Source organism: Dendrobates tinctorius, unplaced genomic scaffold, assembly GCF_039654945.1.
Source record: "Dendrobates tinctorius isolate UK_male_01 unplaced genomic scaffold, ASM3965494v1 ptg000201l, whole genome shotgun sequence".
Lineage (NCBI taxonomy): Eukaryota > Metazoa > Chordata > Amphibia > Anura > Dendrobatidae > Dendrobates > Dendrobates tinctorius.
The window spans coordinates 12,665,333-12,737,421 of record NW_027361868.1 but is presented as its reverse complement, the minus strand read 5'-3'; positions in this window follow the sequence as shown (position 1 = coordinate 12,737,421).

Sequence of the window (72,089 nt, the reverse complement as noted above, 5' to 3'; positions counted from 1 at the left end):
CTTTTGGAACAACATTCCCACTCACCGAGTAGGCTAAACCGATGGCCTCCCTAATCCATCTAGCTATTGTACATTTTAAGACCTTAAGCCTCTTCCTAGGTCCCTGAAAACAAACAACTAAAGACATATCCTTTCTACGAGCCTTTGTGACTCATAAATACTCAAACAGACATCTCTTTAAATCCAATATATAAAGTTTTTCTTCCTTAGAAGTTTTAGGATTGGTACAAAAAGAAGGAAGGACCACCTCCTGAGACCTATGGAAACAGGAAGCTACCTTAGACAGATAGGCCGGATCTGATTTTAGAATGACTCTATCTTCCAGGATCTGTGTGAAACAAGTGCATGCCGACAGGGCCTGAATGTCACTAACCCTGCAAGCTGAAGTTAAAGCCACAAATAAAGCTGTTTTAAAATGAAAGGATCTTAAGTGACATTTCTTATGAATGAGTCACCGTAGGAGGCAAAAACAGAAATACTAGCTAAGTCCAGAAAACCAGAGAAGTTGGCAGCTATCGGATTGCAGACCTCTGAACCTATCAACAACAACTAGCAGTAGCCGTGGGGGGTTCCTACGGTGCCCTAGACCCCTCTATCACAGCCAGAGAACTAAATAGCCTAAAGACAGAAAGGGAAATCTAAACTGCCCCAGAGCAGACCCCAAAGCAATAGGCAGCCCCCAACATATAATGACGGTGAAGCAAGATGAAAAAACACTCACACAGATAGAAAGATAGGCTGAGCAAATGATGGGGCCCAAGCTAACTAAATAGGAAAGGATAGAAAAGCTGCTGTCTGCAATCCGCCAAAATCCTATCAAAACAAGAGCCAACAGACTGATAGGGAAAAAAGCCCTGAAGACGCTAGGCTTCAAAAAGACTATATCAGTACTCAGGTATTTTCTGAAGACAGAGCAAAAAGGAATTCAGCTCACCCCAGCAGGGAATGGCAGAAATCCAGAAAAACAAGGCAAAACAAAACCAAAACACAAATGCAAAAAGCAGAGCAGAAAACTTAGCTTTTGAGGAGCAGGAAACAGACTGGTCTCCTAGAATCCCTCAGAGAGATCACCAGCAAGGCAGAAGGGTGTCGGCTGCCTTATATCCAGTCAGCAATTCCAGTCACCCAGTCATCATCATCCTGCACAGGTGCTTGGTAATCAGCCTCACGACCTTCCTTCACCAGAAGAGGGAGTTCATCAGACCTCAATGGTGAAGGGGAAAATGAACTCACAAGTCCAGACCTGAATCCCATAGAACACCTGTGGAGAGATCTAAAAATGACAGTTTGGAGAAGGCACCCTTCAAATATCAGGAACCTGGAGCAGTTTACCAAAGAAGAATGGTCTAAAATTCCAGCAGAGCATTGTAAGAAACTCATTGATGGTTACCGGAAGCAGTTGGTCGCAGATATTTTAGCTAATGGTTGTGCAACCAAGTATTAGGCTGAGGGTGCCAATACTTTTGTCTGGCCCATTTTTGGAGTTTTGTGTGAAATTATCAATGTTTAGCTTTTTGCTTCATTCTCTTTTGTGTTTTTTCATTTAAGACAAATTAAATGAAGATAATAATACCAAAGAATTTGTGTTTGCAATCATTTTCAGGAAGAAACTGAGTATTATCTGACAGAATTCCAGGGGTTTCAATACTTTTGGCCACAACTGTAGACCTTGTTCTAAACCACTTTGTAGGATCTCTAGGATGGTAGTAATTGGTGTCCCTTCCTGCACGTTTGCTCCTGAGGTGGTAAGAATCTTTCTCCAGGTCTTACCACAAGTTTTAGTGGTGACAGCCTTCCTACTCTGAAATAGGGTAGAAATTAAATTAGGAGAACATACTTTGCCCCTCAATAGCAACCTCTCAAATTCCCAGCTGTCAAATGCAGATTGGCAATCTGGGGATGGTGCACCGGCCCCTGAAAGAGAAGGTCCGGAATCTCTGGAAGCACCCAAGGGTTGATGACCGACATTGTCCTTAATTGGAAAACCATGTCCTTCTTGGCCAGAAGGGGGAAATTAGTATAACCATTGCTCTGTCCTCTCTGATCTTACTCAGGACTGCTGCAAGCAAAATCACTGGGGGAAATGTATAGGCCAGATTGTGATCCCAAGGAATCAAGAAGGAGTTCAAAACCCGAGGTCAGCTACAGCAAAGTCTTCAACTGTGTTGATCACCAGAAACTTTGGAATACCATGAAGAATATATGTGTACCGAACCATCTTATCAGCCTCATTAGGAACCTTTACATCATAATAATAATAATAATAAAAAATTTTATTTCTATAGAGCCGACATATTCCGCAGCACTTTAAATTTCAGAGGGGATTTGTACAGACAATCGACATTACAGAATATCAATAATCACATAGATTATAACAAATGCCAAGAGGAATGAGGGCCCATCAACCAAGAGCCAGCAGTCTGAATGTAACAGAGTAACACAGCATGGTTCAAAGTAGAGCAAGGTCTCAGACAAGACTGCATCATGTCACCATTTCTCTTGAATTTATATACAGAAGCTATTTTCAGAAATGCTGAACTTGCCGAAAAAGAAACAGCACTCAAAATTGCCGGACAAATTATCAACAATCAGACGATACAAAAAGGAATTAAGGACTTTTTATGGAGTATCAAAATGGAAAGATCGAACATGGGACTGCTACTCAACACACAGAAGACAAAGATATTGACTACTACAAGGTATGACAAATTTGAGAAGGACAGTGATGAACTTGAAGTTGTTAAGTACTTCAACCTACTTGGTTGATGATAACTCAAGATGCAGTGACGACATCAGAAGTCAATAGGAGAAAAGCTATAGGCAAATCAACAATTAAGTCACTGGATAAACTCTTAAAAGTGAGGAACATTTCATTGGTGATGAAGACATGGTTCGTACATAGTCTGGTCTTTTCTGTGATAACATATGGATGCAAAAACTAGACGATAAAGAAGCAAGACAGGAGAAGAATCAATGCATTCAAAATGTGGTGCTGGAGAAGGATGTTATCAATATCATGGATGGAAAGAAGAACAAACAAATCAATCTTGGAGGAAATCAAGCCAGACATGTCACTGTAAGCAAGGATCACCAAGCTACCACTTGCTTACTTTGGACACATCATACGAAGAGAGAAAGCACTGGAGAAGGACAACATGGTCAGATGAATAGAAGGAACAAGGTGAAGAGGAAGACCAGCAAACCGATGGACTGGTACTATCAAGATAACAGCGGAGAAGACCCTGGTGGACCTATCTAGGCTTTCACAAGATCGATCTTTCTACAGATAGTTTATCCATCAAGTCAACATGGCTTGAAATTGAGCCGAAGGTAGTTAAACAAAACAAAAAATATAAGGAACTTGCACATTATAGAGAACCAGTTCTTGTTAATTATGCAGAAAGTCAAACCTTATTACAAACCATAAAAACGGTAAGATGATAAGAGCTGAAAAATGTAAGTGAAATAAAATAACATTAAATAATGCTTGAAAAAACATTAAAAATGAAAATGTGAAGTAATTTAATTATTCAGAGAGTAAACAGATTCTATATAATAAAGTAAAATCCTAATTACTGAGACTGAAGCAGACGTCTTTCTGTAGCATTCATCTAGTTCTTAGCTATTATTTCTGGCTGCCATACAGCCAGTCCACTTGATTCCAGATTGATTAAACAGATTTCATTTCATTACTGTCCCTATACATTCATGCTTCTGATTTATTTGGCTTGGCATTAAGCAGAGTACAATTATCTATGTTCTTTGTTTTACAACTCTGCAAATGGTATGACGATGGTGTTGCATGCGTCCTACATGGAACACTTAATGCAGCACTCTATTCTATTGTATATGCTTCTTTAAATTCTGGGCCTAAAATATACAGTTTAAGGTCATATCAAAAGATTTGTGCAATTAATTTGTAATTTAGATTGATATCATGACCTATTGCAGAGGTGTACATACTTTCTGTGTAGCTGATTCACCTGCATAGGGGTCTAACAGGAAGTAGAACCCAGCCAGGAAGCTGATCTGATCCAATACTTACACAGTTTATCTATATACTCTTTAATATGCTATCCTATGGCAATCACAATACATGTCCGATGTTGTTTCTGAACACAGGATGCTTTTATGTTCTTCTATCTCCCTTTTAGGCTATTTCTTAAAGACTGTGCTCAGTAATTGCCTTCATATACTTTATAGATTCTCCTTCCCTTGTTTTAATTGCTCCTTGATTTAATTATCAAATTTTCATTTTTATTTTTATTGTATAGTTGTGTTCCTCATAAGATGTTTTTTGTTTATATACGGTACATTTGATTGATTCTTTTTATGAAGTAACACACAATATATTATTTAAAATTGGGTAACTTTCTAATGAAACATTTCAGTTAAACTTTTACTTGTCTCCTGTACTCCAGATCAATCAAAAGAAAAAAAAGGGTTTGGCACCATGTTAGCCAATTTTTCCCACTGAAAGCAATCTTCTTCCAGCTCAATCACACGCAGTATGCCCCAGAAGAAGCCAAAAGAAGGTGAAACCCAAGGTCCGACAGTATGGTTTTTATGAGAAGTGTCATATGGTTTTATGGAAAACCTTGTTTAAATCTTTGTTAGCTTTGAGAGTTATGGAAGTTATTTGTGTGGAGTGACATAGATCTAACATTGAGAAAATGGAAAACGGTCTTAGGAGCACAGGAAAGAGACTCAGACGACAGATGGGGTTAAACCACAACACGTTTTGACGGAGGATCCGTCTTCATCGGATCCTCCGTTGAAACGCGTTGTGGTTTAACCCCATCTCCCATTTGAGTCTCTTTCCTGCACTCCTGAGACCGTTTTAAATGTTCTCATTGCTCCCATCCTCCATCGGAGGTTCTCGGCTGGAGCTGCGGTGGAGACCCAACATCCTGTCCACCCCTGAGTTGCTTCCTAAGCGCTCCTTTATGACCGCTTATCACTGACTCTTATAGATCTAACATTGATCTCACAGGTAAAAGTTTACCGGGCAGTATGTTTTTTTTAAGTGACCTACTTCATGGAATGTGCAGTCAGCTACAGTTTACTTGCAATAAAAAAGGTATACCACCACATAACATCCCGACGAAAGGCAAAAGGACACATTTTAGTGAATGGTGGCCTATGTGAACATCGCTATTTGTGCTGGAAGATTTCCCAATACATATGCTGTGTTCACATCAAAAATGAACAGAACCTTACATTCTTATATATGTTAGTGGATTTTCTATTTACAGCCTGCATAGTAACATTTGCAACTTGACCCATATTGCTTTGACAATAAAAAAATGCACACCATTAGAATGTATGTAGGGATTAAAATGCTTGGAAATTAGAACATACTGTAATATGCAAGTTTTCATTTATTGACCCCACTATAAAAGAAAAATAACCTTGAAAAGAAAATATTTTTGTAAGAAAAGTCAACAAATAATCCCCTATATGCCGACAGCTTCTTCAGGTGGATTCTGCCCTGAAATCGCCTGAAAAAGCGCTGCAAAGGCACTACGTAAAACAAGCATAATGCACAGCAATGTCAATAGGACATTGCTGTGCACATGTGCCATCTTGTCACTTTTTTTAACTGCTTCAGGATTGGGAAATGCACATTCTTTGGACTGCTTCTGCTGGAAAGTCACCCACTTTCTGTACTTAACAGTATGGAGTAAGAGGCGCCAACACAAGAACTACGGTGAAACCACTTTAGGAAAACATCCACCAGCATTTTCCTGAAACAGTTTTGCCTGGGGAAACTTGGCATGTAAAAGACACTATGTGCACATAGCCGCAAACTACATTTTACATCTACACTGGGATTTAGGAGGCCGCGCACCAAAAAAGGCTAAATTTCAGTATAGGGAATATAAGGAAGGTAATACAACACTTGAGACAATACTGGACTCTGCTTGTTTCCTCATTGATATGCAGAGGACAAGTTTGTTCTGTTTCCTCTTATGATCTGCACGGCTGAGTGTGTGTTAGAAAAACTAGCCATCGTATTGAGGATCAAAACATAAAATAAGACAATGGACTTACAGTGCCAGACGTGGCTGACGCCAGAGAACATGTTCAATGACTTAACCTATTGAGCCGCTGGAACCTACGAAATAAGTCCACTGCAAAGCCTGTACAGCTGCAATGTTTTAACAGGTGTGAAATAGCAGATTCACAGGGACCAAATCATGATTAGCACTAAGGTTTGACTTAAGAAAAAGGAATCGTCTGTTTAAAGTCTCGGAGACTGGCTTAACATGTGAAAAGGGTTATGCCTTAAGCCTCTGAAAAGTATATACTGCAACATGTACTAAATATTTCAATTTCCATCTTGTAAAGCATTAGTATGTAAATCGCAGCATAACTTTGTAATAGAGGTCGACATTATTCTGCTAATCTAATGTAATCCTGCATATTGGAAACATTTTACAGTCAAATAAAGCAAATTAAAATAAATTCATAATACTGTCGTACATGTAATTTAATTACATGTATAAATAGGTCCCTGCCACCATATTTAATATATAAGAGCCATGAAATAATTAGTTCAATAATTTTGTGCACCCACAAATATACTTGCCTTTCCAGCCGCAGCTTGGCATTGAGTGGCGCTTAGTTTACTGCTAACCAGCAGGTTCTATTTGATCTGCTTGCTCCTGATGTAAATAATTTAATGTATAAACATAAGAGATGAGCGGATTTGGAGAGATTCAAATTTGCCAAATCATGCATATTTTACCGGGAAATTACATTTGGACTCAGTCACAGCAGGAATTCCTAGACTAAATTGTGCAACTAGGCAAAAGACCTCTTGACGCATGCGCGTTACAAGATGGTCATGACTTTGTGACATCAAAACATGCGCCCGACCTATTGACGATTACTAGAGACTTCTGGCCATAACTAGGGATGCATGTAGAAAGGTCTAGCAGGGAGATACAGTGTACAGAGGCAATAAGAAGGCGCTTTAAGAACTATTAGGTCTATGACATCATGTGCTAAAAAACAAACTAGCTGAATCCTTCTAAGAAACAGGAAGTCTATTTTCCCTGCATGAGTCATCACTACAAAAGTCTCTGGCAGGGAGGAGGAAACAACTGGGTCAGGAGTTGACGAGTGGAATGACTCATGCAGGGAAAAAGAGACTTCCTGTTTCTACATAGAGCAGAGAGGGACAGGACAGACACTTACACCCTGTCTGGGCCAGTAAACACCTACCGAGACACGTTGGGCTCTTACAAGACCGTGACCCGGGCTACCATCAGCCACTTTGGGCTCGCTTGACTGAGATTGTGAGGAGAGTTATGCAGGAGTCACGTCGGGCTTACACGGTACCGTGGCCCGTAACCTTGTAGGCATCTACAGTAAATGGACTAGGGGCAGTGGAAGGTACCAGAGACCGATCACTGTTACCAGAAGACAGGGTATTGTCATTTACCGGACCCCACTAGAGAGGACACCGTGCCAGCCGTTGCCGGCACCATTGAGTTCGCAGCAGGAGCTGCAGTTTAAGGACTTCCTGACAACTGTGCTATTGTACCGCCGTTATTTTGAATTGTTCTTCTTCACCTTAAGAATATCTTTTGATTTAATGTACTGTTTGTCTCCCCTGTATAACCCTTTGTCTCCCTACATCCTTTTCCATTCATACTGTTTAACCCTTTACCTCCCTGCGTGGAGTATTCCCCTGTGAATAAACCTGTTACCTGCGTCCAGTCACTGCATCCCGCGTTCCTGCTTGATACCTTACAGGTGATCAATGAGTGGAAGAGGCTGCCACGAGAGGTGGTGAGTGCTCCTTCAATGGAAGTCTTCAAACAGAGGCTGGACAGACGTCTGTCTGAGATGGTTTTGTGAATAATGTGCAGCATTGAGCAGGGGGTTGGACAACTCTAACATTCTATGATTCTATGATTATAACATTTTTGCACAACTGTACTGTGCACAAAAAAATTTCAAAGCTTTTACACCAATTTTGTGATGTAAAGGCTTTGATAAATCAACCCCATAGTGTTAAATGTAGTGCCATCACACTGTAAGTTTGCAAATCAAAAAAATGTACGAAACATACAATGTTGGACTTACTGTTGTAAAATTACCTTGCCTTGCTTTTCATAGTTTATAAGCCACAGGAAAAAGTGAAAAACACTTGACTGTAAACTGCTCTAATATGTCACCAAAATCAAAGCAAATAACTGCAGGTTCTCACCACGAATCTGATTCTGCCCCTTTTTGCTGTGTCAATGTGCGGTTTTTAATACTCTGTTGTTCCCAATTGGTATCAATAGGGTAAAAGAAAAAGTATAAATACAATAAGTTTATCCTTCGACATGATGATGTAAGGAATAGGATATTCCGGTTTCCTAGTAATCTGTGTGAAGACCTGCAGATTATTGTAATGTTTCCTATTTATGAGAATATAAACATCTATTACCCTTGCTTTTCACTATTTGGTGGGTAACCACTTTCCATATGACTCCATTATTTCTCCAGATTTCTAGATCAGTTTAATGTGGTTCCCTAATATTTAATCACAAGATATTGACACCACGTCTTACTTCTGCTGTGTAGAAATTCTCATTTCCTTATAGGAGACATAAAATGGAGAGCAATTAAATTTTATTCCCAGACTTGTCTGTTCTGTGCAGGTTAGCAGTTTATGAGGCCTATAAACTCGTGGAATCAAGTAACCCTGTGATGACACAGACTTCTGATCACTACCCTGATGCCTCCGCTAGAACATCAATTGTTCTCAGAACTAGCTTCTTCCCCTTATTCTTTTTTAGTGAAGTCCAATAATTCAAACCATACAGTATGTCTTCATGTGCAAGATATTATATGCTATAAATTATAGGAATTCTTTGTAAATAAATACAAACTGTCAGGATCCTGACAGCGCCGGCGTACAGCCCTCGCTGAGCAGGGACTCACCAGTGCTGTAGGGGTCCCGGGGACAGTAACAGCTGGAAAGTGCAGACGCACAGGACCTGATCGCTGAAGTATTAGCAAGCAGGCACGGGACCTACGGTCATGTGACCACAAGGGGGCGGGGCTTAGCATCTGCTAGCTAAGATGGATGAACACTCAGAATCTGGCAAACCAGAGATCATACACAATACGGGCGAACGAGGTACAGGAGGGACAAGCAGATGGGAGGTTAGACGAAGCCAAAGGTCATACACAAGAGGGCGGTGCGGTACAAAAGGGACGAGCAGAGAGCAGTTGAGTCACAAGCAGAGGGTCATACACGAGAGGTAGCGCAGTACAAGAGGGTCAGGCAGAACTCGTAACAGGGACAGAACCAGATCACAACCAAACAAGCAACAAGTTATCAGGCAGAAGGCACACGTATACAAGAGGTCACTTAACTCAGCCGAGGGCAGGAGTATAACTGACACTGGACCCAGGTCCAGTGAGCATTAAATAGCCGCCCTCTGCCAGAGAGAGGCAGAAACAATTAACCCCCTGTCTGACCAGGACGGGCCAAAGCGAAACCCCGTCCTGGATCATGACACAAACATAGTGAAACAAGTAACTATATTCATCCTTCTCCTTCTTTCCTTTCTTTCTTCCTTGCTTTCCCATCATCTCTCCCTCCTTTCGCTTCTCCAACCTTCATTTCTTTTTACCTTACTTACTTTTCCCTTTATTACTATTTCCTTCCTAAATTCCTTTCTCCTTCCATTTTCCTCCTTCATTCCATTCTTCCCTGCCTTGCTTCACTCCTTCCTGCCTGCCTTTTCTGTAACCTCTCCTCTATTCTAGCCATCCTCATCCTCTTGCTGCCTCCTTCGCCCTCATTCCTTTTTTACCTTTGTGCCTCCTTTTTCCCTCCTTCCCTTTTTCCTTCCTGGTTTCTTTCTTCCTTCCCTCGCTCCTTTTTCTTTTCTTCCTTTAATCCCTACTTATTCCCCATCCCCTTTTTCTTTCTATATTTCTTTTCTTTAAACCCCTCCATTTTTTCCATTCTCACGCATTTCCATCCTTAATTCTGACTTTTTTCCTTTCTTTCCTTTTTCCGTCCATCTCTGATTCTTTTTTTACTTCCTTTCCTCATTCCTTACTTGATTCCTTGCAAACTATTTTCCTTTCCCCTTCATTTCATTTCATCCCATGCATTGTACATATCTTCATACTTTTCATCACCCTTTACTCCATCTCTTCCTTCTATTCTTTATTTTTCTTTCTTTTTTCTGTTTCTTTCTATCTTTCTTTCTCTTTCTTGCCTTCTTTCTTTCCTTCCTTCTTTCCATTTTCTATTTCCATTCTTCCTTCATTACTTCCTTTCCTACTTCTTTCCCTTTCCTTCTTTCTTTCCTTTATTCCTTTCTTCTTTCCATCCTTCCAACCTTCTTCTCTTTCAGGTATTTCTTGCTTTCCTCTTTCTTTCGCTTAGTTTCCTTCTTTCTCTTATTCCTTCCTTCTTTCCCTCCTTCATGCCTTTTTCACTCCTTCCTACGTTTCTTACTTTCCTTCTTCTTTCCTTCTCTCTTTTTTCCTTCCCTTCTTCTCTTTCTTTCACCTTCCCAATATATACATATCCTAGTAATTTTGAAGATAAAGACACATTTCTTTTTACTCGGAATTGTAATTCTAAGGAACTCTTTGACGGGAACAGTTGAGTTGAATCCACTAATTAGATATCGTATCTACAAATACTCAAGTCTACAATAAAAATCTCCATTAAATTTGTTATAATCACAAAAAATCCTAAATGTCATCATGCACAAGTCCTCATCACAACTCATGTACCCGACATTTACATATAATTCCACTGTACACTTTCTAAAGGCTCTTCTAATATTTCATACCGAAAAATAAAAGTGAAATGTTATCTCCTTTGCCATTAAGCAATTTATCACCATTTAAGGAGCAAGTTCATGAAAAGTTGTCAATTAAAACCACTCACTGTCTTGACCTTTCCTTTCCAGTTTAGGAGAAAGCTTTGAAAGAAAGTGAAAGAAAACAATGGAGCATATCCTGGACTGTCAAAGCAAAATAAATACAGGCTCTGCTTTCCCTTCCCTCTCTTCCTGAGAACATTATTGAAGTGCTGATCTTTGGCCTCTTGACTAGGACAAAAAGTCATGTCGACTGACATTCCCAATATTCACATCGCCCAAAGCTCTGCTCCCTGGATATCTGGAAGTGAGAAAAGAGCTTGCTGAGGTGACCCACAATACCGTGAAGAAAATATGGCAGCCATTGCCGGGCTCACCTGGGCAAGGACATTAAAAGCTCATTCCTGTTGTTTTTTTCCTGGGTCAGGACAGGTAATAGTCACGTTTCTCTTTAATTTGTTTGAGAGTTTTCTCATTTGCCTCAACTTTATTTTCAACAATTATTAATTTCCTAAACACATCTATTCTGCAAAAATCATAATTTAAAAATATACATATACATGTTATATAGTACGCCAATGTCAGACAAGCTCCCTTTGATGTGGGCTGAGCTCACATCTTTTTTGGCACATGTCAGCTGTTTTGAACAGCTGACATGTGCCTCTGACAGCTGTGGGTGGAATCGCGAACCACGAGTGGCAGTTAACGCATTAAATTCCCCTGTCAAACTCTATTAGGGGCATTTAACACATCTTTACGGCAAGCGCGCTGGAAATCCCGACCATTGGCACCCGTGTCACATGACCGCGGGTCACCGATGCATTTAACACGCATTGCTCCTTGCTCCCATCAGCGCACCTATGACCTGATCGCAGAGAGCCAATGGGTTGTCATGACAGCCAAGGGTCTGCAGAAGACCCCCGTGCCTGTCATTATGATGATCCTGTGGCTGGCCTTCATAGAAGAGCGTGATTTTCTCTATATATAGCATGGCTGACCGCAACTTCAAGTCCTCTAAAGGGAATATTAATCTCTTCACAACATATGAAGTATATATGTCATATGTCGTGTCTCCCCTTATAATGTGGGTTGCGGTGTTGAGCCCACATCTTTTCCGGCATATGACATCTGATTTTATCTGCTGACGTGCCCCTAAGTGCCGCAGGTGAAATCACGATCCCCCTGCAGCTGTTAACATGTTAAATGTCGCTGTCAATATCTGACAGCGGCATTTAACATGATCGCGCCGGAAACACATTATTAGCTCCACACATCGGTGTCCCTGTTACTTGACACTGGGGCACCGTGTGGGTTGGAATGACAACCAGTGATTGTCATTACTGATCTGCTATGAGCACCACCCTGTGGCACATGATCAATTCTGCTACACATAGTTATATCTCACAGAATGATCAGGAGATGGAAGCTGAAAACAGAGCGATTCCTTGTTAAACCTGATATTGGTACACGTCCCTAAAGGGTCAGTATTCCCCAACAGGTGGGTGTCGAAAACGACTTGGAATTAGGCCATGCTGGTAGATGTAGTTTCACAATAGTAGGAGAGCCATATGCAGGGTTGCCAACATTATTTTTTATTTTTTCTGGACATCTTCTCAAAAAATGAGAGACAGACAACATTTTTTTAAGGACATATTGGAAAACCATAATAAATCACTAAGATTCTAAGTGATACATGCCAAAAGCTTATAATTTTGATACAAAGACATCAGCTGCATTCACTGTGACATGTAAAATCATGTACAGATATAATAATCTTCATAATACAGTTCTCCAGATTTAAAAAAAATCGTGCACATATTAATTTTATTACAGACAAAAAGTGCCCTGTTTAATTGACTGTACACTTGGCAACGTTGGCCATTGGGTTGCAGAGCAATGCTGTTTTTGCTAATGTACGGACATGTCCCATGTACTTTATTTTCGACCCTTAACCCCCTTACTATTTAGGTACATTTAAGGTCGTCAAACCCACCTTTAATGCGGGCTCCAGCACTGAGCCTGCTTCTTTCCCGGCACATGACAGCTGATTTGATCACTAGTTAACACTGACAGCGCCATTTAACTCAAACGCATCGGAAGTGGGCCATAAGATCCACCCCTTGGGGTGCCTATCGGTTGGCATGACAGCCGGGGTTCTGTAGAAGACTCCCTGGTTGTCATTGCAGATATCCCGCGGCCACCGTTCATAGGAGATGATGATGCTGAAGCCCTGCTATGTATAGCACAAGCGATCAGATAATCACAACTTTAAGTCTCCTAAGGGCTATTGAGGCAAATAAAAAGTTAAAAAAATGTTTAAAAAATATATATATAGATATAAAGATCAAATCACTCCCCTTTTTGCCCCATTCAAAGTAAAAAAATTAAAAAATACACGTATTTGGTATAGCTGCGCTAAAACAATTGAAAAAGCATGCATATGTTTGGTATCGCTTTGCTCAGAAGTGCCAGATCTATCAAAATATAAAGTAAATTATCCTAATCGGTAAACAACATAACGAAAAAAAAAATCACTGCAACATTGCAATAAAATGCAACAACAGATAAATTTTGTTTCTACTCCAAAATGGCATCAATAAAAACATCAGCTTACAAAAAATAAATCCTCCCCCAGCCCCAGATCCCGAAGAATGGAGACACTACGGGTCTCGGAAAATGGCGCCATTTTATTTTTGACTTAGAAAGTTTGAATTTTTTTTCACAACTTAAATAAAACAGAACTTATACATGTTTGGCATCTGCAAACTCGTAATGACCTGGAGAATCATAAAGGCAGGTCAGTTTTAGCATTTAATGAACATGGTATGAAAAAAACAATTGTGGATATGCACTTTTTTTTGCAAATTCAGCGCACTTGGATTTTTTTTCCCGTTTTCCAGTACACCATATGGTAAGATCAGTGGACTCGTGCAAAAGTACAACTCGTCCCGCAAAAAATAAGCCCTCACGTGGCCATATTGATGGAAAAATTAAAAAAAAGTAATGGCTCTGGGAAGAAGGTGAGCAAAAAAACAAAAAATGCAATAATGAAAAATCGCAAGGTTGTGAAGGGGTTAATTCCAAAAAAAGGGGCTCAGAAGAACCATCCAGCATTCAAAATGTGAAATAAAATAAAGCAGAATCTTTCTAAACCCTGGGTGGTAGTAATTATAAAAAACTCAATTCTAAACATTCAGAACTACAGAATAACAAAGCAGTCATCTAATGGCAAAGGGGGATTGGAAGAAGCGACGAGCAGTCCAAGATATACAAGCAGGTGTTATGAAGTTGAAAAAAAAAATTACATAAAAACATCTGCAGAAAATTTAAGCAAATAAATAGTTGGAATAGACACAGGTACTAACCTGCAGCTGAATAAGCAGCCGCGACAAGAGCTGGATTGGAAATTAATAGAACGTGGCCTTGTAAATAACAAGACCACAGGAGAGAAGGAAACAAGAATTACTAAAAACACTCTTATCTAATACTGACCAGCAAAAAAACACCGTAAATGTATAAATTATATATCAAATTGTGCATATGGCATCAGTAGGCCAGGTATAATGCCAGAAAAAAAATAGTATTTACCTCTATATAAATCATAACATTTGTCCAAATATCACATTAATAATAATAAAGGCAGGGGTGTAACTATAGTGGGGGCAGGGGGTGTAGTCACACCCACATGCAGCCTACGGGAGTCAAAAGGGTGCCTTCGGTCCAAATGAGTAAGACCAATACTATGAAAGATCCATCATTATTAATGGACCTGCTGAAGATTCTGCATTGGGGCCCATAAGCTTCAAGTAACGCCACTGAATATAGGAACTAAAAGGTAAAATATCACCTTACCATACAATATACTATACTGCCCCTAGTGGCTTTTTGTGGGACTTAGTAGTCACTGGTCTCTCTTGTCCCAAGCTGCATGGTTATTTTCTGGCAATGGATGTAAGCATACTGTAGGTTTATTGTAATTTGTGCAGATCAAGCAACTTTACAGATGTGCAGGATTAGATGTTTTATCCCAAAATTGCAAGTTGTCACGTCCGCGGCGGTAGCCACCGCCGCCCCAGCAGCAGCGGGGCCTGCCGCCGCCTATATTCACCGGCGCTCACCTCCCCGCTCTGTGCCTGCCTCCTCCTTTTCCTCTGTCCGGCGCGTGCCTGCTTCCTGCGGGCGCCTTAGGCCACAGGCGCGCGCTTTCCAGGTCTCTTAACCCTGGAGCGCCCGCCCAGAAGCCTAGGCGCCCAATCAGCCGGCAGCACCAGGTATATCAGGCGTCTCCAACATGGTGGAGACGCCTGATTATCGTGTGCCTTTCCTACTGTATCCTGGCCCAGTGTTTAGGGGTTTCCCCTTCTCACTCTCTGTCTCTGTCCTGTACTCCGTGTCTCCGTCCTGTACTCCAGTGCCCAGTCCTGTACTCCATGTCTCCGTCCTGTACTCCAGTGCCCAGTCCTGTACTCTGTGTCTCCATCCTGTACTCCAATGCCCAGTCCTGTACTCTGTGTCTCCGTCCTGCACTCCAGTGCCCAGTCCTGTACTCTGTGTCTCCATCCTGCACTCCAGTGCCCAGTCCTGTACTCCGTGTCTCCGTCCTGTACTCCAGTGCCAAGTCCTGTACTCCTTGTCTCCGTTCTGTACTCCAGTGCCCAGTCCTATACTCCGTGTTTCCGTCCTGCTCCCACTCTGTACTTCCTACCCCCTCTTCATTCCATGCTCAGTCCTGCACCCCTCACTCAGTCCTTTGAGCCGCCCCTCTTGGGTCTAGCAGTCGCGGCATCTGTCTTCCGAGGGCCTGCCCCTAACAGCCCCTGTATAGGGGTCGGCACCACCTGGCGCGCTCACCCCTGGGAGCTCCAGTGCCGCGATCCAGAGGGTCCACTCTCGGACGTAACCTACCCGTGGTCAGTATACGTCACACAAGTTATCCCATATGTATAGAATAGGGTACCTGGGTACGATTTGTTTATTGCTGAGGTTCAACCGCCGGATGATCCCAAGAACGGGGCTCTGCTCCATTCAATGCCAATGGGACTGTGGGAAATAGCAGAGCGCTGTGCCTGGCTTTCTCCAACAAGACAATTACTGGAGCAGAGACTGAGCATGTGCACCTCTGGTCCATTCAAGACTGTACTCTGCAGAGCCTTGTTCTTATGTTTCTGGAGCCCATTCTCAGGATTGTCGGAGGTGCCAGCAATCGGTCTGCAGCTCTTATACAGACTTATGTGTCTCCACCTCTCAATATCCTTGCGTTTAGTCCGACCAACCTGCCCCCAACATTTCTACTGCCCGTAAGTCCGGTCTTCCAGGTATGCATCTATTGTCTGAAGCTTCACCCCCACAGACGTCCAGTTCTGCTGCCCCCTGCATACATTTTGCACATAATATTGAGAAGATGTAGAGTTTCTGCTCCATTTTAGCTGCAGTTGGACCAGAAAGCAAAAGCATTATCTGACAGATAATTTTAGAAAGCAGAGAGCTCTTTATATAACCAGTGCAGCGTGCATGCAAGAGGTGCCAGAGCAAAATGTAATAGTGACTGTAACAGTCACTGCTAACTATACAATGAGCCCGGCTGTAATCACTCCCCTGCACATTGACTAGATGTCTGCTCTGCACACATGGAACTGGCTTTCAATCAAAGTGTCAGGGAGTGGTTACAGATTACAATGATTACAGCCCTCTCCAGCATCTGAAAACTGAAAGTGAGCAGCTACAAGGAAGATATAATGTCATATTCTCCCTGTAGCTGCCGTTCCAATAAGCTGACTACTGTACACAGGATATAAACACTATTTACCTGCAGATTAACTCTATGCTTGCATATAAAATTCTTTTCTGGATGTGACAGGTTCCATTTATGGAGGATATCTCACTCTGTTGAATGGGAGCACACTGCTTCCCAGCCTCCTGGATTTTTGCTTGTCGCGGACCAAAGCTCTCCCAATTGCCAAAGACACTGCAGTGGTGCCTGGTGACCTAAGCAAGGAGCAGTGAAGAACAAAAATAAAAATCACTCTGCTCTTGAGAAAGTGAGAATGGAGATGAATTTTAATAACAAGTAAACTGCAACATTGCTTGATTTAACAAGCACTTTGCAATTTTATCCATTTAAGATGATGAGGAATCCCCTTTAAAGGGAATCTGTCATCAGAAATTTGCGGGCTATGTAAATGCCCTGTGTCCGGTCCGATGGACGGTGTTTCTTCTTCTTTTCTCCACCCCATCCATGGCCGCCGTCCGCGGTATTTTCCAAAATTAGAGTAGTTCTCCTCCATATTTTGCACGTGCGCAAAGCAATCTTGCCTCGTGCACGCGCAGTATGCTTTGCCCAACTGCGGGCAAAGCCAAAAATCATTACTGCGCATGCGCCGGTGCACTATGTCCCGGAACACAGCAAAATACTTCCGGGACATAGTGTACCGCTGCATGTGCATTAGTGATTTTCAGCTTTGCCCGCAGTTGGGCAAAGCATACTGCACATGCGCGAGGCAAGATTGCTTTGCGCACGCACGAAATATGGAGGAGAACTACTCTAATTCCGGAAAATATCGTGGAAGGCGGCCATGGATGGGGTGGAGAAAAGAAGAAACACCGCCCATCGGACCGGACACAGGGCATTTACATAGCTCCGCAAATTTCCGGTGACAGATTCCCTTAAAGTAAAATGTTTTTTTACTTTTGTAAATTGGTGACGACGAGTCTTGGCCCTTGTGCTATTCACTGGTATTTGGTCATTACGGGAAGAAAAATGCATACATTTATTAGTTATTTGACCTGGATGTTTTAAAAGATATAGCCAAATACATCGTGCTGCAATAACAGAGCTTCAAAGGCATTTACAGCAGTCTACACAATAAGGCAATTGTAGAAAAAAATGTGGAAGAAGAAAAAATTTGTAAAAAATGTTAAAAGAATGGAAAAATGTATAAACCAGATGTTATCTGGGGTAGGATTAATCCATCTTTAATCAGCATGAGTCCTCTTTCAAGACAGATACAAGTAGGAGATGAATGATACGGATCATAATACCATGGTCATCATTTCCTTTAACGAATCAATGACTGCTCCTATAATTGCATTTTGACTTTTTTACCATAATGTCCACAAAGCAAAAATTCAAAAAAACAGGACAATGAAATTAACAAGAGCAAACTGTAATATGTGATTTTTTCTTATCTAGTGAAAGTGTTATTTTGCATGTCATTGGGGTCTTTGTTGATGCATTCACATTTATAAAAATTTACATTGCATGCATTTTCAAATGCTCCCTAAGAATGTATATAGTTTATGGTTTCATAGAACTTTCTAGGATTCTGGTTTTGCGATCACACTTGCAATTTTGCTATAGTGTTTGATGCAGAGTTTTAGGCAAAGCAAAGGGGTGCAACAATAGAAAGAGAAGTCACACCTGGTTCCTAGAGTGTGGAGAGGTGCAAAAGAACTTTTCCAAAAATAATTGGGGCATGTTACAGATTTTGCATAGGAACCAAGAGCTTCAAATTACACCTCTGACTTTTACTTCCTTTAGGATTCACTACTTGCTTTGGCTAAAAAGTATAATCAAAAACTTAATGTGTGAATAACATTTTTCCAAGTTGTGTAGGGGAAATCATTCACCGGTAGAAGTCTAAAAGCCCCTCCCCCATATATTAGAGAACTGTTTACCAATTTCAGTGGGACCATCCGACCATCTAATGTGTTTAGGTGCCTAACAACTACCCCAACCAACAGATAATGTAAGAGGTGTGACAGATCGTCAGTTAAACATTTACTGGAAAGTAAGCTGCCGCAAAATGTTTCTGGAATCAGCTTATTCAACTCTTCCCATTGAAGTCAGAAGAGAAAGGTGTTTTTCTGTCTACAACTACTTAAGGAGTATGTGCACCATAAAGGGGTATTCTCAAGTTATTAAATTGCATTAATTAGTTACTGAGTGTAAGGAGGTGACAGAGCCCGTCAGGTGTCTTCCCCCTGTGGACACTCTACACATGTATCATGTGCGGCACTTTGTCGTTTACTACAATTTTGTTTCTGGTGTCCTTCGATGGCTCTTTGGTCTTCACCATAGTGGAGTTTGGAGTCAGACTGTTCAAGGTTGTGGATAAGTGTCTTTTATACTGATAACAAGTTCAAACAGGTGCCATTACTACAGGTAATGAGGGGAGGACAGAGGAGCCTCTTAAAGAAGAAGTTACAGGTCTGTGAGAGCCAGAAATCTTGCATGTTTTTAGGTGACCAAATACTTATTTTCCACCATAATTTGCATAATAAATGTTGCCAAATCAGACAAGATGATTTTCTGGATTTGTTTTCTCATTTTGACTCTCATAGTTGTGGTCTACCTATGATGTCAATTACAGGCCTCTCTCGTCTTTTTAAGTGAGAGAACTTGCACAATTGGTGGCTGACTAAATACTTTTTTTTCCCCACTGTATTGTGGATCACAAAGGTCTCGGACAAGACAAGCTCATTTGGAGATGATTTTGGAGCCGTTCAATAGGAATTGTTTCTTATGAGATGATTCACAAATAACAATGTTATTTACGTACGATAGCAACATTATTAATATTATTGTTTACTATTATAGCGCCATTTATTCCATGGCGCTTTACATGTGAGGCAGGGTATACATAATAAAAACAAGTACAGTAATCTTAAACAATACAAGTCAATACGAGTACATGAGGAGAGACGACCCTGCCGCGAGGGCTCACAATCTACATGCAATCATTTATAAATAAATGGAGGGTGGATCTCAAAATCACCTCTTGTGGTGGACCCAAGGAATCTCTGATAAAACTCTTTTTTTCGAGTCTGTTGGGCTTTCAGTGTATTTTTATAATCCCATTTTATATATGTATACCGACTACATGTATACTGTATTAATGTTCAATTTGCTTTTTTATTTTCTTAACCTAACCAAAACCATTAAGAGTCTCTGGTATATGGGTCAATCTGAGGTCACCGGTTGTACTTATGTAAAACATAGAAAATCCAGACAAATTGTGGGCTTAGAATAAACTTAATGGCCCCATCCTCATTAATTTTCTACTGAATGTTTATTTAATGATAGGGGATTTTGTCCAGATCTGGTTATATAATGGATGAATGTCTGGAGAACACACTATTTTAGACTACTTTAAAGTTCACTGCAGTTTATAAAGAAATGAACATTGTATATATTGTATGAATATATGAACCCTGATGGTCAGTTTTTACTTCGAATCATTTTCTTGTGGACTGATGTGTAAATTTTAGATGTAGAAATCCATCACATCTTTTAGGAATCTGTTAAGAAACTACTGTAAATCTGTTTATACTTGATAAAAGCTTGGAAATGAATTCCATAAACATGACATGTCAGCCACATCTGTGGAGATCAGTAACCTTTGACCTCCTCCAGGGTCACACTGGCCCACCAGAGTACCAGAAGGCTCTGACACAATAATTGGCTTTACTACTCTGTACTTGGCTTTTTCTAACTGCCAGTATAGAGAATGACTTTTGCAGGGGTCATGTCTAAAGGTACTGTCACACATAGCGATGTACCAGCAATCCCGACCAGCGATATGACGCGGTCAGGATCGCTAGTACATCGCTAAGTGGTCGCTAGTGAGCTGCCACACAGGCAGATCTCACCAGCGACATAGCAGGGGTCGGGGGTCATTACTTACCTGACAGACAAGGCGATCCTGATGTCCTCCCGCCCGCGTCCACGCGTCACTCGTCGTCACAGCAGGAAGCACAGCAGGAAGCTGACGACGAGAAACAGTCCAGGCCGTTCTCGCGCGGTCAGCGATAACCAGCGGGGGAGCGATCGGAGGTAAGTATCAGACATAGCGATATCGCTAGCAATATCGTTTTAATGTCACAAAACCCAGTGATGTTATAGCGATATTGCTAGCGATATTGCTTAGTGTGACAGGCCCTTAAGTAACATCCTCAGGAATGCCAAGACCCAAGGTTTTGCATGCCTGTGCCTGCAGGCATGTTTTCTTCATGGTCTAGAGCAGTGTTCCCCAACTCCAGTCCTCAAGAGCCACCAAGAGATCATGTTTTCGGGATTTCCTTAGTATTGCCCAGGTGATGGAATTACATCACTTGTGTAATACTAAGGAAATTCTGAAAACGTGACCAGCTGGTGGCTCTTGAGGACTGGAGTTGGGGGACACTGGTCTATCACATCCTGGCTTCATCCTTTTCCTAGGTAGTCATATTTTCAGGATTTCCTTAGTATATCACAGGTGATGGAATACTTACCATGGCATCAGAAATTACCACAGGTTCTCTCATCTGTGCAATACTAAGAAAGTCTTGAAAACATGTTGGTGGTGGAGTAATCTCTTTATTATCCAGATGTAACAAAGATAATACAACTGGCATTTCTTATAGCTTAGGATCTTAGCATCATGTCACTTGCAAAGTGAAAGTGAAACTGTGATCCAGTTACACGTACACACTGAGTGAGCAGGAACTTCCTTCTTTTTTTTGTTTGTTTGCTTTCTTAATAGTGTTTTACTGCCAATATAACACAGTTGCTGAAGACAAACTCACGCACTATTAAACAGTAGTAGAAATGGGCGAACCCAAACAGTAAAGTGAAGTCACCAGGAAGTCCGTGTTACTGTTTGGGTTTGTTAGTAATAGATCGGTGTCTTATAGGCACCTCTCCATTACTAATCAACAAAAGAGAAACAACTGACCGGCACCGTCAGAAAGCTCACACCTCCGGACCACTTCACTGTGCAGGAGCCGGCAAATGACCCAAAACCCGCCGGTGCTCATTCATAAGAAAAAACATGTCCATGATGCAAACCACAAGAATTGAATAGCACTCACTGGGTAAAATATACAAGGCTTTATTAGGGAATCATCAGTGGGAGAACAGGAGCTAAGAAACAGGAGCAGCGACGATTGTTTCGCGCAAGATGCTGTGGAAGCGCATGTTGCACTGAACGATTGTCATTGCTCCTGTTTCTTAGCTCCCATTCTCCTGTTGAAGATTCCCTAATAAAGCCTTGTACATTATTAATATTTATTATTATTATAGCGCCATTTATTCCATGGCGCTTTTACATGTGAGGAGGGGTATACATAACACATACAAGTACAGTAATCTTAAACAATGCAAGTCACAACTGGTACAGGATGAGAGAGGACCCTGCCCGCGAGGGCTCACAATCTACAAGGGATGGGTGAGGATACAGTAGGCGAGGGTAGAGCTGGTTATGCAGCAGTTTGGTTGATCGGTGGTTACTGCAGGTTGTAGGCTTGCCGGAAGAGGTGGGTCTTCAGGATGTTTTTGAAGGTTTCCATGGTAGTTGAGATATGATATGCTGTGGTAGAGAGTTCCAGAGTAGGGGGGATGCGCGAGAGAAGTCTTGTATTTGATTGTGGGAAGAGGAGATAAGAGGGGAGTACAGAAGGAGATCTTGTGAGGGGATCGGTGGTTTTGTGCAGGTAAGTACCGGGAGACGAGGTCACAGATGTATGGAGGACTCAGGTTGTGGATGGCTTTGTATGTCATGGTTAGGGTTTTGAACTGGAGTCTTTGGGCAGTGGGAAGCCAGTGCAGGGATTGATAGAGGGGAGAGGCTGGGGAATCGCGGGGGGGACAGGTGGATTAGTCGGGCAGCAGAGTTTAGAAAAGATTGGTGGGGTGCGAGAGTGTTAGAGGGGAGGCCACAGAGCAGGAGGTTGCATTAGTCAAGGCAGGAGATGATGAGGGCATGGACTAGGGTTTTTGCAGATTCTTGGCTGAGGAATGTACGGATCCATGAAATATTTTTGAGTTGAAGTCGGCAGGAAATGGAAACGGCTTGGATATGCGGTTTGAAAGAGAGATCAGTGTCAAGGATAACCCCGAGGCAGCGAGCTTGTGGAACTGGAGAGAGTGGGCAGCTGTTTACTTTAATGTATAGGTCCATTGAGATGAGGGAAAGATGATTGACGTGAGGTCACGTGAGATGAGGGAAAGATGATTAATTCTGTTTTGTCCATATTAAGAAATCTAGCGGAGTAGAAGGATGAAATAGAAGACAGACATTGAGTGATTCTGTTTAGTAGGGAGGTGATATCTGGTCCAGAGATGTAGATCTGGGTGTCATCAGCATAGAGGTGATACTGAAAGCCATGAGATTCTATGAGCGGTCCGAGGCCGAAGGTGTAAATGGAGAAGAGCAGGGGCCCTAGGACTGAACTTTGCGGGACTCCGACAGATAGGGGGCGCGGTGAGGAGGTGTGCGAGTGGGAGACGCTGAATGTCCAGTCTGTTGGGTATGACACAATCCAAGATACGGCCAAGTCTGTGATACCAAGAGATGAGAGGGTCTGTAGTAATAGGGAATGGTTCACTGTGTCAAAGGTAGAGGACAGGTCCAGGAGGAGGAGGACACAGTAGTATCGCTTGGCCTTGGTGGCTAGTAGGTCATTGGTGACCTTACTTAGGGGAGTTTCAGTGGAGTGGTGTGGTCGGAAGCCAGATTGTAATCGGTCAAAGAGGGAGCAAGAAGAGAGGTGGGAGGACAGTTCAAGATGGACGTGTTGTTCCAGTAGTTTTGAGGCATAGGGGAGAAGTGATATAGGGCGATAGCTAGATATAGAGGATGGGTCAAGAGAGGGCTTTTTGAGGATAGGTGTGATTGAGGCATGTTTACATCTTGAGGGGAAAACACCAGTTGTTAGTGATAGGTTGAAGAGGTGGGTTAGGGTTGGGATGAAGACTGTGGTGAGATTTGGGATGAAGTGGGATGGGACTGGGTCAAGTGCACAGGTAGTGAGATGTGATCTTGAGAGTAGAGTGGAAAGTCGATCTTCTGTAATGGTGGAGAAGTTGGTTTTGGAGGAGGAGGGCAGGGCAGTTAGGAGGAAGGGCACTGGGGGTTGTTGACCAAAACTGTCTCTGATGTTATCAATCTTCTCCATTACTCTCCATTACTAAGCCGTGGGCTTGATGTCACCTCACAATACAAAGGTGACATCAACTCCACAAATATTAACCCCATTTGCCACAGCTACAGGACAAGTGGGAAGAGCCGGACAAAGGGCCAGAATTGTCGTATCTAATGGATGCGCCTTTTCTGGGTGGCTTCGAGCTGCAATTTTTAGGCTGGGGGCCAATATCAATGGCTCCTTACCAGCCTGAGAATACCAGCCCCCAGCTGTCTGCTTTAGCAAGGCCGGTTGTCAAAAATGGGGGGGAAATCCATGTCATTTTTAAAATTATTTATTTAAATAATTAAAAAATACGGCATCGTGACCTTTTTATTCTTTATAACCAACCATGCTGAAGCTGACAGCTAAGGATTGCAGCCCCCAGCTGTGAGTTTTGCCTGGCTGGTTATCAAAAATACTGGGGAACCCATGCAGGTTTTTTATTATTTATTTACAGCGCAGGAAAGGCTGATGACTTCTCCCATCCACCACTCCTGCTCTCAATGTTATTAGTGGCAGCAGGTGTCAGATAGTGGGAGCTGTAGCCCCATCAGTGGACACCAGTGACCGGGGACGCCCCCGGAAGAAGCTGGATACAAAACGTGCATTGGGGTGAGGAGGGACGCTGAGCTTGATGTGTGGCTGCATTCTCATCTTTATATCTGCTGTCCAGGTAAAATATATTATTTATTCTTGATTGAATATATACCATTATTACAATTGCCTAGTTAGGCAGCTTTATGCTTTGTGCAATTTTATGTATTCTTAGTAAGTCACTGGACTTTAATTGAATTGGTCATAGGCATGCATTATTAGTTTAAATATTCATTCTACAACAAACATCTGTGGGTATTAAGTCCAGAAGCTGTTCTTATTTTGTAGTACTATTCTTAGGAAATGATTTTCTTGACCTTTTCTGTTCAAGACAGTATATTTCATTGTCTGATTACACATATCAACTGTAATACCATCAGCAAGTTGTTTGTGAATTAACTTTCTTATTGCTTCTGGGTTTCTATGTGTAAGACGCCTGTGACATACATGGATACAACTCCTCTGCTGTTCATGTTTGGCCATTTATGCACTTTCCTTGCATTTCAGCTGGTACAACTCATCTTTGATTTTTTTCCTTCTGTTAGTGTGCGACCAAGTCATCTCTGATTTTTTCTTATGCTAATGTGTGACCTTTTTTTGAAATGATACATCTGTCATCTTTAAATATAACTTCATTTCCTAGTCTTGTGAGCTTCTTCACAGATAAGAGGGACATTCATTAAAGATTTCCCATGACCTACTTCCTGTGGACTAAAGGCCCTTTTACATTTAGCGATGGACCAGCGATCCGACCAGCGATACGACCCGGTCAGGATCGCTGGTGCATCGCTAAATGATCGCTAGTGAGCTTCCACACAGGAAGATCTCACAGCGATGCAGCAGAGACGCAGCGGACGATACTTACCTTTCACACACAGCGATCCTGACGTCCTCCCGCCCGCATCCACGCGTCGCTTGTCTCACACAGCAGGAAGCCCAGCAGGAAGCAGACGACTAGAAATGGAGCCGCCCGATCTCGCGCGATCAGCGATAACCAGCGGGGGAGCCGGTCGGAGGTAAGTATCACACATAGCGATATCGCTAGCAATATCGCTATAACGTCACAAAATCAGTGACGTTTTAGCGATATTGCTAGCGATATTGCTATGTGTAAAACCCCCTTAAGAGCAATGAAACTTGGCACAGTTATTAGTCCTTATCTACAAAGGTGCCACCTAGGGACACACACTTCTCCCACCTCTTTAAGAAACTGTAAACACATCACTTGTAGAAGTCAACAGGTTGCTCCAAAAGCCACGTTGTGACTTTGGAAATCAGAGTGTCATCATCTGGAAAATGCTTGCCCCTTAAAAATAACTTCATTGTTGGAAATAGGTGGAAGTCCGATGGTGTGAGGTCAGGTGAATACGGGGGATGGGTGAATTGTCTTGCAGAAGGCGGACACCTTTGGTGAACATGCCACATCTCTAAAGGTACTGTCACACTTAGAGATGCACCAGATCCCGACAACGATATGACTCGGTCAGGATCGCTGGTACATCGCTAAGTGGTCCCTAGTGAGCTGCCAAACAGGCAGATCTCACCAGCGACATAGCAGCGGTCGGCGGTCGTTACTTACCTGTCAGACGAGGCGATGAAGACGTCTTCCCTCCCGCGTCCACGCGTCGCTCATCGCCACAGCAGGAAGCCCAGCAGGAAGCAGACGACGAGAAATGGCCCAGGCCGTTCTCGCGCGATCAGCGATAACCAGCGGGGGAGCCTGTTGGAGGTAAGTATCACACATAGCGATATCGCTAGCAATATCGCTGCTACATCACAAAACCAGTGACGTTATAGCGATATTGCTAGCGATATCGCTTAGGCTAGTTTCACACTAGCGTTTATGAGCGCAGCGACGGCCTGCGCACGGCCGCCGCTAAGCCCCGCCCCTGCCGCGCCCCCGCCGGTAGCTCCGCCCACCGGTGCATGACGCTGCATGCGCCCTGCGTCCCCTATCTTTATCACAGGGGGCGCAGGCCGTGCGCAGTATGCGTTTGGCGGCGCATGCGTCCTTTTGACGGTGCGCCGACCTGTGCCAAACGCAACCTGCTGCAGTTTGGTTGCGTCGGCGCACCGTCAAAAAGGCGCATGCGCCGCCAAACGCATACTGCGCACGGCCTGCGCCCCCTGTGATAAAGATAGGGGATGCAGGGCGGAGCTACCGGCGGGGCGCAGCAGGGGGCGGGGCTTAGCGGCGGCCGTGCGCAGGCCATCGCTGCGCTCATAAACGCTAGTGTGAAACTAGCCTTAGTGTGACGGGCCCTTTAGTTTTAATGGCCTCCGGCAATTTCTGCAGCAGTGAAGCATAGTATTCCCCAGTGATCATGGTACCCTTTGTTAGGAAATCCATCAATACTACTCCATGCTGGTCCCAAAAAACTGGGAGCATGACCTTGCCTACCAAGGTTTGGGCACGTGCCTTTTTTGGATGCGGTGAGTCATGATGCTTCCATTGCATCGACTGGACTTTAGTTTCAGGATCATAGTGATGGACCCAACTTTCATCCTGTGTGATCAGTCTGTTGAAAAAATCCTCCTGGTTTCCATGGCACATCATGAATAGACCCTGAGAGCATGTGACTCGTTCCTAGAAAGGTGTGAGCAGTCGGGGAACCCAGAGAGCGGATACCTTACGCATGGTACTGGATGATTTTTTCCACAGACCCCACACTAATGTAGACATTTTGGGCTAAGTGGTGAATGGTTACACTGCAATTTTCCAAAATGGCGACCTCCACTTGCTGGATGCAGCAGGTTTTTGAGCTGCACACCGGCGGTTAATGTCTGGAGCTCTGTGCAGGTTTTGACCTGCACACATGGGGTTACTGATTGTGGCCTCTTTCTGGTTCTGGGAGAGCTTCTTAAACCCCTGGGAAGCTTCAATCCCTGCCAGTTATACTTTTGCCTTTGGCCGAGTGTGCTGACCCCCGTGTGCCTGTTTGTTGCTATAGCTTGTTTATATGGTTCTGACCCGGCTCTGTTTCCCATTGTGAGTTTGCCTGTTGATTTTGTACTGCGTTATTATCTGTGTATGACTCATTGCCTGCGACCTGACTACTCTCTGCTCGCCCCTTTAGTACTTTGCAGCTATTTCTGTGTGTGACTCATTGGCTACGTCCTGACTATTCTCCCTGTCTATGCCCCTTGGTAACTTTGTCTCGCAGTTACTCTGCTAGGAATTCTCTTGCAGCTCCTAGCTCTGTGGAGTTTAGGCCACACCTCTAGCAGTCACGTGCTTCAGGTCCTGCGGCTCTGAAGTATGCATCTACTCGGTTGTTGCCCGCTCCACAGGTATCTTTGAGCACTGTTTCGCTTTACTCAGGACACGCGCACTGGCTCAGTGAGCAAGTTCAGTGTAGTGTTCCTGACAGATGGTGTGAAGTCCATCCACATTTGTATTGACAACGCCAGTTCTTGAGTACATCATATGATGGGGAATCATCACCATAAACCTCTATCATCTCATCGAATGTCTCCTTTGGCTAGCGGCCTTTCAAGTAAAGAAACATGATGACTGCTCTGTATTCCACTGGGTCCATTATCAAACCCCACACCACTTCTGCACCTACAAAATCAAGATCATTATCAGTTCTGAGTTGCAAATTGGCACATAACCTACAGAGACTTATATCATTTCACATGTGAAGTTTCAGCGTCCGCTGATAAATAGAAGTGGGTCAGGAGAAATCTTTAATGAATACCCCTCGTAACTGATTGCTTTCAAGACTATGGACATAAGGTACGTCCTTTACTGGGATCTTTCTACTTTGTGTTGGGGAGACTTGACAATTAATAGAACTATCTCCTATTCCCTCTGAATTCATAAACTGACCATTAGCCAAGATCACTTTCTCTGACTTACTTTGGTCAAGGCTTCTCTCATTCTCTCATGGGTAGTTGTCCCAGAGTCTATACATCATGCATGCTTTGATGTACTTGCATTTATTATTATTATTATGCATTTATATAGCGCCATTTATTCCATGGCGCTTTACATGTGAAAAGGGGAAATATAGACAAGTATAGTAAACATGTGTAAGACAAGGGACACACAAGTACATAAGGAGAGGGGACCCGGCCCACGAGGGCTCACAGTCTACAGGGATGGGTGAGGATACAGTAGGAGAGGGTAGAGCAGGTCATGCTGTGGTTCAGTAGACCGAGGATCATTGCAGGCTGAAGGCTTGTCGGAACAGGTGGGTCTTCAGGTTCTTCTTGAAGGTTTCCGTTGATGGTGACAGTCTGATGTGTTGTGGCAGGGAGTTCCAGAGTATGGGGGAAGCACGGGAGAAGTCTTGTGTGCGGTTGTGGGAAGAATAGATAGGGGGGAGTAGAGAAGGAGATCTTGAGATGATCGAAGGTTGCGTGCGGGTAGGTACCTAGAGACCATGTCACAGATGTATGGAGGAGACAGGTTGTGGATGGCATTGAATGTCATGGTTAGGGTTTTGAATTGGAGCCTCTGGGTGATAGGAAGCCAGTGAAGGGACTGGCATAGGGGGGAGGCTGGGGAATAGTGGGGAGACAGGTGGATTAGTCGGGCAGCAGAGTGTAGGATGGACTGGAGCGGAGCCAGAGTGCTAGAGGGGAGGCAAGAGAGTAGGAGGTTGCAGTAGTCGAGGCGGGAGATGATAAGAGCATGCACTAGTGTTTTTGTGGTTTCATGGTTGAGGAATGAGCGGATCCGGGAAATATTTTTGAGTTTGAGGCGGCAGGAGGAGGCAAGGGCTTGGATATGTGGTTTGAAAGAGAGCGCAGAGTCGAGGATCACCCCAAGGCACCGAGCGTACGGGACTGGGGAAAGAGAGCAGCCGTTGACATTGATGGATAGGTCTGGTGGAGGGGTAGAGTGAGATGGGAGAAAGATGATGAATTCTGTTTTGTCCATGCTCAGTTTGAGAAAGCGAGCAGAGAAGAAGGCTGAGATAGCAGACAGACATTGTGGGATTTCAGTCAGTAAGGAGGCGAGGTCGGATCCAGATAGGTAGGTCTGCGTGTCATCGGCATAGAGGTGATACTGCAAACCGTGGGATTCTATGAGCTGTCCCAAGCCGAAGGTATAGATGGAGAATAGTAGGGGTCCTAGGACAGAACATTGGGGAACAACGACAGACAGGGGGCGAGGTGAGGTGGTGGTGTGTGAGAGGGAGACACTAAATGTTCGGTCTGTTAGGTATGATGAGATCCAGGATAGGGCCAGGTCTGTGATGCCAAGAGATGAGACAGTCTGTAGCAGGAGGGAATGGTCTACGGTGTCGAAGGCAGAGGACAGGTCCAGGAGAAGGAGAACAGAGTAGTGTCGCTTGCTCTTGGCGGTTAGTAAGTCGTTAGTGACTTTAGTTAGGGCAGTTTCAGTTGAGTGATGCGGTCGGAAGCCAGATTGTAACCGGTCAAAGAGGGAACAGGAGGAGAGGTGGGAGGACAGTTCAAGATATACATGCTGTTCCAGTAGTTTTGAGGTGTAAGGGAGAAGAGATATTGGGCGATAGTTAGACACAGAGGATTGGTCAAGGGAGGGCTTTTTGAGGATGGGTGTGATTGAGGCATGTTTGAAGGATGAGGGAAAGACACCATTTGTAAGTGAAAGGTTGAAAAGGTGTGTTAGAGATGGGATGAGGACTGTGGCCAAGTTAGGGATGAGGTGAGATGGGAGTGGGTCGAGGGCACAAGTGGTGAGGTGTGGTCTTGACAGAAGGGTGGAGAGCTGATCTTCTGTCATGGTGGAGAAGCTGGCTTTTGCAGAACAGGGCTGAGCGGCTAAGAGGGGCATTGAGGGCTGCGGGCCAAAGTTTTGTCTGATCGTGTCGATCTTCTGCTTAAAGAAGGAGGCAAAGTCTTCAGCAGAAATGAGAGGAAGGGGAGGAGGTGCTGTGGGACGGAGTAGAGAATTGAAAGTGTTGAAGAGCTGTTTAGGGTTGTGAGACAGGGAGGATATGAGAGGTGCGAAGTAACTTTGTTTTGCGTCAGAGAGCATGGACTTAAAGCTGGCAAGGGACTGCTTGTATGCGTTGAAGTGCTCAGTAGAATGGGTTCTCTTCCATCTCCGCTCAGCGGCCCTGGAAACCTGTCTCAGTTCTTTGGTCAGGCTGGTGAGTCAGGGCTGCCTATTGATTGCTCGAGTTTTGCTCTGCATGAGGGGGGCAGCCGAATCAAGCGTTGCTGTTATTGTGGTGTTATAAAAGGTGGCAGCAGCATCTGTGTCATGAAGGGAAGCTATGTCTGTTAGAGGGAGAAGGGATTCAGAGAATGATTGTAAATTGAGGTGTTTGAGATTCCTGCGAGGGTGAGCGAATTTATGGAGCGGGGGTTGCGCAGTAGGAGAGGAGAGGGAGGAGAATGTCAGTAGGTTGTGGTTAGACAGGGGGAGGGGTGAGTTATTGAGATTAGTGAGGGAACAGAGTCAGGTGAAGATAAGGTCCAGCGTGTGACCATCTTTGTGAGTGGTCGCAGAGGACCATTGAGTGAGGCCGAGGGAAGCCGTGAGTGATAGAAGTTTAGAGGCAACCGGGGTGGAAGTGTCAATGGGGATGTTGAAGTCACCCATGATGATGGTGGGGATGTCAGCAGAAAGGAAATGGAGTAGCCAGGTGGTGAAGTGGTCGAGAAAGGTGGAGATGGCTAGTTCTGGGGGGCGGTAGATGACAGCCAGTTGGAGGTTGGAGGGGGAATAGATGCGGACAAAGTGCACCTCGAACTTGCATTAACAGTAAACGCTGCTTCAGTACTTGAAGTATCATATTCTTCAGTAATGGTGCTTTTAACCCTTTGATGATTATTTTGCCTTTTTAGCTGATTTATTCGAGTTCTCCCATAATCTGAAGTAAGCCTATAGGTGCCATGATTTCTTACAGACAAAAAACTCAGGTGTTTCCTTCAAATGACTTTAATTTTTTGTAGATCTTGGGTTTCTAAAGTGGATTCTGCTTTGGATACCCCACTGCTGCTTACACTTTCTGTCTTTCACTTATACTCATCTACAAGCTTTCCTCCAATATACTCCAATTTAATCTCATAATTTGAGTGTACATCTAGTTACAAGTGTGCCATCGCTTTCTGGTAGAGCGCTTAGCAGTAGTGTGGCAACATGGATATCCTTTAGAACTTCTCCAAGTATTTCTTATGTAATCTTGCATATTTTGTCCCTTATTTAGATTACACTCTTGCAGCTTTCTCATCAAATAGAGCTTATTGCTGAGATTTATCCTTTATGCACTTTCTGCAGCTGTTCTCACATTTCTTTTGCAGTGTCACATTTAGCTACATGCACAATCTGATCATCATATAAATTGAGGGAGAGAGTGCTTTGTGCTTTTTGATCCTTCTCTACCCAGTCTTCCGGGTGCACCAGTTCCTAGCTTTCCTAGCTTTCTTTATCTTTGATCACTTTTGGTGATCAATGGCAATGGAAACTAAATAATCTCTATTAGATGACCAAGAGCTCTCTCAGGAGATTTTACAAACCTTGTACAAATACTTTGTTTTAAACACCACCATTGACTCCTCTCCGAATACTATTTGGGAGGCTCACAAATATGTGATTTGGGGTGTTTTCATAATGTATGGGGCTAGGTTGAAGACGGAGAGAGAGATGGAGATTGTATCTTCCCTATCCCAACTAAAATACTTTGAAACCCACCATAAGCAGCTCACCTCAGAAATCTTAGAAAAATCAGTACGTAAAGTATACGAAAAACAACGTGTCTTCCTTAAAGGGAATCTGTCACCCTTTCTTTGCCCTATTGGCTGCCGGCAAAGACATGGGGGCTTATCTACAGCATTCTGTAATGCTGTAGATAAACCCCTGATGTAACCTGAAAGAGAACAAAAACACGTTATATTATACTCACCGAGGTGGGCGATCCGGTCCGATGGGTGTTGCGGTCCGGTCTGGCGCCTCCCTACTTCATGCGATGACGTCCTCTTCTCCCGACCTGTAATGGCTCCCTTTGCCCTGTTGAGGGCAGAGCAGAATTGTGCAGTGCGCAGGCGCCAGACCTCTCCCGACGCCTGTGCACTGCAGGACTCTGCTCTGCCCTCAACAGGGCAGAGCAGTGCGCTCGCACCGGAGCCATTACAGGACGGAAGAAGAGGACGTCATCGCATGAAGAAGGGAGGTGCCGAACCGGACCGCAACACCCATCGGACCAGACCACCCACCTCGGTGAGTATAATAAAACGTGTTTTTCTTCTCTTTCAGGTTACATTGGAGGCTTATCTACAGCATTACAGAATGTTGTAGATAAGCCCCCAATGTCTATGCCGGCAGCTGAAAGGCCAAAAAAGGGTGACAGATTCCCTTTAACAAAACCAAAAAGGTTTTCTTGCCAGATGTAGGTGACATTTTTATGAGTTTGGCAACAAATACAGTAAATCGTTAGTGAGGGCCTTACGACATTGTCATGATCCATGGGGGATCAGGACAGATAAAAGCACAGGTAACCTTTTTTTTCCTTAAGCTGTGCTTAAGTGTGGTTTTTGCCCCCGGTGGCCATTTGGATTATTGCACTGTGGTGTCGTTTGTTCTAGTTTGCCCCCGGTGGTGGTGGGCGTCATTGCACTCTGTTTCTTTAGTTAAGTGCACATGTTTATAATGCAGGTGTGATTGCTGCTCTGCTATAAAAGAGTCTCAGGTGTTACAATCAGCGTTGATGATAGTATTCATTTCAACCATCCTTGGTGGAGGAAGGAGCTGGAGAACATTCCTTGCAGCACTGTCTTAGCCCTGGTGTGGAAGGAGTCATAGGGGATTTCCTTGTAGCTCTGACAGAGCTTGGTGGCAACGTTTCAGGAGGAGAGCTGCATTCTGGTGGTGGACTCTGTTGACAGGAGCAAGTGCAACAGAATAAAGCTAAGTGGTATTTCCCTGTTTGTGTTTTTCCTTCATGTGTATTAGTACAGCGGTGGGGCCAGTGCCTGCGCCACCCAGCTCCCTAGCAAGGGATAGGTGTAGGGTGTGCTAGGGCGACAGGTATCCTGAGCGGCACCCGGTGTGGAACCGGCATAGGGAACGTTAGGATCGTTAGGGACTCTGACTCAGGGGAGTGCAGAAGGTCTCCACGTCCCCTTTCCCTATCGCAGGGCCCACCGTTGTAACTGTTTTCCCTTCCCCTTGTCTTTTTGTTTTAGTTACCGGCCTGTGGGCCATGTCACACAGGACTGTATCACGTGCCGCGTCTTGTTGTTTACAGTTACCGGCCTGCGGGTCGCGTCACACAGGACGGGTCCACGTGACATTATCACCAACCCATAACTTTTTTTCTCTGCTGAGCCATGGACCCACTTCAGACCTTTGCCCAAATGCTGCAGACCCTTACTGATGAGATTGGGGGCTGCGCGGTGAGTTGGTGCAGCAACTGCAGCAGTTGGTGGGCTTTGGGGGCTTGGTTCAGAGACAGGCTCAGCCAGAACCCAAGATATCCCTCCCTGACAGATTTTCTGGAGGGAGAGATCAATTCTTGGTATTCCAACAAGCCTGTAAATTGTATTTCAGGCTGCGCCCTCATTCATCAGGGAGTGAAGAGCAATGGGTGGGAATCATTATGTCCCTTCTTAAAGGGGATCCCCAATCCTGGGCCTTCTCCCTACCGGACGATTCTCCATCATTAGAGTCCGTGGATGAGTTTTTTGCGGCTTTGGCGCTTGTGTATGGGGATCCTGATGGTGTCGCCCTGGCGGAATCTCGGATACGTAGGTGTAAACAGGGAGCCCGGGTTGCTGAGGAGTACTGCTCAGAGTTAAGGAGATGGGCCACTAACACTCAGTGGAATGACCCTGCACTTAGGAGTCAATTTGTGCAGGGTTTGTCTCCAAAGTTGCAGGATACTCTGGTGCAGTACGCCGCCCCCAGGTCGCTGGAAGCCGCCATGTCTCTTGCCATCTGGGTGGATAGACGCCTTAGGGAAGGACATATACAAAAAGTGCCCCTGATGTCCTCGCTAGGGAGGAGGATCCACCAGTGCGGACGGGAGGTCTCCATGTTCCCTTTCCCTATCGCAGGACCCACCATTGTAACTGTTTTCCCTTGTCTTGTTGTTTTAGTTAACGGCCTGCAGGCCGTGTCACACAGGACTGTATCACGTGCCGCGTCTTGTTGTTTACAGTTACCGGCCTGCGGGTCGCGTCACACAGGATGGGTCCACGTGACAGACATCAAAGATCCAAAACATATGTGGTGGAGATTGTTACTACCCACCCAACCTCTCACTTATGGTTATCGACAGAAATTGCTTCAGCCTTTCAGAAATATTATGCTTCTCTTTACAAAACCAAGGGTAAAAACCTCTTTGTATATATTTGAAGTTTTATGTCTGAATTAAGAATTAAATCAAGACTGCAAGGCTCTCCAAACTTAAACCTGACGATATTAGTACACTTAAAGAACCGATTTCGGCACAGGAGATCATTCATGTGATTTCCACTTCCAAAACTGGCAACGCACCAGTCCCAGACGACTTTTCCTTACTTTACTATAAAAAGCTCAAAGAGCATTTAGCTCCCTACTTAATGTCTTCATTTAACTCGATGTACAAAATCTCTCCTACCTCTTCCAACTCCCTTAGGGCTCATGTCTCAGTAATTCATAATCCTGGGAAACACCCTTCACAATGATCCAGTTACTTTACTATCTCCCTATTAAATGGTAGACATAAAACATTTTGCAAAGATACTCGCCACCAGACTATCTCCCTTCTTACTGAGTTTTGTTCACCCAGACAATCACTATAGCAATGTAATTTCCTAGATTTGCTTAACTGTATAGAAGAAGACTACGAATGGTGGTCAAAATCTAAGTTTACCTGGATTGGCAGAAGCCAGATTTTTAAGGTGAATATTCTACAGAGAATTTTATACCTCATGCAAGCCCTTAAATTTCCGGTAGCATTTTTTAAAACAATTTTTTTTATACAGAAAGCTTTCATATGGGCTAAGGAGACTCCCAGACTTAAACACGCAATCCTTTGTAGACCTAAGGATAGAGGTGGTATAGGTCTTCCTGATATTACGTTATACTATTTGGCCGGGCATTTAGCACAAATAGTTGATTAATGCAAAAATGGTCAAAATAAGGATTGGGTTCACATGGAGCAATGTTTTTGCCCCTTTCCATTGCATTCTCTTTGGAGGACTGCCACTTATGTCCCCAACTATTTGAAATCACATCCGACAATAGACCCCACTCTAAATTGTTACAGTAATGTAGTGGTGGATAATATTGCAATTCCCCAGTACTCGGCATTATTCCCTATACTGAGCCATCCTGATTTTGTTCCTAGTCATTCAGATCCTATTTTTAAAGCTTAGATCAATGCAGATAAAGACCTAGCAAAGACTTTTGGTAGCAGCAATGACTGGCCTTCTTTTGAATACCTTATGGGTCTAGTAGAACCGGTCCCATTGGGTCATTAGAGATGTTTGCAAGCTACCTCCTAAATCATATTTCTTGCAAATTGAAATGCAATTTGAATTGTCTTATCTAGGTACAGGTTTAATTAGGAATACCCTTTCTAGGGTTTACTCCATATTGAACTCCCCCCTGGACAAACCGCTCCTCCGATTGTCCTAAAATGGGAGGCTGATCTAGATATAAACTTTACAGCCAAACAAATCTTGTATTTTTACTCTCACACAAAAATATTCAGAATTAAGAGTTCTCAATAAAACTTTCACTCCTTATCTATGAACTGGTCCAATATTTATGGCCATAACTGTCTTTCACTCCCCCATAATGATAGTTCTGCTTCACGTCACTTGTCTTATCTATTGCATTTTTTCTGTGCTGTGTTGTGCATAAATATGTGATTCTTCAGATTTTGTATTAGTCAATGCCTGATGAAGAGACCTGAGTAGTCTCGAAAGCTTGCAACTTGCTTCCATCTTTTCAGTTAGCCATTAAAAGATATCAACCACTGAGGACTCTCAATTCTGAATATTTTTCTATCTACTGGCTAACACGGTACAAAGATATACATCTTTCCTGTACTCTCACACATAAATCCTGTTAGGAATCTGTGTTCTGCCATACCTATGCAGAGATCCAGTTCCTCACATTTATCTCCAGAGGCTGTCCTTTGTACCAGCTTCTGAGCATGCTCACAGGATGAGCTCCTATTGGAGTTCAGGTGTCAGGTGCTCAGGTCCTGCTCTGAATCCTATTGGCTCCTCTGGGAGTTCTGGAGATTTCCGTCAGGTCCCGTACGCTATAAAAAGTGCGCATGGCTGTTCCGCCATGCGCTAGTATAGTCTTACTTGCTGCTGTATGTTTGTTGATGGATGCATGGACTGGTGAATGACTCATTTGAAACCCCCATTCCTTGGTTATTACGAATGTGTGAGTGTTTGAGTCAGAGCCAGTATTAGCGCCAGCGCGCCACTGTTCCAGCGCCCAGCAGCTTAGCTTCTGACATCACTCCTGCGTTTCAGCGGTGTCTCCCTGCGGGATTATCTACGCTGCGCTGCTTTTGCAGCCCTGAGAGTGTTTGCAGTAGCAACGTCTCTGTTACAGACTTACGGTAGGTCTAGACGGAGTGTGTACTGTCATCTAAGGCCATTCCTGTGACCGAATACCGCCTCTGTTCCGCTGTGCCTCTGTGAGTTTTCAACAGACTCAGCGTTTTGTATTAATGTTTTTGCTTGCAGCTCTGTGTGTGAAACAGAGCTTGCTCCAGCGTTACTATTGCATATGTTTATGCTTGCAGCTCTGTGTGTGAAACAGAGCTTGCTTCAGCGTTACTATTGCATATGTTTGTGCTTGCAGCTTTGTGTGTGAAACAGAGCTTGCTCCAGTATTACCACTACATGTGCTTTAGCTTGCAGCTCTGTGTGTGTAACAGAGTCTGCACAGTGCACTTGGGTGACGCCTTTAACCCTGTGCACACTACCGCCACATAGCTCTGCCACCTCCTAGCAACGGTTTTACCATCTAACGCACGGTGGACCCCGAGCGGTGAACACACTTTATTATAATTTTATTTAGTGCGTTCCAAAGCTCATAACAAATCCTCTATCAGCTCTAGATTTCAGAAGGCTGGATATAAGCTGCTTACCAGATAGCACAGAGTCCCGTCTTGTCTCCATGTACTTTTTCCGTCTTCTGATCCCACATATTGGAGGTGTGGTGTGGCTGAGGGTTCTTTTTTGCATACCTTTCAGATTTTAACATACCCCTCCCATTCTGGTCCAGAGTGACTGACATCATTCGTAAAGTTACTAGATTCACTGGCAAAATGGGTCCTGCCCTGTTCCTCCTTCAACACTGAAAGACTCCATTGGCCGCTTAGTGACTTTCTTTGCTAAAATTTCTGATTATGGTGGCTAGAGCCTGTATTTCTTCTTTTTGGAGGAAATCTACATGTCCACCTATCTCCCTTTGGCTGGCAAAAGTTAACAAGATTATGTATTTGGAGGATTTGACTTCCTCCATCCAGGACTAATTTCGTAATAACTGGATTCAATGGTTGGAATTTCTTGTAAGGACAAAATTTTCCAGTGTTATATAGGTGGGTTACGTGTAGAGATGAGTGAATTTGTTCAGATTCAGTTCCGAATACGATCGGAATCGAATATTGCTTTTGCAATATTCGTCGAACACAACCGAACGTCATTAGAGTCAATGGGAGTAGAAATTACCGAATATGTTCGGAACCGATCATAAGACAAACATTCGGCACGAATAGTGTTCTGATATGGCCTGAATATGTCAAAATCAGATTCAGGGCCAAAATCCTATCAAATCCGCTCTTCTCTAGTTACTTGTCCTTTCCTTTCCTCAAATACTGACTGTCTCTTCCCTTCCTTTCTTCTCTCCCTCATTTTTAACATCCTCTTTATACTTGACAAAATTTTGGAGGGGTACAGAGTGACAGATGTCTAATTTCTTTTATTTGATCGCTATTCAGAAGAATATAATGCTGTCTGCAGAACCTGCAGGGCACAAATCAGATTATCTAAAGCTGAAAATGAATTGAGGCTTGCAAGAGATGTCAAAAGCAATAATAAAGGATTTTGGGGATATGTCAAAAGTAAAAGAAAAGTCAAAGATGCTATAGGATTTTTACAGGTTGAAAATGATGAAATGGTAAGACAGGATGTTGAGAAGGCTGAACTTTTAAATTCCTATTTTGCATCTGTTTTCTCTCAGAAAGGAAATGTAACATCAACTGTTATTCACTGTCCTATTAAGGGAATAGAAGAATCCAGGATATCTATAAACAGAAAGATAGTGAGGAAACACTTAGCTAACCTAAATGAATTCAAGTCTCCAGGTCCAGATGAATTACACCCCAGAGTACTGAAGGAGATAGCAGAAGAAATTTTTGAACCCCTCTCCATAATCTTTGAAAATTCTTGGAGAACAGGAGAAGTGCCAGAAGACTGGAGAAGAGCAAATGTTGTTCCTATCTTCAAAAAGGGGAAGAAGGTGGACCCAGGCAACTATAGGCCGGTGAGTCTGACTTCTATACCAGGAAAGATCTTTGAACAAATTATTAAACAACATGTATGTCAATACCTGGATAAGAATGAAGTGATTAAACAGAGTCAGCATGGGTTTGTAACTAATAAGTCATGTCAGACTAATTTAATTTCCTTCTATGACGGTATTACTGATTGGGTGGATCAAGGAAATGCTGTAGATATAGTATATCTTGACTTCAGCAAAGCATTTGACAAAGTCTCTCATACAATCCTTATTGAAAAAATAACTAAGTATGGAATGGACAAGGCAACTGTTAGGTGGATTCATAACTGGCTTAGTGATCGGACCCAAAGAGTGGTCGTAAATGGCTGCACATCCAGTTGGAAGAATGTCTCAAGTGGGGTACCACAGGGCTCTGTCCTGGGCCCTGTATTGTTCAACATCTTTATCAACGATTTAGATGATGGAATTGAGGGTAAACTGATTAAATTTGCTGATGACACAAAGCTAGGAGGGATAGCTAATACTAGAGAAGAGAGAGAGAGGATTCAAAAAGATTTAAATAAACTGGAGAAGTGGGCAGCAACTAACAGAATGGTTTTTAACAGGGAGAAATGCAAAGTACTACATCTGGGCAATAAAAATGAAAAAAGCATATATAGAATGGGAGGAATAGGGCTAAGTGACAGCACATGTGAAAAAGACTTGGGTATACTAATAGATCACAGACTGAATATGAGTCAACAGTGTGATGCAGCAGCAAAAAAGGCAAATGCAATTCTAGGATGTATTAACAGAAGCATACAGTCTAGATCACGTGAAGTCATTATTTCCCTCTACTCCTCTTTGGTCAGACCTCATCTGGAATATTGTGTCCAGTTTTGGGCACCACATTTTAAAAAAGACATCAACAAACTGGAGCAAGTTCAGAAAAGAGCGACCAGAATGGTGACCGGTCTGCAAACCCTGTCTTATGAGGAAAGGTTGCAGGATTTGGGAATGTTTAGTTTGCAAAAGAGAAGACTGAGAGGAGACTTAATAGCTGTCTACAAATATCTAAAGGGCTGTCACATTGTAGAAGGATCAACTTTATTCTCATTTGCACAAGGAAAGACTAGAAGCAATGGGATGAAACTGAATGGGAGGAGACACAGATTAGATATTAGAAAAAACTTTTTGACAGTTAGAGTGATCAATGAGTGGAACAGGCTGCCACGAGAAGTGGTGAGTTCTCCTTCAATGGAAGTCTTCAAACAGAGGCTGGACAGACATCTGACTGGGATGATTTAGCGAATCCTGCTTTGAGCAGGGGGTTGGACCAGATGGCCCAGGAGGTCCCTTCCAACTCTACGATTCTATGATTCTATGATTCTATGATTCTATTCATACAAGCGCAGCTAAAATGTACTGCTGATATTATTATTGGATTTGCACAATTGATTACTGTTTTGGTTGAGCTGCATTGTAGTTCTGATTGTCTAAATCTTTTCAATAAATTAAGAATTTTTCAAAAATAAGCGAGTCAAAGACGCGCATATTTTATGCAGTTTTTCCTGCCAAGAAATTCAGACATTTCTGCAACAAGTCCTTAAAGTGTGCACACACTTGATTTGTAGGATGGGATCAAGGAAATTCTTCAATAAAGTTTTTGCATTTTAGTGTTCTCTTTTATCCCTTAATCATTTCATTGGTTACCTAATAGTTGTACAATGTCATGTTGTTTATGTCCCTATTTATTATCTTTGTATTTCTAGGACATAAATCATTTATTTTCTTGATGACTTTCACTGTTCCTAGTTTTTATATTGTTGGGAAATCCTGTAAACAACTGATTTCCTGCTGATGAAAGACCCGACAAACAAATCCATGGTGGCAACCAAAGGGTTTATTAGTAGAAGGTAACAATAGCCACACAAATATACATCTTCCTGTCAGATTAGCATGACTAAATGTTTTTACATAAAAAAAATATTCTTCAAAAACAACAGCCAATCTGGAGGGTTTTTGTAAAGTCCTGAGATTGCTGCTAAAGTTTTACAATTCTGTTAATGCTGAATTGTAAAGTCAAAATCATGCTTAAAAGCTGGACCTCCTTTGTTTCTCAATCCCAAATCGTACATTTTAGGCTCCTTATTCCTATAATTTTGCTTGGGATACTTTTGAAGAGAAATAGCGCAATAGTGCATTATCCAGTGTAGGTACCGTATTTTTCGGACTATAAGATGCACCGGACCATAAGACGCACCCCAATTTTCAGAAGGAAAATAGGGAAAAAAATAATAATGTGTCAAATGGGGGTCCGACTTACAGTCCGAATTCAGCTTACCTGGGAAGGGAGCCGGCACAGGTGGAGGAGTGGTCACAGGAGTCCAGGTTTGTGCGGTGGCGGCTCTGTGCTGGGGCAGGTTGGTTGTGCTGGAGCAGCTGGGCAGTACTGGGGCAGCTGGGCTGGGCTGTGCTGGGGCAGGTGGGCTGTGCTGGGGCAGGTGGACTGTGCTGGGGCAGGTGGACTGTGCTGGGGCAGCTGTGCTGGGGCTGGGGCAGCTGTGCTGGGGCAGCTGGGCTGTGGCAGCTGGGCTGGGGCAGCTGTGCTGGGGCTGGGGCAGCTGTGCTGGGGCTGGGGCAGCTGGGCTGTGCTGGGGCAGCTGGGCTGGGGCGGGGGCAGCTGGGCTGGGGCAGGGGCAGCTGGGCTGGGGTGGGGGCAGCTGGGCTGGGGTGGGGCTGGAGCAGGTGGGCTCTGTAGGGTGAGGGTGGCGGTTCTCTGTACTCCGATGCAGGGGCGGCGGCGGCTCCACTGGCATCTCCTCCAAGCTCGGAGGCCCCCCGCACATCCCTTGCTGGCTGCCGCCATGTTGCTGTGCCCTCCGAGAATATGGACGCCAGGGGGACGAGATCTCATTGCCGAGATTTGAATCTCGTCCCCCGAGATCTCGGGACGAGATCTGAACCTGCGCATGCGCCGTCTCCGGACCGGCGGCAATCTTCCCAGCCTCCATGTTCCCGGAGGCCACCGCAACATGGCAGCGGCCAGCAAAGGATGTGCGGGGGCCTCCAGGCTTGGAGGAAATGCCGGCGGAGCCGCCGCCCCTGCACCGGAGCACAGAGAGCTGCTACCCCTGCACCGGAGCACAGCCCGCTGCCACCACCGCACTACAGAGCCCCGCGGCACCCGCACCAGCCTCCGGAGGTTAGTATATTTCGACCATAAGACGCACCCCCCACTTTCCCCCAAAATTTTTGGGGAAAAAAGTGCGTCTTATGGTCAGAAAAATACGGTATATCAATTTAAAAATAATACACTCACCAGATGGAGCTTGTAATAAGCATGGAGGATTTGCTGCTGCAGGAACCACAGATCCACGAGGGACCGAAGTAGAAGATGCAGGATAGGAAAAAAGTGGTCAGACAATCCGCGCTGCGAATCACTATAAACAATTATTATTACAGTGGTCTTTATTCGACGCGTTTCGAAGTTTCACAGAACTCCTTCCTCAGGAAAAAACCACATGCAAGTATCATGAACAGGTTCTTAAATAGAAAAAGCAGTACACTTGTCCCAAGTTTCATCTTAAAGTTCTTAAACAAATCTTAAACAAATACAAAACCTGACAACTTGGACAACACCTCCATTCCAGACACAAAAGCATCTAACTGTGTCATCAATCTCTCAGATTATAAACCCAACAAAGTGGAACTGGCCGTGCTTTCTAGAGGACTCTCATTTTGCTCCACTAAGGCCCAAGATAAAACTGAACTCTGCAGTGATATAGAACATTATTTCAGGAGACTGCGCCTAAGGGAATATTTCAATGATACAGAAGATTCAGAAAACACTCAGACCGAAAGAAAAGGGATCCTAACAACTAGGAAAAGGTCAGACTGGACACCTCCACCTGGACGCAACCCTCATTTGGATAAATATATAGACTCCTTCAGACATTTGATAAAATCCAAAATCATAGACACTAACAGGAGACAAGTATCCAACATCAGTGCCCAGGAGAGAAAGGCCATACGGTCTTTAAAAACCAACAAAGAAATCATCATTAAACCTGCTGACAAGGGAGGTGCAATAGTCATGATGAATACGTCAGACTACATGAAGGAAGCAAACAGGCAACTTATGGACACACGCTACTAGAGTTGAGCGAAACAGGTCGAAAAAATTCAAAAGTCGCCGACTTTAGCCAAAGTCGGGTTTCATGAAACGAAACCCGACCTTAGCGTGAGGTCGGCCACGAGGTCGGCGACCATCTCTCCAAAGTCGCGTTTCAAAAGATGCTTTTGCGCCCTTTTTCAGCCAATCAGGAAGAACGGACACTGTGGGCAACGTGATGACATAGGCAGCGGTTACCACCATGTTTGTGAAGGGCATGCAAGTGATTGGCTTGCTTTGTGTGGCGTCACAGGGGGTATAAAAGGGCGTGCACGCCGACCGCCATGTTATGCTGATCTCAGAATAGGGAGAGCTGCTGCTGCTGCTGATTCTGTAGGGAGAGCGTTAGGCAGGGAAGAAGACACCAAAAACTATTTCTGCTGCTAGCGATTTTGCCTGTACAACACACCAGCTACTGTGCAGTGCAAGGGGAGGCTATATTTCGGTGCATCAGCTCTGTTGGTTATTAGGCTGCCTTTTAAGGCTCCCTGATAGCTGCATTGCTGTTTTCACACTGCTGAGCAAACTGCTTTTTTCAAAGCAATCCAAATGTTATTGTTTTGTCCTGGTGAGTTACTGAGCGTTCATTATTTCACACACTGTACAGCGGTGTACGCTCCTCACACAGTAGCGTGTACCCGCTGTTATCACGGCCAAATTGAAGCTATCTGTGTGTGACTCTGTAAGAAAAAGCCGAGGAGTTTGTCCGTTCTTACAGACCTACACTCTAGGGAGATTCCAATTCTGCCCAATTCTATATACACCTTGTAGTTAGTCATACACTAGGCAATTTCTGCCTGTCACAATGCTGTGTAATCTATACGTAATCTATACTGGGCCTGAGACAATAGTTCAGCGTCCTCCAATATACATTGAGATTCAAATTCTCACCAATACTCTATACAGCTTCTGCCTTCTCATACACCAGCCAATTTCTGCCTGTCACATTGCGGTGTAATCTATACTGGGCCTGAGACAATAGTTCAGCGTCTTCCAATCTACATTGAGATTCAAATTCTCATTAATACTATATACAGCTTTTGCCTTCTCATACACCAGCCAATTTCTGCCTGTCACATTGCGGTGTAATCTATACTGGGCCTGAGACAATAGTTCAGCGTCCTCCAATCTACATTGAGATTCAAATTCTCACCAATACTCTATACAGATTTTGCCTTCTCATACACCAGCCAATTTCTGCCTGTCACATTGCGGTGTAATCTTTACTGGGCCTGAGACAATAGTTCAGCGTCCTCCAATCTACATTGAGATTCAAATTCTCACCAATACTCTATACAGCTTTTGCCTTCTCATACACCAGCCAATTTCTGCCTGTCACATTGCGGTGTAATCTTTACTGGGCCTGAGACAATAGTTCAGCGTCCTCCAATCTACATTGAGATTCAAATTCTCACCAATACTCTATACAGCTTTTGCCTTCTCATACACCAGCCAATTTCTACTTGTCACATTGCGGTGTAATCTATACTGGGCCTGAGACAATAGTTCAGCATCCTCCAAACTACATTGAGATTCAAATTCTCACCAATACTATATACAGCTTTTGCCTTCTCATACACCAGCCAATTTCTGCCTGTCACATTGCGGTGTAATCTATACTGGGCCTGAGACAATAGTTCAGCGTCCTCCAATCTACAGTGAGATTCAAATTCTCACCAATACTCTATAGACCCTTTACCTTGTTTTACAGTACCATATAGCTGTTGGTATTTTGGGTACCTTTTTCAAAAAAATGAAGAAGTATCGTGGAAGAGGCCATGGAAGTGGGCGGGGGTCGCCAGCTGGTCCTGATGGTGGTGTTGGTGGTGGTGCTTCTGCTGGTTGTGGCAAAAGCACAATAGCACCTAAGGCAGGAGGTGGTGAGCCGGCGTCATTGTCTGGCTCCACAAGGCCTCGTAGGCTCGCTTTTCTGGGAGTAGATAAACCGCTTTTAAAGCCGGAGCTTCAGGAACAAGTTTTGGCTTACATTGCTGACACAGCCTCCAGCTCAATCGCCTCCTCTTCTGAAGTTTCAAAAAATAAAAGCACTGCGTCATCAGGGGAGGCTCCTGGTCAGGAGCAACACCTTTCCTTGTGTCCTTCACCTGTACCAAAAGTGAAGGATGCGGCAGGCCACACTACAGATTACTCCATGGAGCTCTTTTCTCATACCATGCCTGGGTTATCAAGTCAAATCGTGAATTCCACAGTCCAAGATGAATCTGACATGGAGTGCACTGATGCACAGCCACTGCTAGATTTATCTGCTGGTACATTCACTCAGAGCACTACATTGTCCTCACAGTGTACTGAGCCAGAATCTGACCCTGATGAAACTCAGGTGCCCCTTCCCGCATGCTATACCACCATACACGGTGGCACAGAGGAAGGTGCACATGACATTGAAGAGGAGGTGATGGATGACCCAGTTGTTGACCCAGATTGGCATCCATTTGGGGAAGAGGGTGCCGCTGCCAATAGCTCAGAAGAGGAGGAGGAGCATCCACAGCAGGCATCGACATCGCAACAGCTGTTATCTGGCAGGCCCGGAGCAGTCCAAAAACGGGTTACAAAAAGCAAAAGAGTTGCAGGACAGCTTGGCCAGACGGTCAAAATAGCACAGCGTGCAAGGCCTCAAAATGTCTTCCATAGTAGGAAGAGTGCAGTGTGGCACTTTTTTGAACAAAATCCTAATGATCAGGCCAAGGTTATCTGTAAGAAGTGCGCAAAGACCTTTAGCCGAGGGAAAAATCTGAGAAATTTGAATACCAGTTGCATGCTTAGACATTTAACCACCATGCACTTGCAAGCGTGGACGGACTACCAAACCTCACGTACCACATGTGCAACTGCTCCCAAAGAAGGTAGTCAGCAACGCTACATTGTTTCCCCCACTGTAAACCCACCGGTTAGCACACCACCAGCAGCAAATGTTGAGGTGTCGTCGCAAGGCCAAAGCAGTCAGGGAATCACAATGTTATATCAACGAAAGACTGAATGTAGGCCATCAGAAAGAATACCAACTCCATCACCATCATCAACCCTCTCTCAGTCCGCCATGTCCACCGCTAGTTCCACCATATGCAGCTCTCAAGTCCATCTCACCTTACCAGAGACTATGAGTAGGACAAGAAAGTACTCATCCTATCATCCGCATACACTGGGTTTGAACGCCCACATTGCCAAACTAATATCGTTAGAGATGATGCCCTACCGGTTGGTTGAAAGCGCAGCTTTCCGCGAACTCAAGGCCTACGCAGTACCACGTTATGACCTACCCAGTCGCCACTTCTTTTCTCGCAAAGCCATCCCAGCCCTCCACCTTCATGTGAAAGACCGCATTGTCCATGCACTCAAGCAATCAGTGAGTGGAAAGGTGCACCTCACAACTGATGCATGGTCCAGTAGGCATGGCCAGGTCCATTACATGTCCATCACTGCGCACTGCGTTAATGTGGTGGATGCAGAGTCCACAGGGGACAGCGGTGGTGGGACAGTGCTGCCTATCCCACGGTATAGGAAACAGTTGGCTGTAGGCGTTCGACCCTCCTCCTCCTCCTCCTTAAGCGAAAGCTCATCCACAGAGCACAGTCGCACGAGCACTCCATCTGCAGCTGCCAGTGTTGCACATGAGGTGTCCCCCTATCGATCAGCTAGTGGAAAGCTTCAGCAGGCTGTGTTGCAGGAGATGTGTTTGGGCGACAGACACACCGCTGAGGTACTGGCCGACTACTTTCAGCGACAAACTGAGTCATGGCTGGGCAGTCTACATCTTGAGGTAGGCAAGGTAGTTAGTGATAACGGCCGGAATTTTGTGGCAGCCATAGCCCTTTCAAAACTCAGACACATACCTTGCTTGGCTCACACCTTCAACCTGGTGGTGCAGTGCTTCCTCAATAATTATCCGGAGTTAACAGGCCTGCTCCATAAGGTTCGAAGACTGTGCCCGCACATCCGCCGGTCGCCGGTACACTCCAGTCGTATGCAGAAGCTGCAGCGATTGCTCCACCTTCCCAAGCACCGCCTAATTATCGACGTTGCAACAAGGTGGAACTCCACCCTGCACATGGTTGAGCGGCTGTGCGAACAGAGGCAGGCCATAATGCATTTGTGGGAGGATACACGGGCAGGCACTTTGAGGGCAGACATGGAGTTGACAGGTGTGCAGTGGTCGAAGCTGAAAGACCTCTGTAAAGTCCTTCAGTGTTTTGAGGAATGCACACGGCTGGTAAGCGCAGGCGATGCCATCATAAGCATGAGCATCCCACTTATGCGTCTGCTCATGCAAACTTTGACGCACATTGAGGAGCAGGCGTCTGCAGCCGAGGTAGATGAGGTGGAAGAGGAGGAGGGAAGCCTTGATGACAGTCAGCCATTGTCTGCTCCGGGACCTCTCCTGGACGAGGTGGAGGAAGAAGAGGAAGAGGAGGAGGAGGATGATGATGGGGATGATTATTTAGGGGAGGAAGATGCTTCTCGTGGGGCAAGAGAAAATGTTGGCGTGGCAAGGTCTGGTAAAGGGTTTGTGCGTGACTGGAGGGATGTGGATTTGCCAGAAAGTGCTCCTCCACCCAGCACTCCCAGTGCATCATTGACACCGGGAACATTGGCCCACATGTCAGATTATGCCTTGCAGATCCTAAAAAGGGACCCCCACATTGCCAAAATGATGAACGATGACGACTACTGGTTGGCCAGCATCCTGGATCCACGCTATAAAGGAAAATTCCAAAACATAATGCCACAGGAGAACCTTGACCTAACATTGGCTAACAAACAAGCAACTCTGGTAAACCGGTTGGTTGAGGCATTCCCAGCACACAGCAGTGGTGATGGTTCTCACACGAGCCGTAGGGGCCGGGGGCAGCTTGGAAGAGGTGTTCGTGTTGCACACATCAGAAGTGGCGATGGAGACAGGGGTTTCATGACCATGTTGTGGACTGATTTTTCAAGTCCCGCTCACACGACTGGTAATACTGCATCGATTGAAAGTGACAGGAGACAGCAGTTGACAACTATGGTTACAAACTACTTCTCGTCCCATATCGATGTTCTCCCGCACAGGTCATTCCCATTTGACTATTGGGCTGCTAAACTGGACACCTGGCCTGAATTGGCACAATATGCTTTACAGGAGCTCGCTTGCCCAGCTGCAAGTGTGCTATCAGAAAGAGTCTTCAGTGCAGCTGGATCAATCCTGACAGAATAAAGGACCCGTCTGTTGACCCAAAATGTGGATAATCTAACCTTCATTAAAATGAACCATGCATGGGTTTCCAAGGATTTTGTCCCACCTTCCCCTGATGACACTTAGGTTGCCAGAAAAATTACTTGCTTTGGTCCTCCTCTTCCTCGCACTTGCCCAATTTCGCCTTTTGCAGTAGCTGAATGTCCAACATCAACATATGCCATTTTGTAAACCTCCCTAACAGGGCTGCCTCCCCCCCATGGCTGGGGTCACCACCTAGCACACGCAACCGTGCGAGTGCTGTTGCCCTGGACAGTTGGGTGGGCCGACTCTTGGGCGCGGGCATTGGCACAGGGTCCCTCATAGTGCAATCAAGTGTCTCTGACGGTGGGGGTGCACACCCGTCATCAGACACACCGCCGTACTATGAGGGGCCCAGTGCCAGTACCGACACCCACGAGTGTGCCCCCCTTGCTTAGGCAGAGCCACAGCATTTGCAATGTTTACCTCTCCCTGCTCCTCCGCTGTGTAGTCTGGGCTGTCAAATCCTTCACTGGGACTGCCACTACAAATTTGTTGAACTGATAGATGATGGTTAAGACGTAGCTATGCCCTGTCCCGCTGGCCAGGCTCTAGCTCCAGATGATCAATGGCTTCCATTTCTTATGGACCTCGACTCACAATGACATGCAGTGGTGGTTTATCATCAGCTTTCACAGTTTTCCTACTCACAGACGCGTGACATTCCAGCGCACATTTTTAAATGTGCCCTCTCATGCCAATCCCATAGAATCGCCTACGGCCTGTGGCTTCTGTCTTTTGCACTCCAAAGTTACGTTGACAGATCATGATAGGCAGTGAGCAACATGTTTACATCTCTCCCTGTGATTAAAATTTGATGGAGATGAGTAACGCTGATGGGATCAACGGTACTGCGATACAGCAACACTTTCTTCACAAAGTTATGTTTTCGCTGTCTCCACACACAAATTAATTGAGGGTCAGCATCGCCTCTGAGAATTGTGACGGCAGTTTTTCCCGTGATTGTTAATTCCTAGATTTCTGCAATCACTAGACTTTATGTCAGTAATTGTATGCATCTCATTTCCTATGTCGGAGAGGCTGGACTGTCTTACCGAGACAGAAATATATATGAAGATTTAAAAATACCACCAAAAGTGTATACTGGTGTACGCTTCAAAAACATTTCCTTTTTTCTACTTTTTAGATTGTTGTCTAATCCATACTGAGAACACGGAGATTTTAAATGTTTAAACTATGCTATATATACCTGCTATCCAGTGATAATGTACCATTTCTCACCTTTGTCCAATCACGTCTAATCCATACTGGGCGTGAGACCGTCTGAGCCTGCCTCCTGATCTATAGACATAGGTTTTTAATGTGTAAACTATGCTATACATACCTGTAATCCGGTGATACGTTACCCTTTCTCACCTTTGTCCAATCACGTCTAATCCATACTGGGCCTGAGACCGTCTGAGCCTGCCTCCTGATCTATAGATATAGGTTTTTAATGTGTAAACTATGCTATACATACCTGTAATCCGGTGATACGTTACCCTTTCTCACCTTTGTCCAATCACGTCTAATCCATACTGGACGTGAGACCGTCTGAGCCTGCCTCCTGATCTATAGACATAGGTTTTTAATGTGTAAACTATGCTACATATATACGTGTTATCCGGTGAAACTGTACCCTTTATCAACTTTCTACAATGTTGTCAAATCCATACTGGGCCTGAGAACAGCTGCCGTGCTGTTAAGCAAGCTACAGCATCTGTGGTTTGGACACGTAATTTTTTCATTTTGTCAGGAATGCCGGTTAGGCCTAATTCCGTAATTGCGGTTGACCTGCACTTACTGGAAAATCATCGCTCGCGGGGAATAATTGGAATCCCAGATCCCCATCACTAACGGTGTTCTCAGCGGGTTATCAGCACCTGTAAGCGACAAAAGCTGGTCCTTTCAGTGTAGCGTGTATGCAGCCCCGGACATGTAAGGGCATGATAGACCTGTTATTGCTCAATCTCGCGTGCCAGAGCCTCACGTATCCCTCTAGTAAGCTTGACGCGTACCGCAGGGGCATGCCGGAGTCTCGGTCGTTAACGGAATAAAGCTGAGAAATCGCTAGCACAACTACAAACGGACATACCACACCACACACAAAAAATGACAAAGCTTGCAATCTGTCCATCTTTTCTGCAGCTTGTATGGTTGTGGTTTCCCGGGTGGAGTCCAATTAAGCCACAGGCTCCACTCCTGGTGGTGCCCTTTTGGACATTCCTTTAAGGTTCAGCTTTGCAATCTTACAGCCCCCGGAAACCAAACACTTTGCCTTCATGGACGCAGTTTGGAGGTTCGTGGGAATAATGCCGCCCCATCGGCAGTTGCCATAATTTATTGGTGGGCAGTCCGACGGTATATAATCGTGTTCGATTTCAGAATTTTTTTTTTTTTTTTGGTTTGTATTTTACATTTTTATTCCAGCCTTTCTTGACTTCATAAGGGAATGACAAGCCTATATCTGTGTCTCCTCCACCTCCTCCTTTTACTCCTCCACCTCTTTTCTAAATGTAGTTGCCCTTTTCCATATGTTATTTTTGTCTTCTGAGCATTTTGTCTGCTTTGGGACACCTATAAAGGTGTTTTGTAATTGTTTTCTATGTGTTTGTATGTGTTTGTGTTTGCCTGCCATTGTTTTGAATGGGGTTCAACGGTGTTCTTCGAACGTTCGAGGAACATTCGACGAACTTGCCTCCTGTGCGACGAACCAAAACACTAGCGGGGTGGCTCAACACTACTCCTGATATATCAATGTACATTGTTAATGTTTAAACTATGCTATATATACCTGGTATCTGGTGATACTGTACCCTTTCTGCCAGGAAGTCCTCCTCCAACCAACACTCTAAGTGTATCATTGACACCTGGAACATTGTCCCACATGTGTGATTATTTCTTGCGGATCTTCTTGTTATATTGTGGTGTGATCCATCCTGAGCGTGTGAGTGTCTATGGGTTACTCCTGCAATTTAGATGTACATTTAAAAATTGCCCCAACACTGTATACAGCTCTACGCTTGGGATACATTACCCATTTACTGCTTGTTATATTCTGGTCTAATCCAAACTGACCAAGTGAGAGTTATTTTCTGATTGTGGAAATAAATACTGAAATTGACAACAATGACACCTACACTGTACTCTTGAGATCCATTACCGTTTTACGGCTTTTTAGATTGTGTTGTAATCCAATACTGAGCCTGAGAGTGTCTGTGTGTGCCTCCTCAAATATCTACAGAGATTTAGAATGTTTAAACTATACTATATATACCTGCTATCTGATGATACTGTACATTTTGTCTAATTTGTATATTCTTGTCTAATCCATGCTGAGCCTGTGAGCGTCTCTGTGTGACTGATGGAATATATAGGGAGATTGACAATTATCCTTTAACTGAATAGAGCTGTACGCTTCTGATACAGTGCCATATATCTGATGTTATTTTGGGTCTATTTTCTGCAAAATTTTGAAGTTTGGTGGAAGAGGCTGCGGACGTAGGCGTGGGGGGGCCAGCTGGTGCTGATGGTGGTGGTGCATCTGCTGGTAGTGGCAAAAGCACAATAGCAGCTAAGGCAGGAGGTGTTGCGCCTGCGTCATGGTCTGGCTCCGGAACGCCTGAAAGGCTACCTTTTCTGGGAGTAGGTTAACCGCTTTTAAAGGCGGAGCATGAGGAACTGGTTTTGGCTTACATTGCCGAAACAGACTCCAGCAAATATGCCCTCCTCTTCTGAAGTTTCAAAAAATGCAAGCACTGAGTAGTCAAGTGCTGGCTCCTGGTCAGGAAGAACCCCTTTCCTTGTGTCCTTTACTCCCACTAAAAGTGAATGATGCAGCAGGCCACACTTCACATTAGTCCATGTAGCTCTTTCTATCATACCATGCCTGGGTCATCAAGTCAAATCGTGAACTCCCAAATCCAAGATGAATCAGACATGGAGTGTGGGTGGCCAGCCAGGGCAGTGGGGTTAATTGGTACCAGGCCGGTGTCTCACAGGGATGTGTCACGGTGGTGGTGACCCGTTCCGTGGCCCTGGGCGTCCATGCAAAGGGGTGAATTACGTTTATAGGTGAATGATACCTGACGCCACCTGTGGTTTCTGATTAGATTGACCAGCGCTGCAGTGTCGCTTCTCTGGGACAGATGTTGTGGTGCAGCTAAGATGTAGAAGCCCTGCACAGGTAAGGCCGTAGTCGCAGGGCAGATGAATTGGTAGATGGTGTGCAGTGCAGGATGTAGCAGAGCCGTGCGCCAGGTGCAGGAGAAAGATGACAGATACAGTCATGCAGTTCCTTTACCTGTACTTGGTAAGTGCCGCCCAGGACCCAGAGTACAGATGGAGAAGGAGTTGGTCAGCCTGGAAGCCAATTTGGAATTCTCTCTCTGCAGATAGAGAGTGTGGCCTCCGTTCTAGCGCTTATCTGAGGTATTCGCAGTGAGGTGTTCAATTAAGCTCCCCCTGTTGACTCTCTTTTGGAACTTTCTCATATGGCAGGCAGCTGTAGCCTTTTCCTTCTGGCTCCCACACGTCGATGCTGGGGCCTCCGAGCCTTAGTTGGGTACAGAGCATTTACAACTGCTACTTCCTCCGGTTTCGGCTGCAGGAACGTCAGTGTCCCTACAAAATGTACCTATACCCGACATTGCCATTTCTGTGTGTGGTTCCGCTATTACTCCCCAGCAACAGGCCCGCTGTCTTGGGGTCATACTTGATTCCGAGCTTTCCTTTGCCCCCCACATTCGATCACTGGCTCGCTCTTGTCATCTGCACCTCAAAAACATTTCTAGAATTCGACCTTTTCTTACCTTTGACGCTGCAAAAACTCTTACTGTTTCTCTTATTCATTCTCGTCTCGACTATTGTAACTCTCTTCTAATCGGTCTCCCTCTTACCAAACTCTCCCCCCTCCAATCTGTCTTGAATGCTGCAGCCAGGATCATATTCCTCACCAATCGTTACACTGATGCCTCTACCTTGTGCCAGTCATTACACTGGCTACCCATCCACTCCAGAATTCAGTATAAACTTATTACCCTCACTCACAAAGCCCTCCATGGCTCAGCACCACCCTACATCTCCTCCCTTGTTTCAGTATACCACCCTACCCGCGCCCTCCGTTCTACTGATGACCTGAGATTAGCATCCTCAATAGTCAGAACCTCCCACTCCCGTCTCCAAGACTTTACACGTGCCGCACCAATTCTTTGGAATGCACTTCCCAGGTCAATACGATTAGTCCCCAATCCCCACAATTTTAAGCGTGTCCTGAAAACGCATTTATTCAGACTGGCCTACCACCCCAACACATTAACCTAATCTATCCCTGTGTGGCAGAGCCAAAAGTTTTACCATAACCAGGTTCCCCGCATCATGTTCCCACATGCTTTATGCCTCCATTAGCCCTCTGTGTCTGTACTGTTACACACTTAACATTATGACTGGTCCATACAATCAGGGTAACTGTTACCACCCACCTTTCGTGTCTCCCTCTTTCCTCATAGACTGTAAGCTTGCGAGCAGGGCCCTCTTTCCTCTTGGTATTTGTTATAATCTACTGTATGTGATTATTGTTATGCTGTAATGTCTATTGTCTGTACAAATCCCCTCTGAAATGTAAAGTGCTGCGGAATATGTCGGCGCTATAAAAATAAAATTTATTATTATTATTATTATTACAAACTCGGAGACCGGAATCCGGACCATGCGCTCAAGCTAGGAGCGAGCCTTAACTCTGCTCATCCTCCAGCTCCCCTTCTCACGTCCACACACTTCCCCTTCCCTGCACAGAGTGCCCTAACTTACCTCCTCCCGACCACAGAGAGCAGCTCCTCAGCAGTCAGGTTCAGAGGTCTCCCTGCTGGCCTGGAGTGGGAAATGTGTTGTGTGTTGGTTGAACTGCTAGAGAGATCCTTCATTGCTCCCAAGCATGACATCATACTCCCTAGGAGGAAGGTAATGCCACTGTGGCGACCGTACTCCTGGGGACGTCACAAGTGCACCGATGCCCAGCCACTGCTAGATGATTCTGCTGGTACATTGACCCAGACCACTACATTCCCCTCACACTCTACACAGCCAGAATGTGACCCTGAGGAAACTCAGGTTCCCCTTACCGCATACTATACCAACTTACAAGGTGACAAAGAGGAAGGTGCAGATGAAAGTGCAGGTTCCTTGAGCAGGTGGGGGGCATACTCATGGGCGATGGCACTGGCACAGGGCCCCTCATTGTACGCAAAAGAGTCTCTGCCGGTGGGAGGGCCCACCCGCCGTCAGACACACCGCCACACTCCGCCGTACTATGAGGGGCCCTGTGCCAGTGCCGTCGCCAACGAGTGGGCCCCCCCGCTTGCTCCGGATCACAGCACTTGCAAAGTTGAAATACTTACCTCTCCCTGCTCCACCGCCATGACGTCTTCCGCGTGTCCTGACAGTGATATTCTGATCAGAGAGCGCAATGACATCACGTCTGTACACCCTCTGCCTAAACAGCAAAGTGCAGTGAGATGGAAGATGGGGACGACGAGGAGTCCAGACTAGTACAGGGATTCCCTAGCGAGGAGACTCATTTAATTGTTTTCAATGTTGGGACAGCAATTTTTGGGGAGCACTATACTCTGGAGAATGATATATGGGGCCCACCATACACTGGAGCATTCCAAAGGTGGACATCAGACACTGGAGCAGCATTTACAGGGCCCATTATACACTGGAGCATTAGAAATGGGGCCCATTATATATGGAGCATTATTTGGGCCCATAAGACAGTGGAGTTTCATCCATGGGGACAAACATATACTGTAGCATTATGTGGCGCTCATCATATACTGTTTCAAACATTATATGGGACCAATGATTCTGTATGGAGAAATATATGGGGCTCATTACTCTGTATAGCGCACTATGCGATGCCCATAATACTGTATGGAGTAATATACTGTCCGTTTTTGGAGCTATTGGAGAATTTAAAATTGATATCAGTCATGAGATGTAAAAAGTGAAGTATTTTTCATTGTACTATACCGCTATTTCTCTACCGTATCGGAGCATCACGAGTTGTGGTATGTGTTAAAGGGGCGCTCTTTGGCCCAGGGCACATGAAAACCTGGAGCCAGCCCTACCCCTCCACAACTTTAGCCAAATAACCTACCAGTTTTCAGTGCGTAACTATTATTATGAAGTAAATTAAGGTTGACAAGCTTCAGTAATAAAAATTGATGTTTTTGCCATTCAAATGGGCACTGTAGATGTGTTTAATGTCCTCCACTCCCTGCCGACTTTGCTTCCCCATTGACTTGCATTGGGTTTCGTGCTTCAGTCGGCCTTCGACTTTTCACGATAATCGGCCGATTTCGTTCGACCCGACTTTTGAGAAAGTCGGGTTTCATGAAACCCGACTCGACCCGAAAAAAGGCAAAGTCGCTCATCTCTACACGCTACTATAGAAAATTGGAGTCGGATCCTACACAGTACTATTACAAGGAACTAAACAAGTTGGTATCTTGTCTGCCTGACCAGTCCATAAGAGCAGGTGATGACCTGATACCAGAGAGTCCAAGAATAGGGACATTCTACATGCTTCCCAAAATCCACAAATCTGGAAATCCAGGAAGACCAATTATTTCATGTGTGGGCACCCTCACTGAGCAGGTATCTGGATGGGTAGAGGGTATTCTTAAACCTCTGGTGAAGGATACACCTAGCTACATTCAGGACACAACTGACCTATTGAATACACTAGCAGCAATAGGTCCTCTACCAGAAGGAACCATCCTGGCCACCATGGATGTGGAATCTTTGTACTCTAATATCCCACACCAAGATGGATTAAATGCCTGCAAATTCTTCATGGAAAACACAGGGACTGATGCTGATGCTGTGGTGAAACTTATAAAATTCATCCTCACCCACAATTACTTTGAATTTGACAAGATCTATCTACAGGAGACTGGCACAGCTATGGGAAGTAAAATGACTCCACAGTATGCAAATATTTTCATGGCCAAGCTTGAAAGCGACTTTTTGTCCTCATGCCCCATCAGGCCCCTGGCCTACTACTGCTTCATTGATGATATTTTAATCATCTGGACGGAGTCTGAGCAACAGCTAAAGACATTCCATGAACAGTTTAATCAATTTCATCCCACCATCAATTTAACACTCAAATACTCCAGCACTGAGATTAACTTTTTGGACACCATCATTAAGCTAAAAAACAATGAAATAGAAACATCCCTGTATCAGAAGCCAATCGACCGTCCAACATACCTTAAATGGGACAGTTTCCATCCAAAACACATAAAGAGCTCTATTATCTATAGCCAAGCCATCAGATACAATCGTATATGTTCCAACCCCATGGATAGAGACAAACACCTTGGTCGCCTCAAAAAGACCTTTTTGAATCAGGGCTACCATCCAAGAACAATTGAAAATCAAATTACAAGAGCCACCAGAATGTCAAGGAATCACCTGCTACATTACAAAGCTAAAGAAGAAAATAACCAGGTGCCTCTAGTAGTCACCTACAACCCAAATCTGGAAGTGCTAAGGGGAGCTGCACAGAAATTACAACCTTTACTACAAAAAGATGCCCGATTACAATCCAATTTTCCAGACCCCCCACTACTGTGCTTTAGGCAGCCCCCAAATCTAAGAAGCTTCATTGTCAGAAGCTCCCTGTCCTCTCCAACAGCTGGAGGAACCTTTCCTTGCAACCAAAAAAAATGTAAAACCTGTCCATCTATAATGACCACAGACAAGATAAAGATCCCCAATTCACATCAGGACTACAAGATCCCAGGTACTTTCAGCTGCATTACATCTAATGTGGTGTACTTAATTATTTGTACTAAATGTCCAACTGGGGGTCTGTATGTGGGGGAGACAGGGCAAAAGCTTAGAACAAGGATGAATGCTCATCGTCACACAATAAGAGAAAAAAGAATGGATCTACCTGTGGCAAAACATTTTTGTATGATGGACCACAACACCAGGTGTCATGATCCAGGCTGGATATGACAGTTTAAATGCACAAATTAAACTTTTTTCCCTTTGGCTTGGTGCCAAAGTGGGTTGATTGCCCCCGGTGGCCATTAGAATTATTACATGTGGTGTCATTCATTCTAAGTTGCCCCGGTGGTGGTGAGTGGTATCGCACTTTAGTTCTTTGGTTAAGTGCACGTGATTAGGTAACAGGTGTGAATGCTCTATAAATGAGTGTCAGGTGTATCATTCACTGTTGGTGATATTGTGTGTGAGTCTTTCACAAGGAAGCCTGGGTGAAGGAAGGAGCTGAACATGAGTCCTGCGCAGCCCAGCCAGAGGGGACGAGTGGCAGCTCTGTGGTCTGCAAGAAGGGCTGGCATGGCATGGTGGAGTCACAGTTTATGGCGTCGGCAGGAAGTGCTTGCATGGCTTGGTGGAGTGACGACTATGGAGACAGTTGCACTCAGCATGCGGGACTTGGTTGCTGAGAGCTGGACTCAAGCATGCTTGACTTTTTGAGCAGGAGCTGAACTCATCTTTGGGACTCTGTTACTAGACAGCTGCAACTGGTGGTGGACTCTGCTCCAAGGCTGCACTATGGTGAAGGATCCAGTTATGGTGATGGATCCGGGTGGAGGAGAAGATGCACACAGGTGGTGGGCTCTGTTGCTAGGAGCGTACGCAACAGAGCAAAGCTAAGTGGTGTTTCCCCTGTATTGTCATCTTTCCTCATGTGTGTTTTAGTGCAGTGGTGGGATTAGTTTCCGCACCGACCAATTCCCTAGTGAGGGTTTAGGTCAGGGTGAGCTAGGGTTTTTAGGTTCCTGTTGCTCGCCGGGTGCGGAACCGACATAGGGAACGTTAGGAGTGCAGGGACACTGGCTCAGGGGAGCTCAGGAGGTCTCCACTTCCATATTCCCTATCGCAGGGCCCACCATTGTTAATGTTACCCAGGTTCCTCCCTTTATTATTTAAATTCGCCTTACTGGAGGCGGGGTTTCCAGATTTACGTGTAATACCTAAATTCGCCTGTTGGAGGTGGCGTATCCAGCTGCACGTCTTGTTATTTAAATTCGCCCCACTGGAGGCGGTGTATCCAGAGTCACGTGTGTCATATGGGTTTGCCTTGTACTCGCTGCGTCCAGACACACGTGACCGTGACACCAGGGATATGAAATTACTGGTATTGAAAGGTAATTTCACATCTCAGAGAGAGAGAAGAGTCTGTGAGTATAAATTTATGATGGCCTTTGACACTCTCAATGCTGGAATGAATGTGTCGCATGGATTTATGTCTTTTTACATCAATTACAGAATTTGCTCCTAAGACCTTGTGGGGGCATCACAACACATTAGGAGACCCCAATCAGAGGACAATAAAACATCCGGACTCCTTATCTATGAACTGGTCCAATATTTATGTTTCTCCCTCTCCCATAATCATAATTCTGCTTCACGTCACTTGTCTCATCTATTGCATTTTTTCTGTGCTGTATTGTGCATAAATATGTGACTCTTCAGATTTTGTATTAGTCTATGCCTGATGAAGAGACCTGAGTAGTCTCGAAAGCTTGCAATGTGTTACCATCTTTTCAGTTAGCCATTAAAAAGTATCAACCACTGAGGACTCTAAATTCTGAATATTTTTTTAGAAAAATGAAGGAGATTTCAAAATTTCATTCACACGGTGCATTTTTCCCTTGCATTCTTTTTTTTTTTACCATTGGTGCATTTTTTTAAATGAATTATCACTTTATTCCAGTTTTTTACTGCAATTTTTCCTCATTTAGATTCAAATGGTTGAACACCAAAAACTGCATCAAAAGCCACTTCAAAAACACATAATTTCCTCTGCAGTCTTCTGTCCATAGTCTCAGTTTTTCATTAAAAGGAAAAAAAGGATAAAAAAACAACATTTCCTTAGAAGAGTATGGCTAGCTTCAGAAAAGCCTCTAATCCCACATGCATTTAGCTCTTTAGAATGATGAACTCAATGCAAAAAGGCACAAATAAAATAAACACAATAAACACAAACAGCAAAAAAACTTTATGGAATGTGTAAAAAAACATTGTAAATCTGTTCACATTTTGAAATGCTGTTTTTCTGTTCTGTTAAAAAAAAACAATTCATTCTGGAGATGGATTCGTCAAAAAATACACAGTCAGCTCTCAAGTAACAAATGGATCATCATGGGGTTTATCGGATTTCCAAAATGGGCACCATTATTTCGCAGAAAAAATATTTGTGAATGCTTCCAAGATGGCTTGCTATATTTAAAAAAAAAAAAAAATGTTTCGCCACACAATGTGTGTCTTCATTGGGTCTAATAAATAAAGCAGCCTGGCTAGAAGCAATGTTGATATGTATTTCCTTCCATAATCCTGACCAGCTCCTCTGCATGCTCTTCTACAGGTAATTGTGGAGCAACAGATCGGAGCAGCAGTGCATTATTTTAGTGGTGTATGGCGAGGCAAAAGTAAAAGACTGGCAATGATGGCTGTATTACTGTGGATGGTTGAAAGCAGAATCTGAATTGTTGTGGAGAAGGAGAAATTAAGGCTGGAGTCACACTGCCGAATTTCTCATGCGATAATCGCATCGCATAGCAAGGACTGGCCGGCACCTCTCCTGACCTGAGCATGACAGCATGATGGATTACTATGTAGCTGTCAAGCTCAGGTCAGGAGAGGTGCCGGCCAGGGCAAGTTTTACGATCCAATTCTCGGACGAAAAATACGCCAGTGTGTCTCTGCCCTAAGGAAAATTTTGGTAGAAATAAATGAATCTACGGAAAATTTGACACATTCTGTCGATTTAGGCAGGGGAATTTGACTTGCATAGAGTGTATTCAATTTAATGGAGTTTGCAGCAGGACAGGTAAGGACAAGTGTGTTAGTATATTTTTTTTCCATTTTTTAACTCCTTATCAACTTTGGAAGGGATGGGCACAAAAAAAAAAAAAAAAATGATTAAAAAAATCCAATAAAAGATCCTCTTCAACTTGAGAAAGAACCAAATGCAAAATCAGAGTGGTGAGAACGGATTAGAATCAATGGGGACTTTATTAAACCTTAGTAGTCCTTTTTTCTGAAGGTCCTCATGCTGGAGTGGCCAAGAATGTTGGTTTCTGCCCTTGTATAAAAATGTGCAAAAACACAAACTAGAAGCAAAAATAACCCTGAACCGTTTACTAAAATTCTTGTAGAGTCTGCAAAATTTGAAAAGTTTTGATAAAAAGTGTGAATGGGTGCTGTATGTAAGAGCATAGTCATGAATTCATATATTATACAGTATAGTTTGATATTTGGGATATTTGTGATATGTTACACTTGTAGCTGTTTTTGTTGAATGCATTGCTCGCCCTCACATAGTGGTTGAGACTTTTTTACAGCACGCCATAAACTGGATGCCGAAGAATAAACTGTGGAGGCCGAAGCATAAACTAAAGCTAAAACTAAACACGCCAAAATGCTTATTAAAACAACTTATGGCTTAAAACAAAATGTTCCCTTCCAGTCCCTGAATTTCTTTTGTGTTTGCGACCAACAGTAACATTCATATTTTAAACATCGCCAAAAATTCCTATTAAACCCAATACCCGATATTTTCTTATTTTGCATGTTAGTTAAATTTCACTCGTGCAAATGCTTTGGATGAAACTCTATTTATTGCCAATTGTAAAAGTTGAAAAAAAAATAATACTTCGAAAATGTGAAGACAAGTTTGACATCCAAATCCAAGTGAAATTAAAGAGTAAGGAAAAAAATGTATCCGGGCTGCACATTAGGACTTGTCAGATGAACGTTAGCAGCAGTAAAAAGCTGTATTTTGGCATTGGGAAGACAAGTTTTTGCCAGTTTCGTCTCAAGCTGCGTGGTAAATCCATCCAAGAAAGACCACTAAGTGCCAGTTGTAAGGAGCTTGGGTGTCCGAGTGCCTTTATCTGTGTTGCTTGACACGCTAGATCCTTACAGAAAGCATTTTTTTTAGTCGTAAATCAACATTTACCAACAGTCCATTTGCTGCCAACATTGCCGGGTAAATTTCTTAACTCACATGTGTTTTTTGAAGGAAATAAGATTCTTAAGAATTGATTTTGTTTGTTCAACCAACTACAGGCAAAAAATCTTTTCCTGTTTAGATGCGTATTCTTGTTTGCAAAGTAGGTTCTAGGACAGGGGTCCCCAACCTGTAGCTCGGGAGCCACATGTGGCTCACGGTGCCAGGAATTGTGGCTCGCGGCTGTCTGCCAGCTTGGTGCATTAGCTCCAGGTATAGCAAACAGGTATGTGTCACGGTCACGTGTGTCTGGATGCAGAGAGTACCGCAAGGCGAACCCATGTGAGTCACGTGACCCTGGATACACCACCTCCAGTGGGGCGAATTTAAATAATAAACACGTGCAGCTGGATACACTGCCTCCAACTGGCGAATTTAGACATTACACGTTTATACAAGTCTGGAAACCCCGCCTCCAGTAAGGCAAATTTAAATAATAAGGGAAACCTGGTAAACATTAACAATGGTGGGCCCTGCAATAGGGAATAGGGAAGTGGAGACCTCCTGAGCTCCCCTGAGCCAGTGTTCCTGCACTCCTAACGTTCCCTATGCTGGTTCCGCACCGGGCGCGCAACAGGAACCTAAAAACCCTAGCTCGTCCTGCCCTAAACCCTCACTAGGGAATTGGTCGGTGCGGAAACTAATCCCACCACTGCACTAAAACACACATGAGGAAAGATGACAATACAGGGGAAACACCACTTAGCTTTGCTCTGTTGCGTACGCTCCTAGCAACAGAGCCCACCACCTGTGTGCATCTTCTCCTCCACACGGATCCATCACCATAACTGGATCCTTCACCATAGTGCAAAGATGAGTTCAGCTCCTGCCCAAAAAATCCAGCATGCTTGAGTCCAACTCTCAGCAACCAAGTCCCACATGCTGAGTGCAACTCTCTCCATAGTCGTCACTCCACCAAGCCATGCAAGCACTTCCTGCCAACACCATAAACTGTGACTCCACCACGCCATGCCAGCCCTTCTTGCAGACCACATAGCTGCCACTCGTCCCCTCTGGCTGGGCTGCGCAGGACTCATGTTCAGCTCCTTCATTCACCCAGGCTTCCTTGAGAATGACTAACACACAATATTACCAACAGTGACCGAACCCACCCGGCTCCCTTTTATAGAGCCTAACACCTGATTTGTAATTGCGTGCACTTTAACCCTAAAACTAAGGTGCGATACCACTCACCACCACCGGGGCAACTTAGAATGAACGAGACCACGTGTAATAATTCTAATGGCCACCAGGGGCAATCAACCCACTTTGGCACCAAGCCAAAGGAAAAAAAGTTCACTTTGTGTATTTAAACTGTCAGATCCCGCTGGATCATGACAGTATGAAGAGCAAATCTCAAAATGTTAAATTTTGAGTGTAGCCCTGCACAGAAGAGCTTAGGGGTTTAGAGAAAATTTGAGTATGGTACACTGGAGACAGGATGATACTACCTGTCAGAGGAGGTGCTTGAAGCTAGAAATAACAGTGTGTTGGGAGAAAACTGATTGGGGGTATTGTGGGAACCCTTGAATCTTGGTATTTTGCTTTGGGATGATTTCTGTAGAAAAGCTTTGGTTATCATTGCACCCATAATGGGGGCTTTGGTTGCCACTGCTGTGAGGGGGGCAATACCTGGATGTGGCTCGCAACCCTCTCTCAGAGCTGAATGTGGCTCTCAAGGTCAAGAAGGTTGGGGACCACTGTTCTAGGATTATTATGGCCCTTTTTGTAGACTTGGTTCAAATTGATTTATAGGACTTGGTCTAGCTGCCAATTCAATAATCTGTGGCCGTTGAACAGGAGCCCTGAGAACCGCCTCCTACCTCCCAGCATCCATGGTTTTTCTTTTGCTTAGTTGACCGGGTGTGCTATCTTCTTTGTGGTGTGATGCACATTTGTCTTTATACCAGGCCGGCTAATGATAAGAGCTGGGGATGCCAGGAGATGGTTCTCAGGGACTGCTACACATCGTTTTGCACCATAAATTTGTAGGTATTCACTTGCTACCTTTTTGTGAATCTGCTGTGTTCCAGGGGGGTTGAACATAATTTCTTGGGGCCTCAGGTGTTCCAAGATGTACTTTAAAGGGAACCTATCACCTGTTTTGGCTGCTATAAGATGCGGCCACCCCCTTTCAGGGCTTATCTACAGCATTCTATAATGCTGTAGGTAAGCCCCCGGTCCAACCTGCATGATAAGAAAAATAAGTTTTATTATACTCACGCCAGGGGCGGTTTGGTCCGATGGGTGTCGCAGCTCCGGCACCTCCCATCTTCTTGCGACGCCGCCCTCCTGCTTACTTCATCGTTTTCTGCATCGCGCTTCTGCGCAGGCATACTTCTCTTCCTTGTTGAGGGCAGAGCAGAGTACTGCAGTGCGCAGGTGCTGGGCCTCTCTGACCTTTCCCTCTGCTTGCGCACTGCAATACTTTGCTATGCCCTCAACAGGGCAAAGAAGTACGCCTGTGCAGAAGCGCAATGCCAAGAGCCGTGAAGCAAGCACAAGGGCGGTGGCGCAAGAAGATGGGAGGCACCGGACCTCGTGACACCCATTGGACCGGACCGTACCAGACCACCCCCCCGAGTGAGTATAAAATAAACTTTTTTTTCTTATCTTCTAGGTCGGACCGGAGGCTTATCTACAGCATTATAGAATGCTGTAGATAAGCCCTGAAAGGTAGTGGCCACATCTTATAGCGGCCAAAACAGGTGACAGGATCCCTTTAATGCTGAGTATCAGTAAACATGATTTCACCAGCCCTAAGGCTAGGGGCACACTACCGTATATTCTCTTTTCTGAGAGAATTGGGCCAATTATGCTAAGCACACTCTGATCAGAATGTGATCAGAGTGTGATCCGATTTTCTCGGATGAGGAGAAGATAAGAGAAAAAAATGTCTCAATCTTCTCAATTCTGTCAGTCCATGTAAAATTGGACTGCAGTCAGAAGTCATCTGAGGGCAAGCCCATGTTTTCCATGCACTCATTGACTGGCATGGCTGAGGGTGATCCAATAATACGATCCAACTTGGACAGTGATTATTTCTGTCGGACCGGGTCGGTTTGAGGAAAAAAATCGGTCATTTGGACAGCTGCATAGAGTGACATTGTGAGTGCGATCCAATGTTTTGTCGGATCACACTTGGCTAATATGTCCGCAACGGAGAGGCAAAATTAAATAAAAGCAAAAATGTTTTATTCTGCTCTGCAGCCAATATTACATTGCGTGCCCTGTTCAACTTGAAAGGTCCTCTTTAAAAGGGGTGTTCAAGGTGTAAAGAGTTATTGCCGATTTTGACCTATCCACAGGATAAGTGATAACTGATAGGTCTGTGGGTCTCTGACCTTGATAAGGCTAGTTTCACACTTGCTTTTTTTTGCAGCGCGTTTTTCCCGCAAAAAAACGCATTGAAAAAACGCATACAAACGCATACAGATGCTGCATTTTTTTCAAGCATTTTTATGAGCATGCATGAAAAAAACGCAGCGTTTTCTATGCGTTTGTATGCGTTTTTAGTGCGTTTTTACCGCGTTTGCGTTTTTTCCAACATTAGGTGGCCCCTCACACTAACCCAAACCATGACTTTACTAACCCTAACCCTAACGCTAACCCTGACCCTAACCCTAACCCTGACCCTAACCCTGACCCTAACCCTAACCCTAACCCTGACCCTGACCCTAACCCTAACCCTGACCCTGACCCTAACCCTAACCCTGACCCTGACCCTAACCCTAACCCTTAACCAAACCATACCCTGATCCTAACCCTGACCCTAACCCTAACCCTAACCCTAACCCCCTTAACTAACCCTAACTCTAACCCAAACCCCTAAATTCCATTGTCTAAACTAATGGTAAAAAAAAAAACGCATGTGCAAAAAAACGCATACATAAGCATGCCAATGTGCACATATGCTCACCATAGACTTATAATGGGTGTCTTGCTGTAAAAAAACGCATTGCGCGCGCATGCGTTTTTTTGAGGCAAGTCGGTCGCCCAAAAAATGCAACAGGATGCATTTTGTGCGCCCGAGCGCATACCGCAAAAAAACGCATGAGCGGAAAAACGCATACAAACGCATGTGTATGCGCACATAAGCGCATCCCATGCAAAATATAGGAAAAAAAAAACGCATGCGTTTTTTAGCGCTAAAATCCCGCAAAAAAAACGCAAGTGTGAAACCAGCCTAACCCCCACCAACCACCAGAACAGAGGGTCTTGAAACTATTATTGAAAAGTAACAGTATTCAGGCAAGGGCGCTGCTACTTAATTCACTGCCTATGGACCTGCGGAAGAAAGGTCGCTTGGCTGTCTCTGGCAGTCTCATAGATAGTGAATAGAGCGGTTGGGAGCCTGCTCAAATACCTCTACATTCTGAGAAATATTATTTTTGGTGAAAGCTTCAAGACACTGGACTTTGGATGGAACAAGTAGATTGCAGATTAATGAGGACCTGCCACCAGGATAAAAGTGTCTGATTTTTATTCTTATTTTATTCCCGCTGCTTACCTGGGTGTTTTTTTTCTATCTTATTGTTTGTAAAAATCCACCTTACTGTTTCAAAGTTCATAAAGTACATTTTAATTTAGTGGTAATTTTATGGTCTTCACAGGATAATTATTTGGAGAAGCCTACAGACACGCCCCCAGGGAACCCTGTGGGCCACGCCCCCTTAGTAAAGGCAAAAAATTGAGCCATACCACTGATTTAAAAAAAAAAAAGAAAATTCTCCTGGAGGCAGTGAGAATAAAATAAGAGCAAAAACTGGCCAGTTTTGTCCTAGTGATGGGTCTTCTTTAAAGTCGTGAAGGATTGCAAAAATCAAGTAAAATAAATTCGAGCTGCAATATCAGACACAACACAGAACAGGTGAGACTGTTTTAAAAAAAATAGAAAACAAACAAATTACCTTTTTTTTTTCTAAAACTGGACAACCCTTCAGGATTGAGCAGTGGGCCAATAACAAGTCAGCCTTTGTTTCATTACAATGCTATTTCTAAGTATGATACCAGTCTGCCAGCAAAAATATAACACATTTCCATCCAAATCATATAACATCCACACATGCTGTTACAAGCCCAGTAGTAAATGTCTTTAAAAAATGCAACACTGAAGCCCTTCTTCCATTCTTATAGGTGGTCCTGGCCGTCTTACTCTTGGAAACCACAGACACGAGGACTGTTCACAGGAAGGGCTACATGTTCCCTCTTGTTCTAATTTTAATATGTGCTTGAATGGAAGATTTGGGTTCCACATCTGAGAATGTTCAGCCACAGTTTAAACTAACCGTGCATTTTAAAGTATGTGTAAAATATGTACCTTAACCACTCCCAGGGATTTACTTAAGTACCTAAAATATTCCTCATGGACAGCAGACGTATGTACAGCTGTAAAATACATCCCAGAGTTTAATTGAATTCAGATGGTTGCATCTACATGGTAGTAGGTATCAAGACACAAATCATTATGGACTTTAGTAGCATGCCCAAAATACTCTACATGCCCCAACCTACACAGCAAAAATAACCTACAGTTTAGGAAACATTATAGGTTCTACAGTAAGACCCTAATATACTATGTATTATATTGTGTCTTCAAAAATAACCTATTGCTTAAATCAGGTTTTTGGGGGTTTGTGATAAATCTATTATTTTTTAGTTTGCCAGTTTTTTTTTTACATATCACAATATGTATTAAAAAAAAATAAATAAATCTTGCAATTCTCACACTGACCACCGGGGCTTTTTTTTAGACTTTAACTTCCTATTGTTTCAGGAAACAACACATGTACATAGACACAAATGTCATATCTCAACCACATTTTTATACTGAAAAATCTAATGCGAAAAAAAAGAAATCTTGCAATTCTCACACTGACCACCGGGGCTTTTTTTAGACTTTAACTTCCTATTGTTTCAGGAAACAACACATGTACATAGACACAAATGTCAGATCTCAACCAACCACATTTTTATCCTGAAAAATCTAACGAGAAAAAAAGAAATCTTGCAATTCTCACACTGACCACCGGGGCTTTTTTTTTAGACTTTAACTTCCTATTGTTTCAGGAAACAGCACATGTACAGAGACACAAATGTCAGATCTCAACCACATTTTTATACTGAAAAATCTAATGCGAAAAAAAGAAATCTTGCAATTTTCACACTGACCACCAGGGCTTTTTTTTTTTTAGACTTTTTAGACTTTAACTTCCTATTGTTTTAGGAAACAACAGATGTGCATAGACACAAAAGTTAGATCTCAACCATATTTTTATAATGAAGCATCTAATGAGCGAGTGCAAAGGTTATTGTGAAGAGAAAGGGGGTGATGTAATTTTTTGATGATACTCTTCCTTAAATGTAGTTGCAGATGTTCGTGCATTGTGTCAATATTTGTTTACCTAGATCTCAGCCATAAGGATGTTGTAGGTATTGGATGTGGAATAACTGGATAGATTTTCCTGTATATGTAAAGAGGTTTCCACTTCTTTATCATCGATGACCTATCCTTAGGATAGGTCATCAATGTTTGATCGGTCGGGGTACGACACCCGGCACTCCCCCCCCAATCAGCTGTTCTTGGTGTTGGTGAACAGCACAGCCGATATTTCATGGATGGCCACTCAACTTGCACTAGCCATTGCAGGGTGTCACTGACCAATTCTGTAACCCTCTAGACCACATTTGAATTGATGCTAGGTAAAAGAGCACCAAAAATAAAGAGATCCAGTGGACTATCTCCTTGCCATAATGGAGTTATTAATTATACAGATCAAAGGCTGGTAACATTGAATTGGGGACAAGGGACTGGGGCCTGCACCCCCCCCCCCCCCCCCCCGCTGTGAAAAGGCAATTGAATAAAATTATCTGATGGAGAGTAGACACGGAGTACGAGCACAGTGTAATTAACAGGTAGCTGTAAATGCTGGATTACCATTTGAGGCATCCACACTTTCATCTTAGGGCCACGTCACACACAGCGAGATCACTAGCGAGATCGCTGCTGAGTCACAAGTTTTGTGACGTAACAGCGACCTTACAATCAATCTCGCAACGTGTGACAGGTAGCAGCGACAGGGCCCCCGCTGTGAGATCGCTGGTCGGTTGTGAAAAGTCTGGACATTTTTTTGATCGTTGAGGCCCCGCTGGGTAGCATGCATCGTTCTGTTTGACACCAAGCTAACGACCTCGCTAGCGACTTGAAACGAGAAACAATAGGCGTGTTAAAGCGGTGCTTTTTCCGCGCCCCTCGGCTCGGATTGGTGGTCGCTACAACGTTCTGATTGGCACCCTTGGCGCCCTTGTCCTAATAAAGTTTACACAGTGGTGCTTTTCTTCAGTGTTCCTGACCCCGTGAAGAAGGCAGCATAGCAGCGTTCTACTTTTTGCTGGTCACACATCGAGTACAGTTCTCTGGGTGTGATTCCACACTGCTACATCAATTCATCAACGGTTCTCCTGATCACGGTAGGTATCATTTGTGGTCTCTACAGTGTTTCCATTTTCACCACTTTACAGAACAGTGCAAGTTATATGCTTTCATAGCTCTTTTTGGAGGGAGGGTGTGGTTTCTTTGTCTGTGCGTATGTATATCTTGTCTGCCATTTTAGGTGGTCTTTTGTGTGTACGCACCCAACCCCCAACTTAACAACTAATGTTTTGGGTTTTTTTGAGTTTGCACCATCATGAATAATGCAGAGTGTGCTGTCGTGGTTTCTGCATTACTTGTTGAGGAACATCAGCGGCAAGAAGAATCGCGGATGGAGGAGAGGCGTTCCAAAAGAAAGCATCGCATGTGGACAAGAGATTGGCTGCAATGGAGGTCTGAATTATCCCACATGCAGTTGATGAAAGAGCTTCAGGAAAAAAATCTGCATGATTTCCGGAATTATCTGTGTATGTCAGAGGAATCTTTCGCATTTTTACTGGACAAAATTACCCCACTTATCCAACACAAGGATACAGTCATGCGTGCTGCCATCCCAGTAGAAGAGAGATTGGCAGTCACGCTGCGCTACCTGGCCACCAGACTCTGCTTGCAAGATTTACATTTTTCTTCCGCCATTTCCAGGCCGCTGTTGAGCGTTCTCATTCCGGAAACGTGCAAGGCCATTTTTACTTGTCTTCGCAGCTATATGGAGTTTCCCACCACGGAGGCGGAATGGAGCAAGATCGCCAATGATTTTGATCTTTTGTGGCAGTTCCCAAACCTTGGCGGGGCTTTGGACGGAAAACATGTCCGTATAATTCAGCCCCCCAACAGCGGATCATATTTTTACAACTATAAGGGCTATTTTAGCATCATACTGATGGCCCTTGTAAACGCCAACTACGAATTTTTGTATGTTGACGTTGGAATGAATGGTAGGGTTTCCGATGGTGGAGTTTTGGAGAATACGTTTTTTGGAGAGCGTTTGTTTAACTCCAAACTCCACCTGCCTCCCAACACAAACACAACAGGAAACATGAACTTTGTGTTTATTGGTGATGAGGCCTTCCCGCTTCATCCAAATCAAATAAAACCGTTCCCTCAAAAAACTCTGACACCAGAACGGAGAATTTACAATTATCGGTTATCAAGGGCACGTCGTGTTGTGGAGAATGCCTTTGGGATTATGGCTAATCGCTTTCGGGTTCTGCACACACCGATCAACCTCAAACTGGACTCTATTGACTATGTAGTTTTGACATGTTGTGTGCTTCACAATTACCTTCGCCACCGGGATTCCAATTCATATTGTCCGCCCGAGTCTGGAGTCTGTTAACCAGAATGGAGAACTTCAGCTTGGCGAATGGCGGTCAAACAAACAACCAATTGCTGGCCTTCGGCTGTTGGGACCTGGAAGAAGCACACAGGATGCGAAGACCTGCAGAGACAATTACTGTGCCTATTTTAATGGACCCGGTGCTGTTCATTGGCAGCAACAGAATGTATAGTCCACTAACAGCGATTACAACTTTTCATTTCTTTATTGTTTGTAAATATGTGTTTAATATCATTTTTTATTTTAGTGTGAAGATTTTTCTCTTCAGTATGTTTAATGTTTTAAAAATCTTTGTGTAATAAACTTGTTCTTTAAAAGTCCCAAAACCTTTTTTTTTCTTTGGTTCTCTCGGTAAGGTGGGGATATACTTGGAAATGAAATCCGTTGGACTTTGGGTGTCGTCCCAGGCCAACTGTATAGTTTTCGAATATTTGAGGTAGGTGGAAGTGTGGGAGTGGGACTTGCAGAACGTACGTATTGAAAAAGGGCGTGGTTTTCTAAGGCCAAAATTAGTTCAGGAACTGTATCATGTGGAATTTTTCAAGTGTACATTTGATACATAGGCCCTTTTTTTTCACGGCTGTCCCTGTGAATCCATATTCATGTACATACACATTTACACACATATACATATGGACAAAAAAAACACACTCTCAAAAACAAAATTGAACATACAGATATTCGTGTAGGCATAAGATATGTGTGAAATATTTAGGAAACCTCTTATCAGAAGGCAATAGCGGCGCGCAAACGACATGCGTCTATAGAGGGTGTTGCTTAGAGGTCACATTAGCGTTCAGTTACCGCCGCCACTTGTCAACAGCAGTGGGCAGAGCAGGACCGTCATGGGCGTGTCTAAGAAAGCTGCTGCGGCCTACTACTTGTACATGAGCGGTAAAATGGCGGCCAGGTGGCGTGCATCACCGTGGGGGAGGCTGAGGTGCGTTACCTTGTAGAGGAGATGGAGGCACAAGATTATGAAAACCCAGTCCTGCACAAGCAGGCTGTGTTGCGCAGGATCAAGCGTGGCCTGGAAGCACAGTTTGGCATCAACCGCAGCCCAACACAGATTAGAAAGAAAATCGCTGATCTGCGGTATAGATCGCGGGGATGCATAGACAACATACACTCACAGAGCGCATCTCATCATGGTGAGTGTTGTAATAAGTAGACGTCATAAGTTTGCCAACATCATCTGCACTTACAGCTGTTGTCAGATATAAGTGACAGATATTTTTAAATGTTGTTAAATATAAAAGAAAAAAAAAACTTTTAAATTGGGTATTCACACCTTCCTAAAGGCCCTTTATATACAGGAGCATGTAAAAATGGGGCAGAACAGACACTGGAGCAGCATTAATAAGCCCCCTCATATACTGGTACATTGCAAAAGGGAGATATGAGACAGAGTTGCACCATCCATATGGCCCTTCATATACTGGAGCATTGCAAATGGGGGACATCCGACATTGGAGCAGCATCCATAAGCCCCCTCATATACTGGAGCATTGTTAATGGTGGACATGAGACAGAGTTGCACCATCCATAAGCCCCCTCATATACTGGAGTATTGTTAATGGGGGACATGAGACAGAGTTGCATCATCCATAAGCCCCCTCATATACTGGAGTATTGTTAAAGGGGGACATGAGACATAGTTGCACCATCCATATGGCCCTTCATATACTGGAGCCTTGCTGATGGGGGACATCAGACACTGGAGCAACATCGATATGGCCCATCATATACAGGAGCATTGTTAATGAGAGACATCGCACACTTGAGCGGAATTTACGGGGCCCATTATACCCTGCTGCATTAGAATCCAATCCCGTTGCTTTATAACCCATTGAACACTGGGGCATTACAAATGTTTTTATTGATGTTTGGAATTCTGTTTACTATCGTCTTGAACATAATGGGGCTTTTCTTTCCTCCCACACCTGCAGACCTGGAGCAAGAGGACAGTGATCATGAAGACGGGGACTCAACTGCCACCCCACAGCAAGAGGATGCAAGGGCCTTGGGATGGTCCATAAG